Below are 69921 nucleotides of genomic sequence, written 5' to 3' on the forward strand. Positions count from 1 at the left end.
CTCATCCGATGCTGTTCAGCTGGGATGAGCGTCTGAGGCTGTGTTGTTACTGCCGAGGTTCAACAGCTCTTCGTCAGATTTGAACATAAACACTGTTCCTTTGAAATGTGCCGAGGATATTTCCCACATGTCTTGGTCTTTGACTTGAGCATACTTGTGCCTTCTGCTGCCAACTATCTTGGCCTGGATTCAAAAAATATTGCTGTACAGTATTTCCCACGATGGCAACGTTCTTGTGTATGACGGACTGGCTCAGGCAGTCACCAAGTCCTGTTCTTGTCAGGAAGATGTAACCGCAGTTCTAATCATCCAGTGCTTGGTGAGAACAGTCCAGGTAGCATCTGACTTGATCACATTTGACTTTGTTCCAACACAGTTTGGTCAGCTGTGAAGATGTGTGTTACATAGGGACAGATGTGTCATTATGGAGCAACACAATTTCTTATGACCAGATGTAGTTTCAAAATTCTTCAGTTTTTTGTAGTTTTTAAAAACAATGTCACAGATCTTCTAAGAGTTACTTCAAACAGAATATATGAGGATATATGAGGCCTAGCGGAGATCAGTGACTGCCATAATGACTTCTAATGAAATATTATGTCAGTAGCAGATAAACACTGAATAATTCAAAATACAAAAGATTCCCAAATATACCAGTGTTCAAATCTAAGGTTTTGGTAAACAAGGACCAACTGACTAATTACATCACCTAAAATCTACACAGTGAATATCCTCTAGTCTAAATGTAATTCCAGTGTTTATACAGGCAATAATACTGTTTTTCTTCTCAATCTATTCGTACCACACTTCATTTCTCTTCGTGTCCCTTAGGAGAAACAGGTGAGATCTCAATGAGTGCTGATTTATTTCTCGAGAGACAAAGAAGACAAGAGCTCTTCCTTTGGGATAATACTCAAAAACATCTAACAACAGGGCACAGGTTGAAAAATGCCAGAATTCTCTTTTTAAAAATTCACCACAGTGTGTGTGTGTGCTTCTCGATATTTTACCAAACAACAATGGGTAATGAGACCTTAATAATGTTTTTTTACATTAATTCTAATCAGACTCCTTAACAAATATTTATATATCTATTTTCTTTGTTTTCTATTTTATCATATAAAAATAATAGGCTACTTAAACACAGACAGGAACAGGGATCTGTGTTTTAGAGTCAGTGATGACCTTGCAGAATGCACTTCATAATGGGATGCTGGCCTGGCGTGTTGGAACACTGGACACAGCACCAGCTCCTCCTTAGACACTCAGCATTTCCTATTGCCTGACAGGCTGCTGTGCAAGACAAACCCTTGTTATATCCTTGTTTATGATTTATTAATATTGGTTGAATCTGACACCCATGTCTAATATTTTACTTATTTTACCTGTATGCCGGTGTATGTCATGTTTCATGTTTGTTTCAGACTTCTGCCAATCAGATGTGTTCCTACTGGTGGGTTTAGAGTGGTGAGTAGGCATGGGGTTGTTTCTGTATGTGGTCTTAGTGATATTTGTACATTGTACATTATCACCAAAAGCATAGACTGAATCTGCAATTTGTAATTTGTCATTTGAAGAATTTAATTATAGGCTTATGACATTGTTCAGAGATAATCTGACGTGTCTGACTGATTTTCTATATTCTTAGGAAGGCCAATACGGTTGATGTTCAAAAGGAATACCACAAATCCTGTGTGCCACTGCCACCCCACATCCCCATCTCCAAAAGAAAAACAAAAAAAAACAAAGAGGTCACTCCTACTCTAAAATCAGTGAAGAGACTATGAATATCCAACCCGTCCTACTGTGGTCAGAGAAGAAAACATGAAGGCAGAAAAAATAGTCCCCTTTTGATGATTCTCAGAAGTAAATAAACACTGTGTTTGTCTTACAGCCATTTGATGTGTGTGATATCATAGCAGTAGTGCTGTGGACCCACAAGAGGCCTTTGTAGCCTTCAGCCATCCGGCTCCACGCTTGTGATCCTGTGGAAAGAGCAAAAAGACCAACAAGAACAAGAGCATCCCCCACCAACACTTCATTTTGTGACTAGGTCAGGACACACCCGGGCCAAGCATCCAGGGCCATAAATATAAAGTCTCAAGAAAATGATTCAGTGGATACAGGACCTGGAAAAGATACAGAGAGAGAGAGAGTTCATTTGAAACGCCATCTTCTCTTTTACTCTGAGCTCTGGGGGAAAAATAAATCTATTTTATAAAGATTAAGCTCCCAGAGGCTGCAGATGGCTCTCACCGGGTTACATGCTTTTGATAATTGCTGCAACGGAGAAGCCCCCGGTTATGGTAGACAAGCTGAGCATTTGGAATCAAAGGCATTGGAGTGTACTTCATTAGCTTCCTCTAGGTGTTCTTCTCAAATCAAACATTTAAAAATCACACCATCAAAAGTTCTATGCATGCTTGTGCAATTGGGAGATGTGCAAAACTGGTGCTATTATGCGGTAACCTTATCAAATCCACCACAAAGACACCTTGGTTTTTATTAACAATTACCTCTGCGAATGGGCTGAGGGAATAGTCAACTCTGTGTTCTGCTGTAGCCTATCATTTCTTAATTGCTATAATTAGACTTTATTAGATATGCAGAGGTGTCGGACCAACTTTTACAGAGGAATAATACAGCAGGGAGGAGTAGAGAATGACAATGAAATTGCAATTACCGATTTGCCATTTCCCCCCAGATCCTGCGCTATTGTTTTAAAAGGTGGCTGAGGGATGATTGATGTATATGTTTTGCATCCCTGCAGAAGCCATGCCAGGGAAATCACAGGCGCGAATGGCGCATTGTCTCACTTAGGACTCCATCTATCATGTTGTCATACCGGTGGCATGTTAGTTGGAGATAAGCTAATTGTCTTTCATCAAATGAGAGGAGGGAAAATGTTTGATTGTTGGGAGACAACTCATAATTTTCACACAAAAAAATTCAAAAGGACGCATGAATATACATGGGTGACAGCTATTAGACACCCTTTGTGAGATTATGTCAGCACTGTAATTTGATGCCTATCCTTATTTTCTGCCAAAGACCACCAAGATAAAATGAAATAATATCAGGCATAATTGGTGTAGTGGTTTACTCTTTATTTAAGATGATTGCTGGCAACTGTGGATTTAAATGATTGATAGTTGCTATGCTTCAGATGAAATATCTCAATGCAAAGGGCCAAGCACTGTCCCCATGATTTCATCAGGATAAAGAGGATTAAAGTGACATAATTATGCCCTCATAGCCGTGGTCTCGCAGTTTAAGTTTTAAGCAGATGCTGAGATGGGCTAATTTGCGGGCATTCTCAGGGAGTTAGAGGATGTGATTAGACAGTGAACTAGTCCAAAATCTCATGGCTGCTTCTATCCTCCTGCAATAATGCAAAGAGAACTCCCCAACTACAGGGAAAACGGAGGAGGAGCCAGCACTGTTGTACAAGTAAGACACCTGGAACAGGTGGGATTTTGAAGAGTTGCTCATAGTCAAGAAAAATGATTTCATAGATAGGCAAGAAAAGTATGTGACCTGTATGTTGGTAAGTATGTTACCTGATGTTCTGCATGAACTGGTCAGATAGTGTGATCTGATTGTCCATGCGGAATGGATTAGCTGATCCTCACAGGTTGGAAACTGCCAGATCATGGGAACATCCACAAATCCATAGAACATAGGCAATATATTTGTGTGGCAATGGGGCACCAGATTGGCTTGTCAGTGAAAATGTGGCTTGATTGGAAATGACTGTCACCATTTTTAAAGATGGTGGCAGCTACTTAGATGCTATTGGCTAAAGCTAACCCACCAATTTGTATTGTATTGTCTTATTATAGAATATAAGTTAGTTAGATAACCTCAACCTAATTGAGTATCCTTTTCACTTACTGAACACAAAACTTAAGGCTGAAAGACCCACAAACAAGCAGCAATCCCCCATACCATTACACGTCCAACAACAGCCTGAACCATTGATACAAAGCAGATTTGTTTGCGCAAAATTTTGACCCTACCATCCAAATGTTGGAGTAGATATCAAGAGTCATCAGACTAGCCAAAATTTTTCCAATCTTCTTTTGTCCGATTTTGGAGAGCCCAATGCGAATTGTAGCCTCAGTTTTCTTTAGCCTCACTCACTCACTTACAGCACCTGAGATCAATTAAGTCTGTGAGTCTTTAGTCCTTAGTCCTTAGGGCTCACTTTGGGATTGGCCCCATGTCTTCAGTAAATGCCTACATGAATCAAGTTGCTGCCATTGGCAGTTCTGTCACGTCATGTATTTCACTGTGTTCTGTCTAACTACAACCAGGACTTGGTCTCTGTGGCCTCCAAGATGCCAATGTGAGGGATAATTCCACACCATCATCTATTATTTGGGAGAATATTGTACCAAGTGGCTTGTACTTCAAGTGTGAGTAAAGTCATGTGGTGACGTCACATGTGACACCTTTTAGTCACTCATTTATTTCATACACTTTACCTTTTCTTCATTTATTATGTTTCCACTGTTGCATCTGTTAATTTGTGAATCACTTTAAATTGATAATGTGTATGAATTGTGCCTTTGTCTTGCCTTGCCTTTAAGAAGGCCTGCACCTCTAGATGTAGTATATTTTCTGAGAGAGCTGCATGTCATGGCACAAACACATGATGAATCTGATCTTTGTGTAAACATTTACTGCTCTGGTATGACAGAGCTGCACTAATTAATCGACTGTTTCCACAGATGACACCCCAGCGCCCCAGTGGGAGCACTCTGTGAGACGCCATGTGGGGCTTTAATCTTCGGACTGCAGAGGGATATATAAAGCCTGTTCCTGGCCAGCATGAGTGGCAGAAATTAGGCAAATTCAATCACTCTTCCTGTCTAGTCTTTCCTGTTAGCCACAGACTTGGAAACCCAAAGGTGTTGTGGGACAACAGTGGATACGTGCCGCCATCAGCACTCTGGGACAAGGGATCTCACTTTCTGCCGCCTCTGGGAGTTTTGAAAGCGGCGGAACACATTGGCACCACATTGTTGTCGGAGCAGCGCTGAATGAGGTTTCTGGGTCTTGCTATTTAGTTGCACCGTAATTAGATTTAGAGGACAACAAAGTGTTTGGGCTAAATAACTGTGCAGATAAAAGCAGAGGGTTGATGGGAGAAAGGAAGCCTGTTTAACTTGACACCTTGGGAATGACAATAGGGAGGCCCGAGACTTAGAGACGTGGAGGCTGATTTTGCTCAGGAGAGCTTACAATTATGTTCACATTGTTACCTGGGCCACTCTCGCCTCTCGTCACACAATGAGAGAGCAGGGCTTGAGGGATTGTGCGGGGGAGAGGGCTGGTGTGGAAGGTACCGCAGGGTTTTATGAGCTCCTATATTTATTTGCAATTTCGTCTTCATCCCATCATTATTGAGAGACCTAACAGGAGGGAGGAGAGAAGATGGGGAAAAAAGCTAATAAAACCCTGACTGCCTACGGCGAGCCTGCAAAGCAACCTAGCTGCAGAAAAGCATATGGACGGAACTAAGGGAAACAGGAAAAAAAGAATGTGTCTGCTTAGTGCAACCTGCTGAGAGATGGATTAGCCACTGCACATTCACCCAGTCAATCAAGACAAAAACACAAACTGACAGATAAAAAAAGACTGAAGACCTCCAATAACAAGAAACAACCAATCATACTATAGGCTATACACAGAAGCTGGGCGAGCTGCTCTCTCTCTCTCTCTCTCTCTCTCTCTCTTTCTCTCTCTCTCTCTACATATCACATGTGAATATAATTCATCACTGAATGCTGAGGCACGCTCATTTTTCTTCCAGCTCATACTGGGGGCTTATGGGTAGGCTGGAACCACAGGTTGTCAGTGGAAGCTAAGCTGGTATGATTGCAATGACTAATTAAAACGTGATTAAAAAAAAAGCTCCTTCTGTGAACTGTTCTAGGGAGTATCCATCAAGTCAATTTGCAGCAGCATTTCATAAGTGTCAGAGCTCTAAATCAGAGCATCGCCTGGATGGAGAGCATTTGCTGGCACATTTGTAATTAAGTCCAGCAGAATGAATTGTAAGGACATCAATTATAAATTGCTCAAAGGCACATGCTGTGCATAAATGGACTGAGATGGGGTTAAAATAAGTAAGTAGTGGACAAAAACAATGGGGTGCACATCACCCTCATCATCATCCACTGGCAGAGTTGTGGACTGCGAAAGCATACTATTGGTGTGCAGGGAGTTGGAATGCACTTTACCATGGGGACCTAATTTAGCTAGAGTGAAGGTACTCCACAGTACTACAGAGCTTCCACCCCGACCACAAAACTGCTTACTAATTCATTTATTCCTGCTCTCATGCACTGGAGAGACAAACAACACTCACTCTTTACCTTGTGGTTGTTCAGGAGCGGAGCTGCTGCAGTACTTTTATCTGCAAATTGGGCAGGGATACAGTAAACTCAGAATGCAAATAGATGTGCTTGTTTAGAGAGAGAGAGAGAGAGAGAGAGAGAGAGAGAAAGCAAGAATGACATAGACCAAAAAAACATTCAAAAGCAAAGGTGTGGGCCAAAAAATCAGTACATTTGTTAATATTAATTCTTGAAAACATTTGTATTGGCTCCATCATCTGTGCAAGGAGATGATGAAAAGTGACAGTTCTCTCTTAATGACCTTGATGTGTTTGTATTGAGTGGGAGGTAAGATGTCCTCATAAATATTTCTGCAGTGACATCTAAATAAAGGTTTAGATGAACTTGTGGATTCCTTCCAGCTGTGTATTGCTGTAATCCTTGCACTGTTGCAGCATCTTATCAGTAACAAATTAAAGTGCTTGATCCTTCTGCTTGATGAAAATGAACAGAGACAGGTCGAGCATCCACACAGACAGGCCCATAAAATAACTACCATTAAAGCCAATTTGAAATTGACAAAAAAAGGAACAAATGTTACATATTGCCCAACAATACATTTTAGAGCCTGGCATTCTCCAAGAGCTAATCGAGGGGGCAAATTTAGAAAGCATTATTATTATTCAATTTCATGGCTCATCATAACAGGATTTTTATTTCCCTCAGAAATGCGAGACTGCTGAGACTCTAGCTCTCACTTTCACACAATAAACAATAGTCACCAGGAAGAAGCATCTTTCAGTATTGGTTGGGGGGGGGGGGGGGGGCAATTTCACATTTCACCAATGTTCCTCTATTATCCAACCCCAGCCTGGACAACCAAGGATCTGAAATGGGCAGAGAATTCCACAGAGAAGGGAGCAGGGAGCAACACTTAAAAAACACATTTCAGCTCGGAAAAACTGGTGAAGGCAGAGTGCACTTTTCAGCCTGTGACTCCAGTGCACAACCTGATGCAATTAAAAATGCACCCGACCCACAGTGCAATGGCTGGGCAGGGCAGGGCTGGGCTGAGCTAGGCTGTCTGGTTTGGGATGGGGAGCCTAGAGCTCAGAGATCGTATTCCTGCTGCAAGACTGGGCATGCACATATCCTCAGCAGACCATGCAAAATGGAGGCACTTCACTAATTTAAGCTCAAAGTGGCTCGTCCTAATTGAATACCAATTAAACAGTCATGGCACAAGCTGCTTTGCATCTTCGCTATGCACTGTGCATAATGCAAGAAACATTTTAGGCACTCACTCCTGGGCAGTGTGGAAAACATCTTGCTTGCAGTAAAATGTTTCAGCAGAGAGACTCAGAGATTTCTCAAGCCATGCCTTTAAAAATGAACCACAGCCAAATGTCTGCTGCTAAAACCTGAACAAAAGATGTTGTGTTAGCCATACATGCCTAGAGACTAGGGGATGGGAAGCACAGATGATATTGATATTGTCACAATACTTTGGCCACGATAACGATAATATCACAATACAGCGATTCTGCAATATTGCAAAATTTGGTGATACATCATGATATGTAAATTGTATATCTTGTGCATTTCACAACTGAATTGAGACAGTGTACAAAGTGTTTTAGCCATCAGCAGAAGAAGATTGCCCTTATTCATTTTAAAATAATTGCCACCACAAGGATGCATGAAGTAGGCTAGTGACTCTGGTAATTGATGGATGCATGCGATTGGAAATTAACTATAGGGATATTGATATTTGACAACAGTGTAAATATAAGTATCTCAAAAAGAATTTATAGATATATTGCCATATCAATATGTTGTCAACACTTAATAGAGACTGCGTAAATAAGCAACAGGTCTAAGCTAAACATGACAAACATGTCAAGTCTGACAAGACTTAATTTAATTCAGTCATACTGCAACACTAATTGAATGACTACACCAGACATAGGACATTGCATGAACATTAATATTCCGATATTGACCTGATTAAGACAATATTCCAAATAAGATGCATTTTCTGATTGCCTGCTAGTAATAATCGGATTATGCTGTGTTACATGTAAAATGGGAATATGAATAGAATTTTCTATCAACCAACTCATGTAAATCCTATAATCACAATATTGTCATATTCTGAATGAGGCCAACAGTCAGACTAGTGTCCATCCATGTAAACGTAACCATAGAGAAAGCCGGACAGTAGGGAATGGGTTTGAAATAGGAATGCGCCCAAATCCGAATAGGCCTACATTATTTGGAAATAAATGGATAAACAGATATCAAATATACCCGAATACACGTGCAGTTATTCAGGAAAAATTCAACCCAATAACTGACTATGTGTCCTCAAATCAATTCATGGATGATATTAAGACAAAATGCCATTTGCAGCGTCGGACTTTGATTTTCCAAATCAGATTAGCCTATACTTCAACTAATTGAAGAGATCGAATATTGAAGTCGCCCCAAGGGCCATTCCGACCAGGCCGTCAACTCAAAGAAAGGAGGAAAACCTTTTCCTTGTGCAGATATCATTCATTCAACCCCATACCACTGTGCCTGCCTGGACATCATCTGTCATTTTAGTCCAAATATAATATAATATAAATCAGTGCATCATGTTTGCATTCCGGTCAATATTCATCTGATAACATGCCGGCAGTATAGGCCTATCTGATGGTAAGCAGGCAACAGGGACTTCAAGTGACAGCCACAGTTAATCAGTTATATTTTAAAGCTGTCAGTGTTGACTGTGACTTGTGAGGGAGGGCATGAGTGCAGCCAATTTAGCCGATCATTTAACGCACCTTGGTAGCTGCTTTTTCTGGCATGCCAGCATAGCCTTCATGTCGGTAAGACAATGGTCATTATGCCATTCTGAATGGTCATTATGCCATTCTAAAAAACGGTCAAATCAGTAACCTACTGACTCCAGAGTAGTTGTCAGTTGTATAATAATTACATTTGGGGAAGCTTGTGAAATTGCACCAGTCTCGTTGCTCCCAGGCACTGTGCTTGGGGCGGCACAATGTTCCCAATGATTAAGAGTAACCCTAGTTTTGTTGCAGACTGCTTTTCACTCTTACCCGAAAACATGTAAAATCGACTTACACCATGATATATTAGGCTGCATACATATACTTTTATAAGCCCCAAATTATTTTTTATTCTCAAGTGGAAGTCGCAAGGTGCATAGTGCTTTGGCTACATCTCAGCTGATCTGTCATTCCTCAAAGTATAGCATGCATTACTACTCCCAAACTCTAGTCTAAACAGTTCCATGAGGTTTATTGCAATATTCAATGCCTGGCAGATTGTCATCACTTCCACTGTGTTCCCACAGCCAAATGTATCATCTTGGTCAGATATCTTGCAGTGACAGTACACCATTAACTGTTGACCATTGTTTACAGATTGAATAGACACATCAAGATCACTCAGTAACAGTCAGCACAAGGATCCTCAAACTTTTCAGCGACACTGCTGACAGGTGGATTTATCCTCAACTACCTCTGATGAAGTGATAGACTCAGCAGCAGCCGCCGTGATTGGATATTTTCACAACTGTGTCCTGACCAGTGAAGAAAATAAGGCTGACCTATTGAAATATCAGTGAAATGACAGACGGATGCATACCCCCCCCCCCCCCCCAAAAAAAAGGCACGTCTTTGATGTGTTGGACATCAGGGGGCTTGAAAATGCACTTAGCAAATGTACTCACTGAGCTTGATGAGCTGTTTTGCTATGCTGTGCCTGAAGCTCAGTCAAGGGTTGACCAAGGCTCATGCCATTTCCCTTTCTTCTCCACTCTGCTGCTTTCATCCCCTGTACCCTAAAAGAAACTCAGATTGAACATATAGAACAAGGAAGAATATATTTCTGACTTGCAATGGGTTTCCCACAATGACTATAAAAAGCAGTGGTTTCTTAATGCCATTTTGGAAGACCATCGGAATAAGCTTTATCAATGCGCCATGGGAAAACAAGAGGTAAAATTGGTGATTTGATAAATTTATTCTACACTATCATTACTGAACTACACTATCACAATAGCAGTATTTTACATATCAAGCAGGGTATCTTGCATTCCCAACACACATTCACAAACACACAGAAGGTACCTTAAACCCAAACACTGATGAACACACAGAAAGGACCTTAAACCCAAATACTGATGTGCAGCTCAATCTTCCCATATGCATCTCAATAGTTTTAGTTCATGCATGGGAACTTGATGACAGACTTTTCACTTTGCCCAGCTTTTAAATGAGGGCTCAATGAAGGAATTCACATTTTTGTAAATTTTCATTGGATTGGGCACCCATGGGAGGCCGGGAGGGTGTCATTGCAAAATATTTCTGTATATCGAGAAATTGTTTGCGCATTTTTTCTAAATTGTGTGCGCAATTGTGTGCTCATTTTACTATGCACTCGTTTTACTAAACTGTGGTCTCATTTTACAAAAATGAAAATGAGGGCACAACTTAGTAAAATGAGCGCACAATTTAGTAAAACGTACGCCCAAATTAGTGAACTGTATGCATTAAAATTAACAATCTAGTCAATTGAGAGCACAATCTAGTAAAATGAGAGTATGATTTAGTAAAATGAGCACACCATTTAGTAAAATGAGTGCACATTTTCTGGATGTACAGAAAAAAATATCTTGCAATGACACCTCCAGGGTTCTGTAACATTGTGTTGCTTTATTGAGAAAAATAAAATGAATATATAACAAAAATTTGTGTTCTGAACTAACACTGAGCATTGCCCTAGTATAAAACATTCTGGTGCGAGAAGGGACTCTGGCACAATTGTTCATGTGTGTCTGTCTTTGGCAACACTAGCACCAGGTTGCGCCATCATTAAAAGGACAGATTGTGTTGGAAGGATCCTATGACACCTTAGCACTCTGCTGGCAGGTTGTGGCTGCTATGGGGACAAATGCTACTCAAGAACTATACTGGCATCCAGTGGCAGCTTAGGGGAGCTGATAGTAGTGTGGGAAGCAAATTCACTGAACACACAAACACACACACACACACACACTGGACATTCATGTAGAGGGGCAACTTCATATGTCATGAATTATTCAAGATCTTTGTCAGCATTCACCATATTAAAATACATATGAGTCCTTGCCTGTCCTAGACAGCACATATCCAATTACTAAAGTGAAGATTAATGAGCCACATTCAAAAGCACACATTATTCATCTGAAGAGGCAATAAACAATATGATTAGATGAGGACAATAAAAAAACAAATATATAAGACTAAGCAGAATTACACATGCAAAGAGTACAAAAAAATGACCACATAAGTGTCAGAGCGCCCATAATTTTATATTCAATTATCTTGCCCCAAGTTAATCCATGGTTCAACAACAATTTTAATTTCATGGAAGAGCACACAAATACCTGGGGATTTCTGGCAGATTTCTGCATTTTAATGGCCTGGGTTATAGCAGTGCTGCCCCTCATATCATTTGTGGAGTTTTCATCCTATTTTCCCTCTTGGTAGCTCCGGAAAATAAACACCCTACTCTACACAGATAACCCCCCCAACACACACACAAATCGCTAATCTATCAAGTCATCAAGTGTGTTGCTATGGCAACAGCCCATCTAGAGCTGTGCTATCGTAAAACTCCCCTCTCTCCAACTCCAAGAGACAAGAGAGTAGCACAAGTCTTGGACATGGAGTGGGAGGCTTGAGGTGATTCCCCGTCACAATTAAAATGAAATCATGACTGATCAATATGAATACACTGAGATTAACCCTAAAACTGTCTTATGGAACATATTAACCTAAGATTCATTGAGCATCTAATACTTTTACTAATCTAATACTGAGTTTATGATCTTTCCAAAACAGTATGCCAGTGTGTGATTTATAAAAAACATCCTTTCTGCTGTAAAAACAAAACAAAACACAAAAACCACAAAAACAGAAACACATTTGCTAACAGACTCTTGACTGACACAAGAAGACTGTGCTGTAAATGCAAAATAGAAAAAACATCTGCCCAACATCTAGTTCCTAAATCATTTTATTTAACAATATGACTTTTGTGTGGATTGCCCAATTATCTTGGAACTATTGTAATTGACTCATTCCAAACTCATTAAAGACAAAGCTCTTCAAGCTGAGACTGAACTGTCTGCATAATGTTGGAGGATGGAACATAACGCTACAGCTGATCTCTAACCCACACCGGAACTGCCTCTGGCAGACACTTCCATTCCACTGCATCCTTTCTTCTTCACAGTCACATACACATGCAAATAAAACTTGCCTTTGACTGCTGTGAGGCTCGCATGCAAGCCGTGATTCTTGTTCAGTGTGATTCATTTTGCATGGGTGTTTGATCTCTAAGTGGCCATAAATGAACCAATCACAACTGAACAGAGAAACAGCACTTTTTAAATTACTCCTTTTATGCTCTTCTTTCTTCTAATTAATCTCAAATGTATTTACAAGGTGACTATTGTTTTCAAGGATGAGTCATTCTTTCAACACTTTTATTTAAGGCAAATCATTTTATTTTTGCTGAACAATGCTCAATTTGTGGAATACCCATACATGAAAAACAAATCTCCTACTAGCAGTGGCTCATTACATCGAGGTTTTTCCATTTTAAATGCTAATTCTCTGCTGGCTCATGGCTATTTTCCACTAATGCCTGCGCTTTCTCATATTTTGAAGACAGCAAAGAATAACATGAATACCAAGCACTGTGTATAAATTAAATTGGAAATTTTTTGACTGGAATGACTTTGGGCATCTCATTTGAATTTAAAATCTGCCAAACGCAAGGGCCTCTGTGGGAAATGAGGCAGAATTTGTAGTTTGCAGCCATCTCCTCCAAAAGGGGCCACTTTATTAAATGCCATAACAGCCACTTATTGTGATGAGGATGGCTCTGACAGACATGTTGAAGATAGTGTGTCAGTTGTGATCCTGCCTTACAAAAGGCCACCGCAGGCACCAGCACTCACACGCCACATGTCCCCTCTCCTGCAGGCTCACCGATGGTGGCTACTGCCTGTCGAAGAGCGCGTGGCAGCCTTTTAAGGATGGCTATCAGACGATCCGACGTCTCGGCCCTGCAGCGGCTGAGCCAGCGCCAGCACCCATCAGACCAGGAGGAGCGCGTAATGAGCAGAGAAGGTGCCGTGACCATGAGAACACCGCCTCACGGCACTCTCATGGAGAAGAGGGCAACGGCATTCCATCAGCGCGACCATCTGCGGCTGATAAAACGTCTCGCTGAGAACCGTTTCAAAAGAAGAAAAAAGACACCTAACTAATAGCACTGGGCTAAATGGTTTTCAGATGACAAATACAGGAGCCTAAAAAGGCATCATGAGTTATTAGAGCGGCAGCAGCAACCTGTCTCTTCAAGCCAATGGGGGCTCCATTTAGAGAATTTAATAAATGCTTTCGCTCACTGGCCTCATCTGGTGGGGTGCTCAAGCTGTCAGTTGCGGTTTCCCCTAAAGGATTTAGGTGCACATAAAAAACAGGCGCGGGTGACAGGCGGGGATGTGCCTTAGATGAGAGGACAATTTACCGGCTTTTGTTTTGGCGTTCGCTAGAGCAATTGCAATGGTTAAAATTGGGTCTCATGGCTAAAACAGCACAACACATACAAATCAGGCACTGCATTTCTCTGCCTCCTGTTTTCTGCATGCCAACCATATGCATGTGTACCCAGCATCTATAGAACATATACATCATAAGAATCACATCATTTCCTCAGTGGGAACGCAAGGGCTGCCTCCCCATTGGGGGGGGGGGGGGTGTTAGGACCGAGCCCTCTGGGGTAGTTGCAGGTATTAGCATTGACAAAGAGTTTCCATCTGTCTGCCTCTGCCCCTGCTACGCTCCACGATGCACCATGAGGGATTGCATTTAGCTGTTTCTGCCCAGGGCCCTAAGGGGCAAACAGCACATCCCTCCTCACCCGATCAACTTTCCATTTCCATGCCATAATAGCCATATAGTCCGCAGTTGTGCTGAGTCACAGAGGGTTCTTATCCCAGGGCCAAAAGGACATGGTAAAGAAGAACGGCATTTCACAGGAAATCTAAGTGGCACTAATGTGCAAGAGGCGCAGGGCGCGCATCAGTGGCCAGCACCTGCAGAGATTCACTGCTTTGCAGACTAGGGATGAAAACACACTGTCAGAATAAATAACAATAAAACACACCACACTAGATGGACAAGGTTAAAAATGTCAACATTTGGAAACTATTTATTGAACATTTGCAACCAAGCTTATGTTAAATACATTACTCCTACCTCTTACTCTTCCTCAAGTCAGAACTTTAGACAGAATACCAATATTTACACTTTGTATAAGGAATGTTGCATGACACATTTAAGGCGCAAAGTCTTTTGGCTTTCATTTGATTGGAATGATATTAAAAGGTAGTGAAGCTGTCTCAGTGGTGAACTTATGATTAGGAAGCTAAAAGTAAATTCATATATATTTTAAATTGTCTTTAATGCCTCACCTCAAATCTTTCTTTTGAGGCTAGGTTTATAAATTATACTTTGAAACAAAAACAAACAAAACAAAGAAAAAAAGAAAAAAATGTATTTTACATATAGGTGCCCATATCCCACATAAATGTCACACCTCTAGGCTCTGGCCACCTAGGAAACAGTTTTGAAGGTCTGAAGTATCAAGTTAGTTTGATGGATGAGCCTGTTGGCACTGATAAAGACGTTTATTGCCCTGCAAAGAGAAGGAAAAGGACAAGAAAATAGACATGTTCACTTGCTACTTCAGTGCATGGGAGAACTAGTGAATTACAACAATTTTAACAGTGACATGCAGTGACAAAAAACCAAAACAAAAAAACACTCACTTTCCATCTTTGAAGTATGTTTTCAGGGTGTCACTGAAGCTTTTGGAGTACTTCACAAACTCCTTCTTTTGGTGTTCAAGTGCCTGTAGAAGCAAAGCAAAACAAAGCAAACCATAGGTAGAGGTTTAAAGTGAACACACTTGTTACTATACCACAGCTTTTATCAGTGTAGACCAGAGCAACGCTTTGTTGCACTACAACAGTGGTTCTCAACCTTTTTTCAGTGATGTAGCGCACAATAATTACCGCTACGCTTCAATGATTGACAGGTGATGCGGGTGGCATGTGACAGGTTGGGTCGAACCATCCTGTTATGGGGGGGACTCTGGGTTTTTAGGATAATGAAATTGAATAGCCTACTGAAATATAAAATTCATTTTATAAACTTATATTTTCCTGAAATATTTATTAAATAATTGTTTTTAAAGTATTTTTGCCATGGATTCTGCTTTTTAAATATATGTATATTTTATTTTTTTCATGTATTAGTACTAGCATTGATTTTATTTGGATTTTTAAAGAATTCAAATATAAAAAGTGTATTATAAAAATTATTATATTTTGACATGTATCTTATCACAGCAAGCTCATAGCTCTACAAGCATTTCATGTAGGACAGATTGTCCTGAATCTGGCAATATTATTGCCATGGTGGAGGGATTCTCTGAGGCTGAGCAATTTACAGACATATGTGGTGTGCGCCTAAATGCCATTTTTTTATTTAGTGATTAAAAATGACCTTTCTGCGCTCCATATCTGTGACAGAACTGATCTGACCTGACTTGACCCGAGTTTACGTGTTAGCCTGTGTGTGCCTATGGTGTCTGCACCTATGATTACAACTTTTTACTGCATTGCCATGAGCAAAGTAAAGGCAAAAAAGGTGTTTCTTTGTCAAACAAATTGGATGCAATGTGAGCCTTCAATTTGATGCCATGCTGGAATTTGCTAGGATCTCAAAACCGGATTATGAACATTCTTTGCCATAGAGAAACACACAATAGCGTTGGATTATAAACATGCTTTGCCACAAAAACAGACAAAAATGTGAGGTAAGTCGAGCTATATGAAGTTATTATTTTGCTGTCACTTCGTCTGTTTTATAACCCAGAAGGATGTACTTGGTATCAAATGATAGCTCTGTGTCTCCTCTTTCATCTGACATGCGTGGCATATCTATGCGATCACAGGTCCGCGAGTAATTCAAACGAGAGTAATGGGTGTGCAGCGTTGGTTTTTGTACATGACATTATTTTGCAGTCACTTGGTCTGTTTTCATAAGCCAGAAGGATCGCCATACTTGGTAGCAATGGATAGCCCTGTGTCTTTCATCTGATATGTTTGCCATATCTATGCGTCCACGGGTTCGCGAGTAATTCAAACGAGAGTAATGGGTGCGCTGTAAATATGATGCAATTTGATGATTTTTTTTTATTTACATACTTTAACGTACAGACAAGTGTTGTCTCGTTGGAAAGCCCCACTTCTGCTCTGTCACGCAATAACGGTTTCATCTCGCTGCGATGTACAGTTGCGGATCAATGTAACAGAGAAGAAAGGGTGTATTTTTTGACGCACTTTGCGTCAATCGGGTTCTAAGGGTTAAAATCTCACGTACCCCCTGGAGTGCCTTCACGTACCCCCAATGTGTTGCAAGGCATAAAATGTCCTCACTTTAGATGAGCTCACAAAATATCATTAACTAACCACTTGTAACTCCTGAGTTAATTATTAATTATAGTATTAGGAAGTGGTTTATAAAATATGTATCCTCACCCTAACTAATCATTAGTGCATGTGTATGTAACAACTGTTAAATAATGGAAATATTACTTAATCAAAAACATATTATTGCATTATTTATTAAGTATTAACAATAATGTATAAGATATATTAGATATAGGCTTATTTACTATGAACAAACTATTTATAACTGTCTGAACAAATGCTTTACTGATGATAAATTATGTATGAACAAGAAATTACTAATGATGAACAAACCATTAACTAATAAGTAACAAAGGCTTAATAAATTATGAATTGTGTGTAGTTATTATAAAGTGTTACCAAATATTTCAGCTCACTTGTGGTTTGCAGACTGGTAATAGACAAAACTCTTTCGACTAAAACAACTTTAATGAAAACCTGAATTTTCCAGAGATTTACTGAGGACTAATAGCCTGGCGGGCCATCCTATATCATTGAAATGTATAGTCTGGAATCGAATCATTCACCTGCTTAATCCAAGGGGCGGGCAGAGAATTGTCTTTCAAACTGCCTAGGCATGCAATAGGCCAGCGCTACGACCATATCCGTATCCGGTCGGCAAAACGGCAAATACATCCTTCTTCGAAAGGAATGACTTAAGTGCATTGTGTTGCTCTACTTTCAAAGAAAAGCACAAGTCCAACTCCTCCAAAGTTGACGCCAACGCCGATTCAAACAACCGCTCTTCGTTCGCCATAGCCACCTTCCTTGTTGTTCACTGTTGCAGGATGTCGTTATCCTGTTAAGCCCGCCTTAAGACTCTCTAACGAAATAGAGCGCTGTGATTGGAGAACATCCACGGTGTTAAGCCAATAGAAATTCCTATGGTTCGATACTAGACGTACAGGCTGAGCAAATTAATTTGCCGCCGCTAGGGTGCGTCTAGATTTCTAGGCTAGAGGACTAACGTTATGCCACTCTTTTTGGATGCTCAGAATGTTCTATTCCTCTTTCTCCCTGACATCTCTGGTGGTTGTTTGCACATACGGATTACTGATTATAATGCCGAAAAACTAGGCAGCCACCCCATTTTTTAAGACCATACTTTCAAATCATAGCATCTCCATATGATACATTAAACTGTCTTGTGCCAAAAACAGCTAGGAAAAACAGTTTTTTCCATGGCAACACCTATAAAGGAACATCACTCTTCCATTCAGCTGTATTTGATACAGTGCCTCCTGAGGTAAAACATGTCGAGGCTAGCTAATATCTGACCAACACAGGAGGATAGGCGTTTTTGACATTATACCCAAACAGTTATTTCTTCACATTCTGTTGGTATTTATAGGTAATTCTAGAATTTAAACTAAAAATCTCTCACACACATCATTTAAATAACAGACTTATCTCCCAGGTGGTTATAGTCGTCTTAGCACAACAAATATTTTGGGAAATGCTTTCTAGGATTCAAATCTGACAAACCAAGAAGATGCTATGGGAGATTGTGAGTGTGAGTGTGAGTGTGTGTGTGTGTGAGTGTGTGTGTGTGTGTTACTAAACCTACCCGACGGTTCTGATACTGATATTTCTTAAACACGTTATTCACTGTATCCAGCAGCTCCTTTATAGCACTTGCTATATCTCTGTGGAAGTGTGGAGAGAAGGATAGCAAGTCAGTTCAGGAGTAGTAAATAGATTTTTTTATAGACAATGAACATTAAAAGTAGCCTAGCCTAACATGTTGTAAGGTAGGAACAGTTCATGGCAAATACAAATGTCTACACATGTCTAATAACAGCTCCAGTGAAGGTCTATTTGAGTCATATTTTTCCATTATCATTGGGGTGCAATGAGTGGGCAATGGCACACAAAGGCAGCAGATGTACAGATGTTTAACAACAGCCCTGGAGAGGACAGTTTCATAATACTATGAGATTAGGGAGAGAAAAATCTGATGAAGCAGAACATAAATCTGAACTCACTTTATGGTCTGCAGGAAACGCACTCGATCGTTGATCTCGTCTGGGATCTTGCTAAGGATCTGTTTCAGCGCCCTTGCCTTCTCGTTCAGGTCCTTGAACTCCTGCTCCTGCCTTTCAATCATATATTCTGTAATAAAGTCCAGAATTAAAAAGGTCATCATAGTTAATGTTGTGATCTGAACAATATACAGTACACACACAGAGTCCAGAGACCAGATGGAAATGTTCATTGGGGAGATGGGGAATAGTACATTTTCTGCCATCACTCTGAAATTTGTAGGCTAAAAAGAGAAGCATGGCTCATATCATCATGGCATGTCTGAAAGCCAAGATTTTACAACTGAAAACGGTGACTGTGCCCGTTTTTCATAAATTAACTCCTACACAACACAGTTAATTACAATTTCCTTAGTAATTTAGGGGCAAACTTTTCTATAATTAAAAAAAGTCTAGCATTAGCAGGATGTGTGATGTATTTTTACCATAGCAGACATCCCTGCATTTATTATCTTTACTCTCTAATTAGGCAATCCTCATTTCCAAAAATACACCATACAAGTTAATCTGAACATCATGAATTAATTATACTGGAGCAGAAAATAGAGTTGCTGCCATTTTACACACGTTTACTGAAAATGAGAAAAAAATTAACAGAATAAAAAAAATAATCAAAGCTCAACATTCTTCCCACCTTCCACATCATCTGCAGCCATGCGAAGCAAAGACTCTGTAAAGTTGATCTCCACATTTTTCTTCTCTAAGATCTTCATTATGATGTCCTGAGTGAGTCCTGGGTTCTCTTTTTCTGCCTACACAAGGGGACAGCCATAAACATAACAGACCAAAGACAATACACTGCCCTCCCACTGTTGTTCTTCTAATGGAACTGTGAATTTGAAGTTCAGTCAAAACAAGATATGTTAGGAGAAACACAATCTGTTCATTCATACCTTAATGAATGCTGCCCTCAGTGTCTGTGCTGCTGACAAATTTATCCTCTCCAACTGCACATCAAAAAAGTCCAGAAGAGAGTGTCACAGTGTCAACAGTAAAACATTGGAACAGAATGCCAAATGGTTTCTATACTAAACAGTCACATCAGGAGATTCTTAAATAAGCTATTGCTTTTATCTCACACTCCTTAATGTTACAACAGTATATGTTACAGCTAACAAACTGCTATGCAATCACACATCATTACCTCATTGAAAACTGGGTACATGACTGCATATAATGTCATGGAGACCATTGAGTTCGTCTCAGCTTCATTCTTCATCTCTTCCATTGTCATCCTCAATGGAGGGCCTACTCCTTGTGAAAATGAGCAAGGAAGGTAGGCCACTACTTTCTAACAGCAGCCTTGTCCTAGGGCCGTAGAGCACCCTGTAAACAAGATGTGGGGCATCTGTTATCTCCAACGTCTGACAGTTCAGGCTCGGTACGGCTAATTCATCTTCCTCCCCAGTAAGTACACAGAAACAGCTTTAACTCAAATATCGCCCCTTTAATCACCCTGACTCCATTAATAGGGGCATACTCAGTCTCGCAACTGACCCTAACAGTGGCTTTACTGTTTCAATGCATTCGTGTTACTATTGAGGTAGCTGCTAACACCACTTTCTAACTCAGTGATCGACAGCTGAACCGAACCATAGTCAACTTTGCATACCACAACCCTTTCATCCATTATGAACTTTCCTGTTGAGGACAAGCACGTAACAGTTCTATCATTAGCTTGACTTGAAGCAGTAACACAACACTCCCACATAAGACACATTGTGATAACTAACTGTTTTGCTGGCTAACCGGAGGCAAAGTAAACATGACGTAAATGGATGCACCATTTCCGCAATTAGCTAGCTTTAACGCTTGTTAATCGTGTTGCCAGCATAGTAATACTGTGAATAATAACTGGACAGCCATGACATGACTACATTTAAAACGGCAAATACACACCATATTAACGTTAACATAAGTACACAAAAGGATTCGCCTTCATCGGTTTGTAAAGCAAGTCCGTACGACAGTTAGCCAGCTAGCTAACTGACTCATTAGAGGGCAATAAGCTTGGCTAACTTTAGCGGGTTTGCCATGTGTAAGGTGCATGTTTTGTCGAGATTTTTTAGAAGCAGCACCCAAAAATGTCTTTACCAATACGATGAAAGGTTACCTTTGTCCAGTTCTTTATAATCTATACAACAACGTAAACAATTGAATCGAAATAATGGCTTCCTTTTTGTTGATCAGTGTTTTCTTTTCGAGTTGAAAACGGAAGACGGGTGCCTTCTTCGTGCACATTGATTTTTAAGAATCAATGTTGGAATGTGCACTGCTGCCACCAAGAGGTAGGCTACGGCAGTTCTACCAAATAATTAAAACTATTACTAAGGCTGTTTAGTGTATAATACTTCTACGACGTTCTGTTATACCTCTAACATCCTTTCCCCTGATAGTGACTATGTGTAGTAGGTTACTTCTACAATATGTCCCAAAATATTACAATAATATTTTGTCCCCAAAATGTTATAAGATTCCTATATTTTCTGTAACCCCAACATAACATAATTTAAATACTTCACTGTCTGTGTTAAATTAGATTCCTTTCTTTAGATTTCAAAAGGCAACTTTTAGCCTACCTTTATTATGCAGGTTAGAGTAGCCTAATATTTGCAGCAAGAGTCAACCTATTTCACTCTGATGAAGGTCATTTCTAAAAACATTCTATAGGTTTGTGTGCTCCAGCTCTTCCTTAGGGAATTGGGTCCATTGAGTGCTGCTGATTTGTGTGATTTATTGGCCATTTCCATGGCCATCAACCACAGATGTAAGAGCACTCTGTTCTAAAATCTTCCAACCTCCTATTTCTTTCAAGTTTGTTGTCATAGTAGTGATCCTCCTCTACCCCCTTGGACTTTGGAGACAGCCAACAATACTTTTAGAATGCCACAAACAGAAGAAAAAACAGGCAGCTGAGACCACAAAGACGATGAATACTTTTCTTAAAAATAACTTTATTCATTTTCACATCTCTGCTCTTCTGTTTGTGTGGATTTCCTTGTGGCCTTCATCTTCTTCAACAATTTCCACATCTTCTTTGTATTCTTCTTTATGATCTCTGTCTTGATCTTGGATGTCTTCATTCCATGGCCCCTGAAAAAATTGAGACACTTCTGGTCAAGGATTCACTAAGACAATTATCTGGGTTCAGACAGAGAACATCTTCTATCAAATAAATCAAGTTTCAAATAAACAATCTTAGAGTCAATGAGTTAATCCCTGATATTTAAGTTGTGTTTCTTCTAGAAAAGTAAATGAACAAGACAATGAGATACCAAAAATGTTCTTCAGAGTAACTAACCTGCTCAGCATTCTCCTCACTGTATGGGTCTTCTTCATTTCCCCCTTCCTTCCCTTTCTCCTGGTTATCCTCCACCATATCATCCCCAGCCTGCTGGCAACAAGTGCATGACTGTCATGTGCTCTGCAATCTACTGAAGAGGTGGTTCTAAACACCAAACGTTCAACAAAGACTATCATTTACCTCTTCCTCAGCCTCTTCGTATTGGTCATCCAGATTGTCTTCCTGCTGGTCTGGACTTCCTGCCATCTGCATAAAAACAAAATCAATAAAAATGCAAACACCATCATTGACATTATGCACTGAATATTTGCTCAGCAATATGTGTGCCCTGGTATGTTCTTCTTCATCTCTAACTTTTGATTCAATTAACCTAATAAGGTGGTGCATTGTTATGCTGTTTATTTCAGTCCTTCAAATTATTTCATATAGTAGCTTAAGATATCCTCTCATCTATCGGGGAGCTTTCTGAGGCATTATCCAGTCTGAGGTAGGCTATCTGTCAATCCTCCTTAGTGCTGCCTTGAGGTGCAGCCAAGCACAGTATCACATAATAATCTGCCTGCATTCCGCGGGCTGAGGGGGTCATGCCCTCCACTCTCAGCGGGGCCCCTTCCTGTTCCCTCTCACCACTAGCTGCTCCTCCTGGGCCACGCGCTCCTGGCTGCCGGTTGGTCGGCGGGCTGCAGGCTCTGCCCGGACCAGCTCGTCCTGCTGCTGCTGCTGCACCTCAAACTCATCCTCTCCCTGGTTGTTGGGGTCCTCTGCCGGATTCAGCACATCATCATTCAGGTCCTGTGTTTTTGATCGGGGATACACAGCATACATGTTCAAAGCCATACAACAAAACTTGCCTTTCTGTTACTGTTATTGTCAGTTAAGTGTTTTCATTGCTCAAATTTGTTCATAAATGAAGACATAAAAAATAAAGGGATGGTGAATCACCTTTTTCTGTTTCCTCTACTGTGCAGACAACAGACAACATTATATTGTTTTACAAAGAAACAGACAGTCTCATGAAAGTCTTATAAAACGTCAAATGTCCTCACCTTGGCAGGTATGCGAATGTCCTCAACCTCACCTCTGTCCTTATGACGTGGATGCAAGTCCTCTAAAAATAAATAAATAAAACAGGATTTTTAGACTTGCAGTCCACGTATTCCAACTGAGCAAAAAAAAAAAAATCCTTTCACTTTCTCACAAAAAAAGTCTTCCTCACCAAGGACGATGTCTGGGTTTAAGATCTCTGGCTGCCTCTTCTGTCTGTTTAGCCCATCTTTCCTCTCGTGTTCCTCATGAGAGGACAGAAGCTTCTTGCCAGGATCGCCGTCCAACACACCGTGGTGCTCTAGGCGACTACGCCAGCGCTGAAAGCTTGTCTTCTCTCGGCCCTCTCCCTTCTCATCCTTTGCCTCCTCTTTGACAGAATCCTGTTTCGGCATCACTGTCTGTTTTTTATCGTTCTCAACATCCACCACATCTGGTAATATGTGATGAGAGATTTCAGGCTCCACCTTTTCCTTGTTACTGGCCACCTGACAATGAGAAATAAATTCACATCTTGCTATTTAGTGTAGCTATACACTATACTAAGAACACGTACGGCAGCTTAGAGATATTACAGAATTTTACCAGAATTATCATGGATTTTTTTAATTCTTGTTTAATGGCTTGTTTAATGTATTTAACCACAAATTCCTAAAGCCAGCACAGATCCTATAAAACATTTTAATAATAAAGATTCAAACTGAGACCCCACTGAATTTGAGCATTATTTTAACAATGGTGGGTCATATAGGAGAGGTGAGGTCAGGGATGGTATTTATGATACATTTATTATTTCAAATACAACATTTTATAACATTTTATTTGTATTTTGTAATTTGCATTTTATTGGATTGAAGACAATGGCTTTGTATTATATATCAACATACTTTATAGGTGTGTATTTCTGTAGTTTAAAAATATTGCCAAATATTTTTGGTAAAACTTTCGGTGATGTGATATTTTTGGAAAAGTGCAAAACAATGAATGTAGCCTCTGACAGGTGCTGACTTAATAATAGTAATTTGCCCACACTTCTGATAAGAATATTGAGATTCAGGAAGATGACCCAGTGCAAGATAAGTAATGTGTAGGTTGCTCACACACAATACACCCCCTCTCTCACATCAACCTTAAATTTCTAATTGAAAATTTGAAGCGTCAGAAAACTTGAAGCATCATTTTCTTGACAACTTTAACCATCAGTTTCTTGAGAACTTCAAGCATCTGTTTCTTGAGAACTTTAACCATGTTTCTTGAATCAGCGGAATACATGGAATCCATTATGTGGTTCCCCTGCAACATTGCTCAAAAAGTTGCCTCATGTATCATGCATTGACAATGTCAGACTTCATTCTCTGTATTATATGTCTATGTGAGTGAGTTTGAAGGCATTATTTTAAGGTAATAGAACTGCATCTGGGTTGCTTTAAGCCCACATTCTGTGGCTCTCATAGGTTCGGTGGTTAGTTTATAGCACTTGACAAGTTCAGTTATAACTTGAGTCTTGACTCTTTACATCTCTGATACAGTAGGCTATGAGTAACAGGCAGGTCAGCATCTGATAGCAGATTTATGGCATGTCTCGTACTGTAGGCAGAGAAAGCTGTTGCTCTTAAACACTCCCCACTTTATCAACAGTCAGTGTAGTGATGAAGAAATAGATTAAATAGACATATGGAAGGTTTACAAGGTGGCAATGGCTCAGGAGGTAGAGGAGTCGTCCAGCAACTGGAAGGTTGCCGGTTCAAGCCCAGCTCCTGACCCTGTCGAAGTGTCCTTGAGCAAGACACTTAACCCCAAAGCTCCCGATGAGCAGGTGGGTGCCTTGCATGGCAGCCTCTGCCATCTGTGTGTGTGTGTGTGTGAATGGGTGAAAGTGAGGCAGAAGTCGATGAAACTATACAAATGCAGTCCATTTACCAAGGTGATTTCATGTCCCTTTTAAACAGTAACATGTTCCCAGTGCGTTGAGTAAATTTGTCTTGATAAGACTCCTTAAAATAAGTAAAAATCTTCATAGGTCATGAAGGTCTCTTCATACTAAAAACAATACCAAATATCTTTTATATAAGCACAGTCAGCAGTCATAGAAAAAAGGTTTCTATGAATCAAGCTATGAATGATCTATAAAAAAACTCCTTTATAAAAAACAGAATATGAGGGAAAAACCATAGACTGTATAAAATAGACCACAGACCCAAACAGACAGAATATACAGCTAGAGTACCTGGAGTATCAGTGCATCTAGCCTTTTTAGTGATTAACTTTGTAAGGTTTGATTCAGATTCGTCAAGATATTGCACACTGAATTCCATGAGGACCCTATGTGACCTTGACCCTTCACCCACTGACCAAGAGTACCTAGTTAAAAAGTTCTGAATACTGAATGCACAGTAGAGACAAATCATTTTTCAATTTCAATGTGGTATTTGCTAAAAAAGGAGAAGAAATCGTAAATATATGTTAATGTGTATGTGTTAAATAAAACAAATGTAGCCAATAGTCACACTAAAGCATCGTTGAAAAGGCACCTATCCCAATTATGTTTTCCTTAGGTCGCAAGGTAACACGTCAGAAAATGTCATGCTTTAGTCGGCATTTTGTCAAAAAATGCAGTTAAGCTACAAGACTACAAACTGTAGCATCAGAAATAACAGGTCAGGGCTGGTTGGTCAGTTTACGGAGTTGTTGTGTCCATACCGGAGTGAGGGCTTGTGTGGTGGTGTGCCCTGGCTGTGTGTGCGGGCTGGGTTTCATCTCAGGGGCTCCCAGGCCATGGATGTGAGGTGGATCTGCCCTGTAGCTGTGAGGCACAGCTTGGGTAGTGCTGGGAGACTGCCCTTTGAAACGCTGCAGCTCCACCACCTGGAGCTACACAAAAACAAAAAGCTGCATGAATTTGAAACACGTGAGTCACCCAGAAAACAACATGCAAAACCCACCCCCAAGGCAACTGATGAGGCTGACTTGAGATAGTCACACACATACATGCAGATTCATGAAATGTTAAATGATGAATTGCATGACTAATAGGTCATCATAATAATGTCCTGCTTTCTTAGCAATAAGCAGATGTAACGGTTCTCTACCTGCTGCTTTGAAGAATGGGAATATAATTGACATATATTTGATGTCATTTATATTTGTACAAATCATAACCGTACAAATTGATACTGACTTAATATAAAATATTCTATATTTTTGTGGTGGATCAAAGACATGGGAAGTGGAGTGAGCAATATTATTTACTTTAGTTGATTGCACCTTAACTGCACTAATGACACTAATAGCCTAACATTTTGTGTTTAGAAGCTGACCAGATAATGAAATAATGTATGCTGATGGAACATAAGACACAATGAAAAACAAACAAAACAACATCAGAGGCAGCCATAGCTTGTTTGTTGCTGCTGTGGTGAATGCTGTGGGTTTACTCTGTTCTAAACAGCATGCAATCAGCCATTTCACTTCAGTCCATCTGCTGTGTCAATTGTGCCACTGATGGTTAATGATCAGTCATCACATGCACTCTAGCACATTGCAATCTTTAACACAGACAGCAGAACCTCCCTGTCTACAAAAGGAAGGGGGGACCTTTCTATGTACAAGGGTATTGATTGAATGCTATTAGGTGGTCTTGATTTGAAAACCTACCAAGCCATGGGTTTCCTATAGTACCAACTGAGCCCCATCTCAGATCTGTCTCGTCAAAATCTTCGCTTCTAATAAATGACAAAGGAATACAAATACACAAAGCTGCAAAGGAAAAATTAGCAGGCGGTAACCGTGATTGAAGAGGCACTGGTGTATCACATTTCTAGACTTCTAACAGACAAGACTCAGGTTTAGTAAGGAGACAGATTGTAAGATTAGCATTCCTCATTTTAAAGTCTATGCAAAAACAACAGTTCAGCATGGTTGCAGAACTGTATTCAGTGTTATGCTGTTTGAAGAAGACATGCAGTAACAGACAGAATCAATGAAGCACTGCAGCTCTCATTCCTCAATCATACAAACATGCCTCATCAGATCCCATTTCTTTCTAGGGCACCCCATCACCTTTGCAACAGCAAGAGCACTCTTGTGATCCTCTACAGTTAGTTTAAGTTGATCATTTGCCGTCCTTAAGTCCTTGTGCTGCTGCTGCAATAAAAAAATAAAAAAACATACACATATTAAAATATTGCACCCTGAATATAGAAATATTCATGAATATATTAAATATGAATGTTTTTTCTCCACTGTTTTTCAGATATTAATAGTTTGACCGGACCTAACTGTTGTATTAATTTGTTCATACAGTGATTTGTCCCGGCATCATTTTGTGTAAGCAATAAACACCTTGTGAGGGTAACTGCTGCAACACTACAATTTCCCTTGAGGAATGAATGATTGAAAGCTGTCTATTTGTCTGTCTACAATAGGATACAAATTCAAGATGCCATTTATAATTCAGAGGGTCACTGCAGTCAACAACACTTTCATCAAGTCCTATTCCACATGCTTTAAAAATACATTTGACTAGTTATGAAGTTATAAGTTATAAGTTATGAAGATGGCAGTTAGATTTCAAATGAAAATATGATTGAACATTCTCAGTCAGGGCTGTCATATGTGTCTGACCCGCACATCCAACAGCTGAGTGCGAATGTCTTGATGCGCTTTCCTCAGCTGACGGTTCTCCTCCTTTAGGTTATATACATTCTCTGAAATTAATGAAACAAGACACACAACACATCGGATTGAGTGATTATGTTGATATGAATGTTTTGATTCATATCAATTTGATTCAATGATTCATAGTACAATAAGGTGGGAATAACTTCATGGGATGATCCCCTTTGCATTCCGCTTGCTCTTATAGGATTTACCATATACATTTTCCTAAATCCATCCAAAGCCAATATTGACAAAACTATACAAACAGTGTCTCGCCCCTATGTGGATATGACAGTCTGGGAATACAATTCACGGAAATATCCACATAAAATATGAATGCATCTTGGCAAAAACACATAATGCACTCCCTTGTGTATTTGTGTTTCTTTGTATTTGCCACTATAAGCAAACAAGTGTAGTTGGGCAAACAGCAAGGGCAACATAATGTTAGCTCACAATACAAGCAATATGACAGTCCAACCTCCAATGTTCAGGGCATCAACTATAAGCACACATAAAAAGGGCACCACTTGATATAGAAAATTCAGTTAAAAAAACATTACCATATTTATATGACCTGTGTGTAATTTTGTAAGTGTAATTAAATGGTGTCTAATTTAATATTAATACATGCAATAATCATTGTTAGAGGGCTTAACCATTCATATATGGTTATCATAAATCATATACTATCTGATATACTACCGTAATTACAATACTATCGCTGAGAGACATGGCTCAGGGAACACTAGTCACCTTTGAGTCTGGAGATTTCCATCTCTTTGGTCCTTTGGAGATGGTCAATCTGCTCTCTGTGTTCATCCAAGACTCGCTCGTGGTTCTCCCCTTGGTTCTGATGTTGCTCCTGCAGCTCATAGTACTGTTTCTTCAAGTCTTCATGTTGGCTCTAAAGTATATGGGAGATGACTTGGTCAATGTATGGCCAGACTCCGTTTCAGAGTCTTTCATCACAATTGTACATGGAGAGTGGGTGAAATACCTTTAGTATTTGATGCTGGCCCTGTAATGCATTGAAGCGATTGTTTGACTCCTGCTATTTCATTATAAAGAATAGACAAAAACAGCATTAAATTCTTTACAACATACCCTGAATTTATATCATACATTCTTATCCTCACATATCCAACCCACTGAAACATCCGGTAAAAGCCGGAATAAACAAAACATGAAAAACTAAGCCGTTTACAGTATATCAGGTACACATATTTTACAAGAGAAAAGATATCCGCACACTGTCGTACATGCTCCCAGTGCAGTTTAATCGGTACAATGTTTCGACCGCCCAGGTCTTCATCAGGTACACATATTTTACAAACCTTTTCTTTGGTCAGTAACTGTTCCGACTCAAGTTTATATGCAAGGTGATCTGTGATTGTTGAAAATAAGAACAAAGGATTGTTAGGGAATAACCAAACAACAATCCATGTGCATGTAATCTGATCAGACATTTAAAAACAAATACAGTATATGGCTTGGTCACGAAATTTGCAAATACAACCATAACCATTACATAACCTTAACCATAACTATAACCACATAAATGGCCACAATGAGAACTCCAGAATAACATTGGAGAGTCGATGTTGTGATCTGGTTTGGCTTGTACCATCTTTGGCCTTCTTGTGTTCCATTCTCTCCTTCTGTAATGATTTCTCCAGCCTGGACCTATGCTCATAGACCACTGACAGAAAGGAGGATCAGAGATGCTCAGAATAAGAGACAGAACAGATGAAATTCAAAATGTACTGCAGTTCAATTAGTGCAACTACAATCCATTGCACTGAACAACAAATGGCAATACACCATGTGCAAGTGGACTAGATGCTTATGTTATTTCTTTTAAAGTGTGAGGGCATTTTTCTCACCATGCAAAATATAGGCCCTACTTGCTAAATAATAAATGCATTTTTGCCTTAGGAGTAATAGAAAATATCATCCAAGATGTAACAGGCCTACTGCCAAACAGAGCTAATCTTCACTCTATCAATCTGAACATCATGATAAAAAAAAAATCTTAACCCATGGGAGAAGAGAATGAGATGAGTGTTGAGTTTGAGAGATAGAGAGAGAGAGAGAGAGAGAGAGAGAGAGAGAGAGAGAGAGACCATGTGTGTCAATATGTACACCGCACAAACAGCAGAAATACCACAATATGGTGATATCTCCTGTGCCTTTGTAGCTGCTAGTCTGGAAAACATATAGGCCCAACTTTTTCATCCATGTGCCAAAAACACATGGATGAAACCTACGCTATGAATTATGTAAAAAAAAACCCTCTGAACTATGAAAAACAACATAACACCTAATTCTGTTGTTTTCGCCAGTCTTTGTGTTTCCTAAATCCAATATCATGCAATGATTCCACACATCCTTTGAGTCTACAACAGGTAGGCCTATGCAATGCAACTTCCACCATACATGACACGAACAACTTGTCAGTTCCATCCAGGTGTGACGTAATGCCTTCTGTACGATACAGGCTATTGTTTAGTTTTACCTTGAAGTTGGGCCGACAGTGAATCCTGGTGTTGCTGATACTTCAGGGCCATCGCCTCCGTCTTTTTTAACTGCTTGTGCATCTCGTAAGATATCATGAATGCATACATACTTCCACAGATGACAGTAATAAGTAAAAAAGATTGAAATATTTTCCTCTGTCTCCTGGAACATACTCCTTTCCCCATTCTCACTTGAGTGTCTTCTGTCTCGCTTGGGTCGTCGAAGTCAGACACGATAGAGAGTGCGTCTTATTGTTCATCTGTTTTCTTTTTTTTACTATAGTAAATGCATAGTTTTCGCAAGTTTGTGTAAAATTGCTCAAGTCTACTACTGTTTTGCGTCGACTTTGTCTAAGGCTCTAGGCTACTCATTTTTCAGAATAGTTGTCGACTGTAAAAACAAAGCCCATCCCTCCGTAATCTCTTGGTAGTTTGGAGCCAAGGAAAAGAGGCACACAAATTCCACTGTTCACAATTTCTAATAGGCTACGTGTCACAGGACTGTGAAGAAGTTTTGAGTGGAAAGGTTCCTCTTCAGGAAGTCCCTCCTTCCGTATAGCTTAGCCGTACAGTTCTATTGAGGCATCTAAATCGTGTTTGATTTAATTGCATGACTTAGGCCTATCTTTAAGACAAACACAAACGTTGTGAATATAGCGCATCACATTGCATATGCAGCATCCAATAATGGAATAGCCTACTGTTATGTCAGTGCATGCATTTGTACAATGTATACAAATGCATGCACTCATTCGATTTTTCCCTAGTTCATTTTAATTATGTTTTCCTTTCACGTCTCTTTAGCATTATACACAATAATACATTAGGCTCAAGATGATGAGTTTTTTGACTTTTTGACTTTAATAGCCTACCCAACATCACATCACAGAGACCATGGCCTTGCAGTCATATGAATGAGTTCCTCTAAGGGGCACCAAAACCATTCAAATGTGAGTTCCAGTAGAGCTAAGAAGTGACTGCAACCTCTGTCTTACCTAAATGTTTGTCAAGTAATCATACTCTATGCAACCATTGTTTCAAAACACATTATCATGTTCAATAGACGTCCAACAGACTGATGATTATTCATAACTGGGCACTGTGTTTGTGTGTGACATTTTTAAAGGCAGCGGATCATTGGCAAACCCCGTCTCCACCTTGAACACAACTGGAAAACTCTCTTCATTGCAATAAACATTTCATGATACACATGTGGGCGTAATTTCAAGAGTGCCGTCAATATGGGCTGGGCATATGACTGGCAACGGCTTTCTTTTCACTGGCCTTGTGGTCAGACTGACAACATAATTCCCAGTATAGCAAACAGTTCTATAATGGGCCAGCCAACTATAAATGGCACATTAACAACAGAGAAAGAAAAAAAGTATCTGTTTTTGATTAGCACTGAACAATGTAAACAGTGTTAATTGTGAGGTATGTCTCCGAGACTAGACCGACTCCACCTTGTATCATTAAAATGTAGGCAAAGATGGAAAAATACACATATCATTGGTTTATTTGAAAAAACATTTCAGAGCCATGCTATGTTTCACTGGCCTTTATTTTAAAATACAATTATTTACAGGTACATTGATTTTCTTTTTCGTTCATTTTCGTAGTACACTAAAACTAACATCAAGGAAGTCTTTCTGTTTGCTCATTAGGCTATATGCTCCTTTGCATTTTCAAATTTAGGACCCTTTTAAGGACCACAGAATTGAATCGCATTCCATTTTGTATAATGCACATCAGCATCATAGAGTTGAGGGGAATCCAAATCTTGTGGAGACTGAAATAATGGTCTAAATCATAAGCATACATTTTGAGTTACTTTGAAAGGCTGATGAAAATATGTTGGTGAATTTATCTAGTAAATAATACATTGGCAAGTCCACCGTTACCCAGGTTATAACTAAAGGTCTTGTGAGGACCATTATCTGGGTTATAAAGGGATTTTAAATGAGTAATTCTTAATTTCATTTTCTATTGCAATAAATATGAACCCTCAAAGGAGATCTCCTCCAAAGTCCTCTTCCCCGGATATGTCCATGGAAAGACAGTCAGTTGATGTATTGAACATTGCCATGCAGTGTCATCTCCGAGACGCCCCAGCCAATCACATTTCCACGGCCATCACATGAGCCATCTGGTCTTGCCCCCTGTGAGATTCTCTCTGCAGGTAGGACACGGTCCCAAGCATTCACCGCCGTCATCTTGCCTGTGAAGGCCAGCATCGGGTCAATCTCTCTCTCCAGCCCGGGACCTCCCCGCTCCTGCCCCAGCACCACTGTGCCATCCCTAGGCAAGACATGCTCCTCTGCCACCCCAGAGGAGCGGGCAACCTGCTGCCCGTTGACCCACAGGGAAGCCAGGCCCTGGCTGGAACTCCACGCGCCACAGCAGTGCCACCACTGACCTGAGTCTGCCTCGCTCTGGGCCCCCACCAGCCGAGACTCCCCGCCGACAGTGAAGTGCACCGATCGGCCCGATAGGAAAAGCTGGAGCTCCTGAGGGTTCTGTCTGGTGCCGTAGGAGAAGAGCACAGTCTTGTTGAGGGACTCTGTCACTTTGGCCCAGAGACAGACTGTGAAGGAGCGCAAGGACATCGGTGTGTTGGGCCTCACTGTGGCAAAGGCCTGTTGAGAGCGCATGGGGAAAAACATGGCCATCTCACAGCCTGAGAAGCCCAAGAGAAACCCAGACAAAACAAAAGACGATAAATAAACAAATAAAAATATCAGCAACCATAATAATGAAAGCAATTATGTATCTTCATAGTACTACTATTGTGATAGTATAATATTGTAAATTAACTCTATTAGAAACATAATTTCGCACTAACCTGAGGGTATGTAATGAGAGGCAAATGACCTTTGGAAGACTACTAACTGTGCCTGCACTCTCTGTAGGTCTGAGGCTATGGCCAGGAGAGTCCTCTCCATCTTGGTTCCATCAGCAGATGTCGCATCCTGCTCCTTGGGATGTGTTGGCAGAGTCTTCATGGGCACCTGTCCCAGAGTCCCCCTGTGCCCATGCCTGCTCTCCAGCTTCGCCAGGCAGGTAGCCTGAGCCCTCTGCACATCTTGCAGCAGGTGGCGCGTGGCGTTGTGCTGCGTCTGGCACTTCTCCTCCGCCTCCCGGAGCTGCCGCTGGCTGCGCACGAAGCCTCGGCTCACCTGCTCGCCTAGCCCCGCGCAGGTGCCCTCCAGGGCGTTGGCACAGGCCCCGCTGTTGTCCGCTGACAGGCGCCTCATCTCGCCCCTCAGGGACTGGAGCTTTACTCGGACCATGTCGTCCACGTGCTGCAGGAGCATGTTTTGTCGCATGTGAGAGTCCTCCAGCATGATGAAGAGCTTATCCCACCTGCTCAGGTCCCGGGTAGCACAGGGTGCTGCCGTGGGGGTCACCGCTGAAGGAGTAAGGGACAGAGGGGAATCTTTCGGCTAAATAGTAGAGGCTTGGCTATAACTTTGTAGAGTGGGATTTTTATACACAAAATAACACAAGACGCACACATGGAGTTTATGTTTAGCTCTGGTTTAATCACAAAACATAAATGCTGTTGCAAATAATGGACTATAGAATATTGTCAGAACTGATCATAAAACGTTTGAGCTTCTATGGTTTGTACCATATGTCCAACATTATTCAAAATGAACACAGACAACCCGTACCCATTATTAACAAATTTAAACAATACTTAAAGCTCATGATCATAATTCCATTTATTTTATTTAGACAAAGCTTACTGTAGAATTGCTTATAATGGTGAAGCCATAATGAGCTGTCAAGTTGTTTCATGGACTCATAAAAAAGCCAGTTTTTCGCATTCAAATTTAGGTCTTCTTTTAAAGTACACCGTCTACTATTTTAGACTTCCACATTCACAGAACAATGTTTACATGTTCATTCTCAAAACAGAATAATAAATGTCTAGCCTTACCTTCTGAGGGGTCATCTTCTGAAATGTCATTGTAGTAGGAGTCTGCATAACTCACATCAATGTCCTCTCCATTCCCAAGCTCTACGCCACACAGCATGCAAGAGATGCAAACGGCCACTAATCCCCATGACAGACGCATGCTTGTTATTCTGTCAGACCAGCCTGAGGTGTGCAAGAGGAGTCAGTGCAGCAGCAGACTCTACTGCCCTCTCCCCCCCCACCTCGCCTTGGATTCCAAAAATCCTCCTTTGTTATCACTGGGCAGCCAGCTAGTCAGAGTCCCCTGATGTGAAGTATGCACTGGCCAGAGAGCTGACTGAGCTAACACGAGGCTGGCACTCTCTTTTAAGGCTGGCTCACGCGGGGCCCACGGATGTGAAATATACGGGGCAGTCCGTGGGAGATGCTCAAATATCACACAGCCTCTCCTGGTGGTTGGGCAAGACATGTTCGAGGGGTGTGTGAAGGCAGACAGAGCATGCAAGGAGGCAGGGAGGGTTTCATTTGCTATGGGAAGTCTGGCAGAAGTTATCCCAAAGGATTAAGGTTTGACTGAGAACAGAAGCTTTGCACATGCGCCTTTAATGAAAAATGTTTTGAGGAATTCTGACACTCAGATAAACTAAGAGGTTGTTTGAGCTTGTCAGATTATGTGGACAGGTTTCCATCATGCCAAATTAGACCCTCAATGAAAATATATACAACAGTCTAGCATCGCTCATAAGAAGAATGAAGCACTTGCATGTCATTTGTTTTTATTAAAAAATGAATTGGTAAATCATGTTAATCCCTGAGTGAATATACACCCCAAAAATGATGGATTTTTTTAAATCATTCCCAGCCTCAACACCTGGAAGTCATAATGTGGTATACTGAAAAATGCCCTCTCCTGCCCTTGCAGAGAAGACCTTTCCCCTTCACTTTTTAAATCAGATTCCAGTTGTCAGCACCATAATAGACTGTGTTCTGTCCACCCACCGCCAATGAGGAACACAACTGAAAAACAACAACCAGAAGTAATTTATAGCTGAGATGACATCCGCTTGTTAAGTCCTCCCACGGTAACCTGGGGCACATGGCCCTGTCTAGGGTGGGTCACGCCTGCTTCAGAGAGGATATGTCACAGGAAGGTTACAAACACCCATTAAAGCAGAAGGAGCAGGTGATTGAAGTTCCCAGGATCATGTATTGGACACATGGACAAATGGACACAACTAATCCATCCATTTTCTCTGCAGTCGCTGTTCTCTCTGTGTCTTAATCATTTGTCCATTGTCTCTTTATTCTTAGAATGAACAACACCAATAATGCATGCATGCTGCATTTCACTACAATAATGCACACTTTGCAAATAAAATAAGGCACATTGTGTACCCTTGATGTAATTACAGGGAACATGTACATGATGTTTGAGAAATGCAAGTCATGCAAATACAGCTAAAAATATTCAACATCCTAATGGGATCATATGCTCCAGTTCAAGGGGATGTATCAGGTCAATCACCAAGCACAGAGAAGCCAAGAAAATGGCAACGATCATCAATCAGTGTTTGTTTGTTTATATTTCTATATTGATAAATATTTAACTGCTAATTTCCTTATGACATCTGTGTCAAAGCAGTTATGAATAATCTAAAGACCTGCATATGTATTGAGGACTGTCAAAACAAAACCTTTATCCTCCAACTTTATCTTTTGGATCCAAAATGCATGAATTCCTGAATGCATGCTTGTTTTAATAATTCAAAATGTTTCACTCCGTTATGCATTCATAGATGCGGCTCCAAGACTCATCCATGTAGATGTCGCTCATGAGTTCCGTTGTACCATTTCTCCTTTCATCTCACGTCCTCATCGCACCCAGTGACTGGCAGATTTTCTAATGTTGACACTGCAGCCGGAACCTCCAGTGCCAGCTTTATTTAACTAACTCATCCATGATATTATAATCCCAATTTGGAACCCCATGAGTTACAAGCCGCCATAATCAGAGGACAGACAAAGTTATGCTTAATCCGGGTATTTTCTTCTTGGCCAAACAATATGACGCCACATGAACTCTGCTGTATGGTTTGGACATCTAAGCATTATTTTTTTTAAAGAAAAAAAAAAGGTTAATCCCAACATTTCATTTTTCAATATTTCATTTACATTTGCATCTACAGTGTAGAAGCAAATGTAAATGAAATATTATAATGATATAGGCCTAGGACAAACAATAATGTATTGGGGTCAACAGCTTTCAGTAAGTCATGCAATTGTCAGTTCAAAGAGAGTTGAATGTTTCAGCACGGTCACAGTTTTAAATTAAATCAGATGCTAAAGGAAATGTTTTACTTGGCATTCATTCAAAAATTGCTTGTGGTGTAACAAATAAGAGATATGCTTAGATATTAACCTAAAATAGATAATTTTACCCAATACCAAGGTAAATAGAAAACAATTGAACTTGGATGGATAAGTGGGAAGTCTTTACAAGTCAATGAGGTCAAGGAAGTCAATTTACAAATGAAAAATTACACAGATAATTCACTATTGTAAGTCTTAGTGAAGTCTTAGTCATTGTTGTAATCTAAGGGTATACAAACACTTAACCTAATTAATTTGTCAGACCTGTTAATCTATCTCTAATAGTCAGGAGCAGGTAAACACTCACATTTGTTTTATTATAGCACCAATAGCAAACTTGTTACAACAGATGTAATCTAAATGCTGTCTCTTAAATTCAACACCTCCTTATGCTGCCTGCCTTTTAGAAGTCAAACAACCACTATCATTCTATCAAATTGGAATAATGGACAATTGGAAATAACATTATTCCACCAACATAATGAAATTAAATATCATTGAAAATACGTAAAACTCCAAATAATAGCCTGGGCTTTTATTTTCCCAAATCGCCAAACTGCACCGGCTAGTATTAGAGACAGGCGTCTATATGAGACAGGCCTTTAATTCCCTTTACACAAAACTTTTCCTCTGCAAAGATGGAAAATATTATCGAATTAATTATTTCAAACACACTGAATGTCTACCTACATGACTAGGCTATCTGATGACAATTACGGATCATCATTCATTTAGTGTTGAGATGTTGTTCCTTGAGTGAGATACAGTAAGATCCAAATAGCGGGATAGCCAGAACAGATGAAACACGTTTTAATTAAACGTAATCTACAAATCACACTGAGAGCTCATATTTTGTCACTAGCAAATAGCCTATATCGGTCCTTTGTCAAATACAGTTGCATTATCAGCCCTGACCAAAACTGTTCAGGAATTATTTATGCAAAAGTGGAACGTGCTTAATGTTTCATTCTCCCTCCTTTTTGGCACGAATGAAACAGCATGAGAGAGCATGAACCATATTGTTTCTCCAGTTTTGTATTTGCCAAATTTGACAACAGTCTCTCAAATCAGGCTCGCGGGAACATATTTTTGACCAGGGGTGCTGAATAACAAAATAATCATGGATGTCCGACGATTTCTCCCCCAGCATATGATTCGAATTTAGACAGCTAAAATATGCCATTTCACCGCCGTGTATGAGTAGGTCTAAGAGTGAGAAGTTTTATAATGCCCAGCCACATTCCACTGCAACTATGCGCAGCACTTGCCACTCCGACTAATCAATGAAAACTGTGCGCGCACACACAGCAGTCCCATAGAAGCGCACTTGACTTTACATCATTAACCTATTTCAGTAGGTTATATAGCCAGAGAATGTCCGTAGACGGGCTCTGATAGCCTAGTCTAAGGTAAATTCCTTTTCTGACTTCTTTCTCGCCATGGCATTTAGAATAAAGAATAACGTTCGCGAACCGTTCTGGTTTTGTTGCCAGCATAAAAACAAGCTTACCATCGGCCTATCCGCAAATTTTAAACACAAGGGATGAATTGAACGATGACGAAGTCGGACATATAGGCATAGTTCATATTGGAAAATGTGGAACTCTAGCTTTTCCCCACCGCAGTCTTTTAATGCCATCTAATCATAACGTGCGCAGTCTGCGCCATACTTTAGCCCAAATCACACCCAAGATTCGCAACGAGATGAGCAGCAACTTCATGCAACATTCTAAAACCTTGCAACCTACAACCCGAAACTAAAAAACAGACCAGGCCTCTACTGGAGACCGGCCTTTAACCCAAACCTGTAGCTACGCCAGGCGTTTAAAAGAGACAGGCGTCTCTTAGGGACTCGGCGATTATTTGAAGTTTTACGGTATAAGGTTGCTATTCACAGCATTAAAACTGATACCCAGCGTACGGCTACAGTTCTTCTGTGCTGATCAGTGCCTTTCAGTTTATTCAGAACAGAGCTCCTCTCAGTCAGGGGAAAATTGAAAACATCTGGAGATGGAAAAATTTAGACTTTTTAGCCTTGAGGGGGCTGACAGGGGGATTACTCACAGAAAAAATGGGGCAACTCAGAGTTTGTGTGTTCTACAAATGTGTTCAGGACCATGAACAACTTGCTGCGGATGTGATTACTTTAAAACAGTGTACAGTAATATGTTTTGGAAATACTCACAGGTTCCCAATGAGGTGTTTCATTGCCCCTTTATTGGGAACACCACAACAGAGGCAGACGTGCATGACTGAAAGTTCAAATGACTCTGGGAGGTGCAGAGGTGACGAGTTTGTCTTGAACTATTAATACCTGCTGAGAAGTAATGAGGCTGGGTGTAGCTGAAGCTTAATGCTTCACAAATCATCTGTGCAGAGCGCTGGGCAGTCACTCCATACCTTCTGCCCTAGGTCACTCCATGAGACTGTGTGCATTTACGTAGCATTTGTTTTAAGAGTGTGGCTGCGTGTGGCTCTCAGTGTGTAGGCTGGGTGTTTGAGTGGGGGCACTGTGGCATGATTTTTTCTATTAACACTCCACTCCTTTCCCCACCCTTGTAATAGTCCCAGTGCACACCCTGGCATCCTTCCACTGACGCCACATTGCAAAATGGGAAAAATTACCTCAGGCCTTACACGTTGAGATGCAAAGGACTGAAGTGAGGGGTGAGAGGGTCAGGGAGAACCAAAACAGGAGCCCTGTGTCTACTATCCGCTGGCTTCAGCCTCCGCAGTGCTGTTGGCCTGTCACTTGCTGCTGAGCCTCTTTGCCACAGGGCCCCAAGAAAACATTACAGTGTGAGGGGAAAATACAGCTGCTCTCTTTTTTTTGTAAAAGGTGTACAAAAGTAGAGTAACAGGGAAATGTATCCTGACCACAGCAGACACACTTGTAAACATTTCTTAGAGGTGGAGATTGTGTCCATTGTTGTGTCAGACATGGACCATTAGCTGATACATGTCTGTTGTTTATCTGTGGAAGGCCACATGCGTGATTGTTTCAGAGGCCTCATCTGTACAAAGTCTCTGGGTGATAGCTGTTCTAGCCCACCAGCCCCCGGTCCATGGAACAGATGACTCATAATACATATGACATTTTAATTACATGGTTTACCAGGTGCTGAAAAGCAATTCAGAGTCCCAAATTACTTCTTTGACAGATGCTACTTTGTGTATTTAATTTGTATATTGGGCTTTGTGCTTGTGGAACTTGTAGATTTCCATGTTATCTTTTTGCCAGTAAGGCCAAAAATATCTTTCCCAACAACATTGTAATAATCATCTATACGTCTTAGAACAAATTTTACTTTTACACTCCACAACCACATGTGCATCTCTACACAAAAGTGCTCACAATGTCTAACCCCCAAAGGAGGTAGTATAAGAGCATTTTTTTCATGTAAGGGAAAGTCTGGATTACATGAGGAAATCTCTTAATACCTGCCAGTAGTAACAGTGATTGGTTTGATTAAAGTGTCCAAGATTATGATGTATTTGAGTGTAAGGTGGTTGCCCTCAGGCTTATACTGCATCAATAGCACACAATTGCAGGCCAAAGTGGATGAATTAGCAAAGCTCATCAGAGGACGATTAATTCTTGGAAATTAAAGTGAAAATTGGACATCAGTGTGATACTCTCATAACACTGAAATTTCAGATGTTTAGTGGATAAATAAAAAGCTTCTCATTTCCCTCCTTGCTATAGGCCTATGGCATATATAAACGTGCACTGGTGAAACATCTCTCAATCACAAAAGATAATACTTTTTTAATACCCTGATCCCTCATGTTTTAATAGCCAACTGTAATTGGCCAAGGGCAAGGATAAATTGGCCATTCACCCTGTTAATGGGAAGTGTTAAGCTGTTAAAATGAAAAGAATGAAACAAATCTTCAGAGTGAGTAGCTCAGTATCAATTCAATGATTGATGATTTTTTTTTAATCAGTAACCTAAAAAAAGTTAATAAGTAAATAAAGAAGCAAAAGTCATCTTTGCAATTATCCAAGCCTACTGCTGTGCATATTTAAATCAGCTGTTATTTGTATGTCGCTTTGGACAAAAGCGTCTGCTAATACCATAACCACCCATAACATTTATGAGTGAAGTCTTCTCTCTGCCCTTATTTCTTCAGTAGCCTACTAAACAAACAAACCAATAGGTTATAATAATAGCCTGCTTAATGAGCTTCTTTAAACTCACAGATCTTTTTCTAGAGCTAAAGCTAAACACTCCAAAGACTGATGGTGGTGGACTTTAGGAAGCACCCCACAGTGCTGCCCCCCTCACAATATCCAACAGCCCAGTGTCAAATGTGGACTCATTGAAGTTCCTGGGCTCCATCATTTCCCAGGATCTGAAGTGGGAGTCCAACATCAACGGCATCCTTAAAAAGGCTCTGCAGAGGATGTACTTCCTACGGCAGCTGCAGAAGCATGGCCTACCAAGAGCTGATGGCCATCTTCTACAATGCTGTCATTGAATCCATCCCTAGCTGCACATCCATCACCGCTTGATTTGGGGCTGCCACAAAACAGGACGAACGCAGATTACAACACATAATTAGGACAGCTGAAAAAATTATTGGTGCACCCCTGCCCTCCCTCCAGGACTTGTACACTGGCAGGACCAGGAAGCGGGCAGAGCACATCAAAGACCCCACACACCCTGCATACACTATCTTTAACCTCCTTCCCTCTGGCAGGCCCTACAGATCCCTGCGCACAAAAACAACCAGACAGAAGAACAGCTTATTTCCCTCTGCCATCACTGTACTGAACTGCAGATAAGTGGCGTCATCCCCTCTTTGGCCATTCACCCACTTATCATCCCAATATGCATCTTGCACACATTACATACATACATTTCCACTATTACGCTATTACTTCTGCACTTTATATCCACTCCACTCCATGTGTACTTGTCTTGATACTAGGCCTATGTCTTACTTGTATATTGTAGCCTATTTTGTATTATGTTAATACTATGTGTTTGTTGTCTATATTGTACAGTATGTGTCTTTATTAGCCTACTTATTGTATATTGAATGTTTTACTACATGTCTATTTGTAGCCTACTACTACAGAGAGTTTAGCACCTACCGAAGTCAAATTCATTTTGTAAGTATAGCCTACTTGTCCAATAAAAAAACTGATTCTGATTCTTTCATAGACAGTGGATTCTTTGGCTTTGGCTTCTTCTCACCCCTGATCTCGCGTTAACATTTTACCGGATATGATGATGAAGTCATTTCCGCTTATGACGCTCGTTAGACGTTGCGAAGTTTATTTCCGCTGTTCATTTTGCCACTGTAACATTCTGTACCGAAGCGAGTGTGAAGATGTCTTTGGGTAACATTATAGCATCGCCACATTTGAACACCCCTGCCCTCAATGAGGGTATTTTAATTGGAGATAAACATTACTCCGAGGTATATCTTGCGATTGATAGTTCAATAATACCCGAGGAAAGGCTTTCTCCGACACCCTCCATGCTCGATGGCCTCGACCTCGAGACAGAGACGGACCTTCGGATCTTGGGTTGCGAGTTGATTCAATCTGCTGGGATTCTTTTGCGGTTACCACAGGTTTGATATACACTCAGTAATACATACACTTGTTATATCTGTGGTAATGTAAGCGTTACGAAATGTTAATCAGATTTGTTTTGTGCCAATTCAATGATCTGGACAGCTATTTTTAGCTGGGTAATCAGCTAGCGAGCGTTAGCTAATGCTAGGTTTGGTTGAGAGAGCGGTCTTTGTCTACCGACTAGCTTCTAAGCAGGCAAGGCAAGTCAACGTAGGCATGACGCACTATGAGTCATTGGCTTAGCAAACAACTGCTGCTGCATTTGAGTTTTTTTTCATGTGTTACAGGTGGCTATGGCTACCGGACAAGTCCTTTTCCAACGCTTCTTTTACTCGAAATCGTTCATCAAGCATAGTTTCGAGGTAAGTTGGGGTATTTAAACGGAATATTCCGATAGAGGTTTGGGTCGCAGAATCCAAATCTCTAACGTTATACGGCTCTGGGAGAATCACTAAAGTTGATTTAGCTAAACTGGATGCCTATTTAACCTAATGACGACTTGTTGATTTTGTTGTTCTTGCGTTTGGGAGGACTTGAATTAACAGGCAAGGTTTCAAAGGCAGGTGGTTGTTCTAACACCTTTTTTATCAACGTGATTTCCAGATTGTCGCCATGTCCTGTATAAATTTGGCTTCGAAAATTGAAGAGTCTCCTAGACGAGTGAGAGATGTGATCAATGTGTTCCATCATTTGAAACAAAACAGGGATAGAAAACGGTGAGTCAGTCACTTGTAATGGTACTGAATGTAACATACATTGAATTCATTTCATTATGATAGTCATTGAATCATGTAATTTTATTTTTCATATCAGGTCATACGCACCCTTGGTTCTTGACCAGAACTACATCAACACCAAAAACCAAGTCATCAAAGCAGAGCGCCGCATTCTCAAGGAACTGGGATTCTGTGTTCACGTCAAACATCCACACAAGGTGAGTTTAACCTGCACTTCTCTGTGCATTCTTACACCCCAAGTTTTATCGCCACCCAAATCACCAAATTCTCGTTGGTCTTAGATCATCGTCATGTATCTACAAGTCCTTGAATGTGAGAAGAACCAGATGCTGGTCCAGACTGCATGGTAAGGACATTGTTCTTTGTAATCATGTGCCGTTACATTTGTTGACCTATTTACTCTGGACATGGTGTGGAATTTTTCTCTGACACACAGTTTGACAGGGGAAGATCTATATCCATTTGCTGTGTTTCCACTAGTCTGTTCTGTGTCTATCCACTTGACCAAACTGTTTGGCAGTGGATATGACTGGTTGACTTGTGTGAATGCAGTCGATGCCCAACTGTCAGGCAAAATATAATAACTCCTGAGCCAACCAAACTACGTATTTATTATTTTGGGAGGGCTTCCAGACCTCTATTTGACTCTGGAAGTCCAAACCTGGAAGGAAACAGGTTTTGTAAACCGTCATGACACCCCGAGATTGAACTTCTACAGCATACTCTCCAACTTAGAATGGGTCAACAACCCAAATAAGTGATGGGTGGGTAGGTGATCAAGCCGGAAGAGTGATTGAACAGCACTGCTGTGATCTAGTGGCAACACTACACTGTAAAGCATGTGTTACATGTTGGTTGGTTGGTTGGTTGGCACAGACCATACTTGGAATTACTTACTTAATCAGGTAAGCCAGGGTTTTGCGTTCTGGCCACACCCTCTCTCTCATATTGATTTTCAAATGAGTCTGCTGAACTGTCTTCAGAAAGCTTTGACACCTGTGTTCCTTGGTTACATGAGTTTGCATATTACTCTATACAAATTAGATCACTGCAAATGGAGAGCTCTCTTTAACTTTGTCCTTTTTCTACTCTTTGATTAAAGGGTAGCCCATGGTGGTAAGTGTCAGAGAAACTTCAGAACTCCTCCTGCAGCACGACCTCAGGAATTCCCCCCTCCATAATGGCTGGCCTTTTCGAGACGGCCAATCCAGTGAGAGCTCTCAGCGGAGATTCTCTGAATGGGGGGGCCTTTGCTACCAGGCAACATCAGCCTGTGTGCCTGGGGTGTCAAGGATTTTCTTTTTTTTTTTTGCGGGTGCCATTGATAGCCACTTTTGTTCATTGCCCAAATATTAGGCTTTTCACGGTACGTCATTTATCCATGGTGTACATATTGTCTGAGTGAAATTCTTGTAATTATAACTGGCAAAAGACTATGAGTGTGTGTTCATTATGGAAGTAAAGAACACTCACTCACAGATTTTAGTTTATGAGCTGATTTTGTGCTCAGTTAATTTTCATCACTTGGCCCCTTTTCAATATACTGAATTTGTTCCTCCAGGTAAGAACAGTGCAAAATTTGTCACAATGCCAATGTAGTTCCCTGTTTAAACCCATGAGCATGTCAGTAATGTTTTTTAGGAATACTGTGGGTTATGGACAGCTCCCTTGAACTTCACCATCCTGGCTACATCTTTATTGAGAGAGAAAGGACAAAGTTTGAGACTCCAAAATTAAGTGTCTAAAGTGTCTTCAGGTCAGTGCGTCAGGTGTTGCATAGTAGGTGTGTATTTGTGTCTCTTTACCCTCAGGAACTACATGAATGACGCTCTTCGCACGAACGTGTTTGTGAGATTTGAAGCGGAGACCATTGCCTGTGCCTGTATCTACCTCGCAGCCCGAGCTCTACAGGTTTGTTCATACATGTATGGCATAAATACTATTTGTATCTTGGGGCTTTTTGATGTCTGAAAGCTGAAAAAAAGCACTTCCAGTGTAGTGATTATGACAAAATGCCCATGTGTGTGCTTTTCCGCTTTAGACTTAATCACTTCCTGTCAATGTGTGTGTTGCTTTACAGATCCCTCTGCCTGCTAAACCACACTGGTTTCTTCTGTTTGGTGGTACTGAGGAGGACCTCAAAGAGATCTGCATCAGCACTTTGAAGGTTTATTCCAGGAAGAAGGTAATATACAGTGGAATTCCATACACATTTCAAAGAAAACACCCCACTGACATCATTTGGTTATTTTTAGGCAAAGAGTGGAGATAGATTGTGACGCATATTTAAACTATTTAATCGTGGTCCTCAGAAAGGGGCACTGAAGGGTCTTTTCCAAATTTCACAGCCAAACTACGAGCAGTTGGAGAGGGAGGTGGAGAAGAAGAAGCTTCTCCTGGACGAAGCCAAGCTCAAGGCCAAGGGGCTGAATCCCAATAGCACCCCTGCCTTCACTGGCGCCGAGGGTTTCTCCCCTGCATCCAAACCATGTGAGTGTCCTAACTTTTGTGTTTTTGTTCTCTTGTGCAGATTAATTAATTAGTCTGGTATAACCAGATCCAAATTAACGTTGTTAATTTTGAATCCAAAGAAATGTATTTGTCCAGTCCTCCTTTGCCACAACATTGCAAGCTGACATAATTAGCCTGTTCCCAAAACTAATCAGGAAACAATGTCTTTGCCCGCTTTACCCTAAATTTGCACATTCTTGCCCTGGCTTCAATTCTTGAACTGACCATCAGACCTACCCGTCACTGTTACACCAACATTTCAAACAAATGCTTAATTACCCAGTGATCGCTGATAGGTGCACCCTTTAGAATGGTTTATCAGTTCATATTAAATACAAACATCAGTTCCAGATTATAACAGTAAGACTGCAAAACCTGAGCTGGGAGCTATAGCGGGGCGAAGCTAAGCTACGTGTTCATCAAAGCTTTGTACATAATTGACGTAAATATGTTTTTTGCAGGTTCACCAAGGGAAGTGAAACTAGAAGAGAAGTCACCAGTCAGCAAACCACCAAAGGAATCGGAAGAGAGGCAGCCAATCTCCAAAATACCCCCAAATGGGTAATACGCCTGTACCATTTACATTACAAGGCTGCTCAGGGACACATGACTATGTGAAGAGTTTTTTGAGAATCTGAATTTTTTGTCACAGTCATGACTCAGACTATTGTCTTCTTTACTTTTCAGTCTCAACAAGGATGCCAAGGAAACCTTTCAAAATGGTCAAAACCACAGCCGGTCACGGTCACATTCCCGATCCCCTCACAGGCAGTAAGTGCTACCATTCACATCAAATTACAGTGATTATGTTAGCCATAGTATTCCTTATCTCAGCATGGTCTACATTAGGCGATGCTAACAGTTTTAAAGACTTTCATGATGGAAAGTAATAATTGTTTGGCTTGAATCTGCTATTTAATTTTTGTTTTTTGTTCCAATAGAATCACAAGCAGACGCAGTCGTTCTGGAACTTACAGCTCTCACAGCAGCCACAGCCCGTCGCCACGGCAACACAAGAGCCACCGGTCGCCGCTCCTACCCCACCTCAAAGGCGAGCACCGGAGCAGCGAGGGTAGCCGCCACAGCATCAAACGCCGGCGTTCCCGGAGCCGCTCGCCCTCCACCTCGCGGGACCGCGGCCGCGATCGTGATCGGGACTACCTGAAACGGAAGCACGAGCACAGCAGCAGCAGCCGGAGCCACCACCGGGACCGCCGGGAACGCTCGCGCTCCAGGGAGCACGGCCAGCGGAGCAAGCATCAGAGCAGGTCACACTCCAGCCACGGCCACAGCCGGCACCGGCGCTGAGCGGTCACCTCGGCTGGGCTGTCCGAAGAGGCTGCAGAGGAACAGGCCACGCCATTACACAACTGAGGGATCGAACATTTACAGTCCGTCTCAGCTCTAGGCATAAACTGGGGGAATAACAACTGAATTGTTGAACCTACGATCAGGGATGGAACGCATAGAGCATATTGTTGCTTGCGTTTATTGATTAGATTTACGAATGTTTGTGTATATGTAGTATATTTTTATGAAGTCAAACAGAAAGAGTTCTTTGTACATAATGTCTTTTCATAAAATAAAAAATAAAAGAAATGCTGATTTTTAACACCCTTGTTCTTTGTAATGAAATGGACTGTATAAGAATAAGTAGTAGAATAGTAGAATAGTAATACAGAACAAAATTAAACAATCAGTGGTTATATAGTCTATTACTGTAAGGCATTAAGGGGTATTATTACAATGTAACAATGAAAAAATATGGTAATGCATGGGGTTAATGTTACATAAAAGCAAGACATGATGTACATAGTATAGACATGTTCAAGGGGAAGTACCTGTACACAGTAACTTCCCAGTGCTTGAACAAAAGTTATAGGCAGATTATCAAGTTCTTTTTCATGTTGTGATGCCCAGTGCACAAGTCGTGGTCACGTGGGGGTTGCAATCCTCCGTATGTGAGTGTAGGACTTCCTCAGGGTCACGCTGCCATGGTGAGAGACTCCACGGGGCAGCACGCACTCCTCGGTCAGCCGCTGAGCCTGAGGGTCCCAGCACAGGACCGTGGCGATGACCTCGTTCTTGTCGTCTCGGCCTCCGGTAATGAAGAGTTTGTTGTTACAGGCTGCAATTCCACAACTGGCTCTCTCGCAGGTCAGTGTGGTCATCAGGCTCCATGCATCCTCCTTTGGGCTGTAAGCATACAGTGCCTTCATCGCGCCACCTTTAAAAGGAGAGCAGAAACTCATTCGTTTTTGTAATCAATGAGATGTAGGTTATGTCCCTGGCCTATAGTTAGTCTGATACATACCAACAACATAGATGGAGTCTTTGAAGGTGACAGCGTTTGTGCACTTGGCCTCAACAGGCATTGGGTTCTTGAGAGTCCATTCATTTGTCTTTGAGTTGAAGCACTGCATGCTGTCTGTGGCCAGTTTGCCATTGGGACCTCCTCCAATTACGTATATGCATTTTTCATAACTGGCTGCAGAGAATGAACTGACACAGAGGGAGAGTGGGGCAGCCTGAAAGAAATAAATGAAGAGATCAAGCGGTTGAAAGAAAAATGATCACAATTTGTCATCAGAGCAGCTGTATTCCATAATTCCTTAATCCCATTACACAACCTACCTCAGACCAGCTGTTGTGGAAAGGGTCGTATGCTTCCACACTTTTCAGTCTTTGGATTCCATCAAAACCTCCCAAGACGTAAACCTTTCCACCCACAACTGCCATCTTGTGTCTCCAGCGACCGTGGCTCATGTATTCAATCTGTATCCATTTGTTGAGGGAGGCGTTGTACTTCCATGCCTCATGCTGAGTTTCCTTCCCACCTGTGGAAACCAACCCCAACCCATTTACCAGGCCTCTTTGAGATCAAATCCAAATATATCGGCCCAAATGATGATGCCAGTTATGGGCATGACAGTACATAGAAGCAGACAAGGATTTGGTACATCTAATACCAAAATAATGAACAACACATTGATCTGATCCTGAGACATTAATTAAATAGCCTGTATATCCTAATGTAATCAGTTTCAGAACAAAGGAATGCAATACTAAAACCACAATACCCAAACCACAGAATAAACATACATGACTTATTTGAGCTGTAAATAATTTAAAATGTAGAAATTCTCTGCTGAATTGAATTTCATGTTTAGAAAATGATGTGAAGGAATGTAGAAATGGAGCATAACGTTCAGGCAGGCCATGGAGTCACGCCCAGCAACTTGACTAACTGCTCAGCTGGTGAAGATTGTGAGAAGCTTGTGAAATAAGAAATAACTGCCACATCCTCTTCAAATATAATCTAGCACTGCTCTAACACTAGCAGTATTATCTAGCACAATCGATGATGAAATGACGTATAAAAGTCTCACATTAGCCTACAAGTCTCACATTAGCCTACTCTTTATGGCCAACTATTTTTGAGAGAAAACTGAAATACCGGTAATCACTCACCAGTTAAATAGACTTCATTCCTGAATGTTATACAAGCAAATTCCACCCATTTCTTATTGTCAGTCTCTGTCTCCATCTCGGTCATGGGTAGTTTGGCCACCTCCAGACGACTCCGGCGCAGTGGATCCAGACATGTCACCTCAGACACAAACTTCTCGTCCTTGGTGCAGCCTCCGATGATCATGAACACCTCCGACTGGAACTCCTGCATTCTTGGTTTGGTGCGCTCTGAAATTACCTGGGAATGTGGGAAAACATTGAGACAAGACCAGCGCTGTAACCAGTTTTCAATGGCATGTACGGAACATGAATACACTGCATTGACCAGTAAATGGACAATTCTGATACAAAAATACTAAAGTTTGCCAGCTTTTGTTTACTGTTATCGAGTTCACCAATGATGAGTCTGTTCTTGAATAAAATCATTTTTGTCATGAATTAGACAATAAGCTGACCTCACTCCCACACAGGTGATAGGCCCTTGCCTCCTGCAGCAGTGAGAACAGCCCCTCACACTTGCGGACCAGTGGATCTCCCTCCACCATATCCACAAAGTAGCAGGGGTCCAGCAGGGGCAGCCGTACGTGCCTGAGCACCCGTGGCAGGGCGGCGGCCCTCTCGGCCTCACGGGCCCTGACCCAGCGCATGGTCACCTCGAAGACGTGCTCCTCCTGGGACACGGCCAGGTCGTCGCGCTGCAGCAGGCCCACCAGCTGGTCCTCGGGCAGCTCCAGGAACTCCTCATGGGCCACCACCAGTGTGAACCTCTGCAGGATGTAGGACTGGACGCGGGCCTTCAGGCTGGTCAGAGAATGCGTGTCGGCCAAGTGCAGGATCCCCACGCAGTTGTCTGGGTGGAGGGCCTCTGCCAGGAAGCTGGCACAGGCTTCTACTATGCGAGTGAACTAGAGAGAGACAATTATTTATTTTTTTTATTGAGTTTTCCCTCAAAGATTATTATAGTATAATACTATTACACATCATCCAAAGAATCAGATCAGTGTCCACATTTATCAAAATATATATAATATTGATCAAACAAATAGAAATGATCATTTGTTTTAATATCTAAAACACTAGCCTTACACAAATACAAATCTGTCTAATGTTTTTGTCACTCTAATGCTTCAGTGATGTTTAGACCCAGCCTATGGAACCAGACATTTATTGTGTGCTATAAACATGTGGAGCCACCCAGCAGACGCCCATCAGACCAGACCAGATGGAAAAATGTGTACAAGTAAACAAGGGTCAATTTCACTTCCCTGTCTAAGTGCCTTGAGACCACTACTGCATCCTGTTTTTTGACTCATAGAGGCATAGAGAATGAAGAAAAGAAAGAAAAAGTGTTCCCCGTCTGTCTGCAACAAGTACATTATTACAGTTTGTTATGAATGTCAGGCAAGCAGCTTGGAATAATGATTAGAAGCATTCAGGAGACAAAAAAGCATGATTGAAAAAAACAACAAAAACAAAGGCAAGTCAAAGCATGTATGATAATGTCACCTGAAATAGGCTGGCTGCCTCCAGTATTTTCTGCACATTGTGTTGAGTAATGAGTGCCTTGCTTGTGTAGGTGTAATTTAGGAGGATTTCCATGGTCTCTGCATCGAGCCCTTTAATACTGATCTTGTCTTCATGTTTTTCTCGCAGGTCACTACAGAACATGGCTCTGAAGGTAAACACCCAAACAGAAGACAGTTTTCAGAGGGGCATTGTTTTCAAACCTTGTTTACAGAACTCAATCTTTCAGTGTGACATTTTAACAAAATTCACACACTCTCTCCCTGTTTGTGAGATGTGGAGGTTTGGACTCACTTGAAGTACTGGCTGGCGGCGGCCAGCACAACCCGATGACAGGCGAAATCCACCCCTTGGACTCGGAGCGTCACATCTGTCAGAGAGCTCTCAGATCGCAGTGTTTCCAAGCCGCTCTGAAGCTGCACGGGGAGTCCGGCATCGTCGAATGAGAGACTCCCATTGTTCTGATCCTCCTGCGTGGAGTTCTCTAACATGCCCACTCCCAATCCTTCTCCTGGCCCACTGGCCCCCTCATCTTGGAGGGGGGTGCCGGCTGGGCTCTTCTCCCCCATCACCAGAGCTGGTCACCCTACAAAGGTGGTTGATGCTTCAGGTTCCACTAGAAGCATCAACAAAGGAAAATACCAACACTTCTATAGAGGCAACCCCGCATGAAGCGTCAAGAGACAATGTCAACCTTGCTCAACAGGCCTCAATGTTAACGGCCTCTGTGCAGACTTCCTCTTCATGTCACAGTCTTAACTGTGAGGGCAGGTGCAAAAACAGGAAGCGAAGCAGTTGCTCAAATCTACTTCCTTGTAAGCTAAAGTCCTGTGCAACAAGGCCTTTTATATGTCATTTTCTGGCTGGCTCCTGATGAGGGTACTAGAGGATGTCTATTTAAACACACAGATATATTAAATGCAGCACAATGCATAACATTTAGGAATAACATTAATTCCCTTGTTTGAGTTTGTTTTTTAAATGTATGAAGGTGCCGATTGCAATTTCATGGGAATCACAAATTGTTTCCACAATTGGGAAGCACAAATGTTTTTGGGGAAGGAAAAAAGGGAACTATCTTCACAAATGTGCAGGCTATCTGCACATCTTTCAGCAAATATGCATGATGCAAGTTGAAGATCCTTCCCTACATTTCTGCTAGAAGAGTGGTATTAAAATGCATCAATCACAAAAAGGGATACAATTCTTTCAACATACTGAACGGGACACAGTATAAAGGCTTTTTGGTCTATCCCCAGGACTTCACGTGTACATTTGCTACTCATATGTTCTCTAGGAGAGTGGTTCTCAAAGAGGGATCGGCGACCCATAGCCAAAGGGTTTGCAAAATAATTTGCTTTAAATTACAAAGTTGAGGCTTATCATTTAAAAAAAAAATCTACAGATGAAAACCCTTTTCATCAATCAAACTGTGTCTATTTGCTCCCAGCCACATTAACATTGAACTTGAGAAAATGTTTGAGTCAATCCACATTGTCAAGTGATGAAAAATCCAAAGTTGGCAAAAGACCAAGTTACACACCTGCCAGAAAACATACGATTATGAACTTGGCCACAATGTCAGAGAATACAAATGGCATATACTTATTTGTTATGATTATGAGGGGGTCCTCTGAAAATGTTCTCCCACAAGGGATCCATGAAACCAAAAATGCTGAGAACCTCTGCTCTAGAAGGCAATGCGGTTGTCATCCAAATACCATGAAAAGGACCATAGATATACTGGCTCATAACCAAAGAAATGCACTTGACACCTGAGTAAATTGCTATTTTTGTTCACTGATTGCAGCCTTGTGTTCCATAACCATAGCATGTCAAGCAATGTAAATAAAAGCTGGAACTGAGAAGCATTTCAAATCACCACTGAGGACAAAACTGTCATGTTGATTTGATTTATGGTCAAACTTTACTCATAAATTATGGACTCAATTTTGTTTCACCACTTTATAACTTTGGGCATTTTTACAAGTTTGTGTAACTGGAATGTCTTGTTGAACACATTTCCACTGATATGTATAGATTTTTTACTTAAGAAACAAATCAGGCTTCACATACATAGACATACAGTAAATCATTGGCTGAGACTGTTGAAATAAATCAAATTGGGGTATTCTGTCAGGTTGTTAGTTAAAAATATAAAACACAGTATACATACACATAAATATCAAATAGCTAGTCAAAAATGTCCTGATGTCTTGTGTTGCTTTTGCTTTTATATTTGCTATTCAAAGTACATAATATACAAAAGGATTTAATACAATTAAAACAAAACTTTGAAAGTTATTTTTCACTTCTCCAACTCTGTTAATGACACATTTCATTCAATACAGCAATTTTCCACTTTGTTAAAAATATTTTAAGACAAGAAAAGGCAAATAGGTAGTCAGCACAGGGTGAGAGATTCATTGGGACAGGACTATCAGATTTCAAGTATCATGTATACCTGGGATAGGAAGAAAGAAACTGAGAGAGAGAGAGCATGAGAGAAAGAGAGAGAGAGAGAGAGAGAAAGACAGAGAGAGAATTATGGCTTAGTGAAGCCAGGCAACAATGATATCGCCAACAAAACACAAACATTGTTACATCACATTACATTGTTCCATTCCCATGAATGGTCAAAAATACTCATCAGATCAACAATGAAGACTGTGAGATGGCCCTTTCCCTGTACAGCTAACCATGGTGCGCTGTGACCAGACAGTTTGGCAAAGATAACAAGTTATGTGCGAGTTCATTGGGCTAAGAGGGGAAAACAGTCCGATGTTCTCTTAATGTAGTAGACAAGGTCACTTGAGTACTGGCATCGGCGTAAGGCTAGCGATTGCTCTTCATGGCCTCCTTGGCGGCGAGAATGAGCGGAGTGAGGCTGGACAGAGGCTTGGCCAGCTTCAGGAAGGGATGCTGGGAGGAAATTGACAAGCATTCATGTTAGGCAGGACTCTTGTTAGGCCTCTTGAGGAAAATACTTCTAATTTCTTGTCATGACTGAACCTCCAAGGGCCAATTTAAAACTTACGTAACATTCAGTTACTTGAAGAAACAAAGACAATGATTATATCAAAGACACTTAAACATACCAAACATCTGTGTGAGGTTACAGTATGTGAGCAATATGTATCTCTGAGTATGTGGGGCACTGGGCACTTCAGGTCATAAATGGTTGCCATCTCAGCTACATAATGGAATGGAAGGGACCAAAGTCTTTTTCATAGTTGTTTAGATGGCAATCGTCATTTCCATAAGAAAATGTTGGAGTTCTTTTGTTATTTTGGGAGCTGTAGGCTAGTTGGTTCCAACCACCTCAATGAGCTATGCTAAGCTAGGCTAACAGTGGGTGCGTCAGTTACTGCACAGTGATGCGAAGGGTATGTATCATTTTATCTAACTCTGGGGGAGAAAGTCAATAAGCTAATTTCCCAAAATGTTGGCTTAGGTTCCTTTAAGGGCACCATAGCTGTAATTAATTCATAACAACACTACCCTATCAAAATGTGCACACTACAAGTACTTAGTGTATACTGACTACAGGACGTCAGACTTTATTATGGCAACACGGCGTATCTGCTCCATACACACTAAATAAACAGATCTGAACCTTGCTTATAGTGTGTCTTTCTGCTGCCATTTACCTGCAGAAGCTCTTTGCCTCCTCCTCTCTTCTCCACGTCCATCTCCAGGCAGCGGTTCAGGAAGTCCCGGAAGACGGGAGACAGCTTCTCTGGGTTCTGCAGCTCCGGAGTGCCGTTAGTGGCAATCAGGTACAGCGCCTGAGGTTAATCACAGAGCACAGGGGTGAGAGGGTTATTCACCTGTTAACAGCCATTACTATATAGATGTATGGAAAGATGGGTCAAGTGCCTGTTAAGAGGCAAAACAAAACACAAGAAAAACATCTTCAACTACAGTAATATGTCCATCAGGCTGTTCAGGCTCATCAAGACGTCTAGCATTGTATAAATACTGCTTTTTACTTCTTATTGTGTGTGGGGGGTTGGGTGGGGTCTTTTTCTCTGAATATGTGGCTTACTCTGAGCGGGTTTTCATTGAGGTATGGAGGCTCGCCCTCCACCATCTCAATGGCCATGATGCCCAGGGACCAGATGTCCACCTTGGGCCCGTAGGCCTTCCGGGTCACCACTTCGGGAGCCATCCAGTACGGCGTGCCCACCATGGTGCTGCGCTTACTCTGCTCTGGCGTGATCTGGGCGCAGAAGCCAAAATCAGCTGCAAGGAGAGGGAAAGAGAGACAGAGACAGAGATGGAGAGATGGAGAGAGAGAGGGAGAGAGAGAGAGAGACGAAGAGGAGATGTCAAAGAAAACAGGACACACATTCTCCCACAATGTCTGGTATTCTAGTCGGACATGCTCGAGAGCCTCAGAAAGGGCCACCCACTCAATTTGACGGATCCATCCATTCCCAGCAGCACATTGTCACTCTTGATGTCTCGATGGATGACCTGGTTGGCATGCAGGAACTCCAGTGCTTGTAAACACTGTGGATATGAGAGAACAAAAGAGTATGAGGAGCAGACACATGGAGATATGAGGGCTCTCCTTCTCCTCCTCCTCCTCCCCCTGCACCTCCTCCTCCTCCCCCTGCACCTCCTCCTCCCTCCACTGTGTCTCACCTCTCTGCAGACCGCAGCGATCTGAGCCTCGTCCATGCAGGTCTCCGTCACCACATCCGTCAGCGAGCCGCCGGCGAGATATTCCATCACCACAAAGAGCTCCTCACCCACCAGAAAACTGAGCAGAAACCAAAACACTGAAGGCTCAAACAGCAAAACATATTTCTCCGACTACAATATAACTACAACACCATGCATGTTATATACTCCTGCACCAACTATACAATTCTACAATGATATCCTGATTATAGCATCACCTAAGCAACATGCTGGTAAAACAAGTTGTATCACATGATGTCTCTGCAGGCCTTTACCTGTCCACGAAGTTGACAATGTTGGGGTTCTTGAGTTCCTTCATCACCATAATCTCATTGATAATGAGCTCTTTCTTGGGCTGCTTCTGAAGGTTGATCTGTTTGATGGCCACCTGAGTGTGGTTGGACAACAGTGAGATCTCACTTGTGTTGGCTTTTGAGATTTATGGTGTTAAAAGGGTACTGCACTCTTAAAGATGTAAACTAATATTACTGTAATGTACCAAATGCTACAAATGCTAATGTTAAGATTAAGGAATGTATGGGTTGAAACTGGCTCAATACGCCATCTACTGTTTGAAATCATCCAAAGCCAATGTTGGATGGTTGATACAAACATTTCCTCTTCCTGATAGCCATACACTAAACTGCCAGTCCCTAACCCACCCTAACTCTTGGCCCCTTGCCCACTTTTCTTCATTTTTCAAAATGACGCAGTCGGTGGATTTAGGCTAGAGCTAGGGCTGAAATCATGTGATAAATGCAACTTTGCACTGTTCCGCCAAACATTTAAGGGACCAATGATTCAGCAAGCTCATACAGTGTGTGTACACACACACAAACAAATGTGGACAAGTTTCATTCTATTAGTGTCATTACAAACATATTGTTGATCTCTGAAATGTTTCACATAAGCTATCATAACTGTCATTGTAGGCACTCTATGCTGAGGAAGATCAAATAAATATTGCTTCCAATAAAACTTAACCGAATCAGCCTAACTACATATATATTGAGGTCCCAATCTACTCCACAAATTGTGTCTTTGCTATATCACTACAGGAGTGGTCATTGTTCCACTGTTTGTACTTCCTTCCACTCCCACTCTTAGCTGTTTGCCTGGGAAGCCTGTGGTAACCACTCCTAACAAACAGGGCTTGGTGGTCCTGAGTCAGAGAAAGAGAGAGAGAGAGAGAGAGAGAGAGAGAGAGAGAGAGAGAGAGAGAGAGCTGGCACACCATGTCTGGATATTAGACATGGCATTGGCATAGCTTCAACATTCTTTCTTCTAGGGGTTTTGTGCTTTTATACACTGTGCACCAATACAATGTGCATGTGGAGTCCCATTCAGGCCATGCCAAAGGCATTCTTAATGGTCTCTAAACATGCGAGTTCAGCAATTTTTCATGAAGAAGCTACTAGTCTGGGACAAGTAGCTCAGTCTTTCCTCTTTCCGTCTGATGTCAAATGGATCAAGAGAATCCAAATTCAGATCCTCTTCCTGAGCGTTTCCATGCGTTTGCATTACAAACCATGTGTTAGAGAGAATGTGTGTTCACTTTCACATTTTCATGTCAGTTGATGTGAGGACTGCTTACCTCCTGACCCGTGGCAACATCAATGGCTGTGTACACAGTGCCAGATGCTCTGCAAAGGGAGAGGAGAAAGACAGAGAGATAGAGAGGTAGACAGATAGACAGAGAGAGAGAGAGAGAGAGAGAGACAGAGAGAGAGACAGAGACAGAGACAGACACAGACATTCAGCCACTCCAGTTAACACATTAGGTAGAAAAAGGTGTGGTGTGGCATACATGTTATGTAATACTTAAGAACATAACATATTCAATGTCAACTGCATTAAGAGTATGCAATCATTTCAACACACACACAATTCATTTAAATGTCAATGAGCTTACCCTTGTCCAATTTTCTCAAATCTTGTGTATTTTTTCTTGGGATCACCAATACTGACAATGGTCCCTGTATACAATGTGAAAAATCAGCATGTTAAGCCAAAAGCATTTCACATCTGCAGACAGACATCAGCTTAATCAATTACAATTGCAGTTAGGCAATGGTTATATAGTAGAGGCCTAAACAAGGAGAGAATCAATATCCATTTAATTACAGCATAATACATATCCATAAGCAAGATATCCACCTCAGTTCCTAAGCATAATTCATGGTCATGACCTCCTACCCTAACACTACTAATCTTGTTGTCTAATGAGCTAATTTTTACCTCAGCCAATGTTACCTTATAAGTAGAAGACTTGGAACAAAGAGTAGGGTGTTTGATTAAATAAATAAGATGCTGAATTGCAAAAACTTCCCATGCTACATTAATTGCTCAATTATAGTTCTAATCAAACCGTCTCACCATGTTGACAAATATAAGCTCAACTTCTCATCCCCATAAACTGAATGCTCATAAAAAGCCTACTTCTCTCAAAATCTGTGCACAACTTCCTATGAGTAGCCTGTAGTCATGTGAAATCCACAATTCAATACCTAAAAAAATGGACTGAAGTCTTAACATGAACTGTGAATTTTTGTCAAATCTGCACTGGACCATGGTGCGTTGTGCGTATAGCATTATTTTCATATGGACAGAGAGAGAGGGAAGAAAGAGAGAGTATCATACTCAGTTTCTCCATAATCTCCTCGTCGGTCATCTTGCCCTTGTTCTTGCCCTTCTGCCTGTCGGCCCCTCTGGAGGCTTCATCTGAGCTGGCGGCCGGCGCTGGGATAGGGTCTATGACGGAGCGTGTGTATACCTGGAGAGCAACAAGAAAGGTCATACTGACATATCCTCACACACATGCTGCTGGGATACAGCAAGTCATTATTGTATGGACATAATACAATTCCAAGGCCACCAGGCATTTGTGTAGAGGCGTTATGTATAGTACATCACATTAGCATGATGCACTGTATTACCCAGAGTCTCTTTATGGATTCCATGGGCAGAATATCGGCAATTAATTACTAAATTTCAGTTTAACACAGAGTAAAAGAAAAAATCACAAATATACCTAACTACATCAGGGTCAGTAAGAGGGCTATTATAAACGCTTACTGATCTGGTGTGCTCAGGACGTGGTGCTACAATCGGAGGCGGCGCTTCATCATCGTCATCATCATCATCGTCTTTGTTAGACGGCGAAGGCTCTGTGCCCTTCTTTGCCTGTGCATCTTTGTCTGCAACAAACAGCCAGGAGAGGAGGCTTCAGAGTTTGACGACAGAATACCAAAAGCACAGAAACCGGGGCCACGAGAGAGAGAGAGAGAGAGGGGGGGGGGGGGTAGAGGGGACACAGGGAAGGCGGGAGAGTGAACTGAGTCGAACAGTCTGAGGTAGCTAGCGTAGGAGATTGGACGCACTCACCCGAGGAAGAGAAACTGAGGTATTTTTGCCTGCCATTGCCTCCAGCGGAGTCATAGAACTTGAGAACGTCCAGCACAGCCTGTGGGTTCTTCTTCTGCTCGGACTTGGTGATATTGGAGGTCTGCAGCAGTCGAGCCCACTGCTCTGGCATGCCCTACAGGGAGATACACAGCCACCTTAAAATGGAGCTCCACTGGGAAAGGTGCAATCAGTAGGTACCTGTGTATTAACTTGTTTAGGTGCTATAAGTTCATAGTTTGAAGGTTCTGTCTATTTCAAATACAATTTTCATTCTTTCAGCAAACACAGTACCTATCGTCCAGCACAACATCCCCAAAGGATTGCTTCCTTTAATTATGATGTACAAAGAGGTACTTACTGTAAATTCGCCGGTGACCGCATCGAAGCCGACATGAATAGTGTGTTCAAAATCTGAAGGAGGTGAAATCTCTGGACGCTCCTTATCTTTGTCTTTCTTCCGTCCACCTGCCATGGCATGACAACGTTGAAACAAAATGTTACTTTACCGCTTAATGTCACTCATCACCACAGTCAAACCAACACTGATGTCAACTCTACCTGACATCCTGGTTTTCATGGTATTAGGCGTGCCCATCCAAACCACCACTAGTACGTTTTGACAAAGTGCTTACTTTCACTTAGCTAAAGCAGAACTAGCATTGTCAGCCAATCATCAATGACAATGTTACAGCCTATAAAACGAAACTGAGCTCACCTTTTTCCGAGAATATGGAGATGATCTTGTTGCGGGACTTCCTCTCCTCCGGCACAGAGGGCAGAGGCTTGGAGCTGTGATTGGCCGACTGGTTGTCCTTGAAGATAGTGCTGCTCATTCTGACAGGGGGGGCGGGGGGTTTGTCCTCCAGCTCACCGTTATCAGACATGACAAGTAGGCGCAGTCAGGTGAACACAGGGCTTCAGAGACTAACCTGCAGGGCACGGGAACATCGGGTTAATACACGACTCTCTACCCTCCCATTCAAAATGGTGAGGCGGTCAATAGGGAAGTTCTCACTAATTCTATTCATAGGAGAGGGTACTGCATTTCTCCATAACTTAGAACACAAGAACATCACCGGCTTGAAGTTACTATACCTCAGCAGGCTTGCACATGTACAGCGGCCATTAAAACTGGTCTACAATCACCTGTAGGCATGTAGGCAATTCTGCAAAGCATGCTAGGCAAACAGGCCCACCATTTTGTGAAAAGAGACTTGTGTTAGTGAGGCTACTGTTGTTCACAGGGAAGTTCGCCCTCCCTCTATCCTCTCACTTATGGGCTACTATCCTCACAGCTGGCCTTTGTGTGGATGAGAAGGCAACCAAGGCTTAATTTACTGCCGACCAGGAAGCACCGTCTATAAGAGGCCTGAGCAGCGCAACCAATGGCTGCTCTCCCTGACAGCAGTCCGCAGTGATAGATAGATAGATAGATAGATCAAAATAGTCAAAATAATTGAGGTCATTCAGTGTGTCTGTTTAAAGAGTCTCTCTTTCTCTTTGTGTGTGTGTGTGTGTGTGTGTGTGTGTGTGTGTGTGTGTGTGTGTGTGTGTGTGTGTGTGTGTGTGTGTGTGTGTGTGTGTGTGTGTGTGTGTGTGTGTGTGTGTGTGTGTGTGTGTGTGCTTGTAGGCCGAACCAACAGACGTGCTTGGTCTTGCCTACCTGTTCACTTTCGCTCACTGCTACAGGGTTTGGTTTTAAAATCAGTGCCATGTGGCTGCCTCGCAGTTCTGCAAGCATATCATTTTAACATGCCCTAATAAGGTTAAAGAGCGCTTCTTCCGCCTCAATGACAGTGAATTTACCAATCTCAAGTAAGTGCGCAGACCTCAACCTGACCACAGTCGCTTCCTTTTTGACAACACAACATTCATGCAACTCCTCCAATTCAGTCAAGCAGACTCCAAGGTTCCTTCCACTAATCCATCTCCAGTTAACTGATGTCTGTGAAATTTCAGCTCTACAACACTATCAATTTTTCCACTTTATGAGGATCATTTAAATGGCTAGACCCGTATCAAATGGCTAGACTCCTCATTGGCTAAGTGAGCAATTACAGTATTTGAGGAACGTCCACATAACTGACGCATCAACTGTGACTGTATTTAACTTGGTGTACTAAATTGAATGAAGCCATCACAAAAGCACATGAAAGCTAAAAGCTGAACTCAGCTCTGCTAGCATTGGTGTAAAACATTCTGTAGCCTATGTGTTCCAACATGGTGCGAGACAATTTGCAAAGTTGAGAAACGACAAACAAAAAGTTGCCTGTTGCAAAACTGCAGTGCAGTGCAGAGCTAGTTCCTGTTTTCTTCATAAAAATAAAGTAGCAACAGTAGCGCTCTGTCTGGTTACCATGAGTGATGATCAACCATATGGGAACTTTCAAACACTGGATTACTTGGAAAAGTCATTGAAATAAAGCAGAATGTTATGAGATAGAACTCTCTCATGAGTGAGGAGCTGAACATGTCACTTAGAATGAAAAAAATATCCTAATCTCTTTAACACTGAGTTTACAGATAAGTATAGATCAATACCATAAACTCTCAGGACTGGTTTTTAAATTGAGCTTCTGCAGCATTTCTCAGCACTAAGGAGCCAAAATCTAGGCCTACATCTATTGTTCCAGGTCCATGCTTTTGAACTTCTATACAATTCAATACACAGCATTTAACATTCTCTAGGTACTTATACAACAGGTTATTAGAGCACATTATAACACGAGGTTTGGGTGATAAGCAAAAAGGACATATTTTCTGACATCAGATCACAATCTCACAGCCACTGCCCTCGTGCTATTAGGAAACCAGAAAAAGGAAGCTAGAACAGCCGCGCGTCGACAACATACCATGGCCCCTCACAAAAAAACCCAACAACATTTCCGCACACTGACATACCCACAAAGGATTAAAACACAGAAAAAAACAACGTTTTCAAGTTCCACAGCCATCTCACCCTGAAATGCCCCGCGAGGAGAGATCCAGTTGGCCTCTCCCAGTAATCTCCCCACTCACTCGTGTGCGCCAAACAACCGACCACAACACTGACCGACCGAACGAACAACCACCAAGCCAGGCAGGCACACAAGTGAGGGTGTGTGTGTGTGTTGGAGGTGGGAGATGGAGGGGGGGGGGTCTCGCTACTCTTGCTACGTGTCCAAAGTGTCCGTCGTCGCTCCCTCTCCTTCCCACGTCAGGAGATGAGCGAGGGGCAAGCCCGAGCAGGCGGGCTTCATTCCATAGCTCCTCCACGCGCTGCAAGTGCAGTCTTGTTCGGCGGCAGACCAGTGTTCACTCTGCTTCGGCAGAGAGGAGGAGGCACCGCCCCCTCTCCCCTCTGGCTGTGACATGAGAAGGCCATCCTCCACCCTAGTGACAGGAACTGCCACCGCTTATCTACGGCCAGAAAAGTACCCAGTCACATGTGAAACAGGCACTTCACAGGGTTGACATCTGTGTGAACTGTGGGGAGAGGCTGACAGACACAAACCTGTGGCTTTGCATTCACCCGACACGAAACATCCTCTAGTGGACCCGGCCTGTGCTGTAGCCATTGCAAAAAGGAGAGAGAGAGCTCATCCAACAGGAAGGCCCTGGGCAGAATCTGGATTATTACTGTTTATATGTAAGGGTGCTTCTATTTGCAGCACAGACGAGGACAGTGCTGAGAAAAGTAACAGGACTGAATGTCAGATGGAAAAAGTCAGCGGCAGAGTACTTGGGTGGATTCTGTGAGGGATTCACTTGTTCCGCTAAGACAAGTATCCTCGCAGCCTACAGGTGGCCAAGACTAAACTTGCTTTCCTACACAGCCATTACGCCAAAGCAGGGTGTGCTCTTCTGGCAGTCAATACCTCCAAGGCACACAAACCTAAGCAGAATGCACTCCAGTGACCTTCGCCGGCTCTCTGTGTTTGTGTTCATGGTTGGGAGAGCAAGATTCCTTGATAACACTGTGAAAGAAAACACTCAGGGCTGGACTTTTTTGTATCACCTGAGGGCATATCTTTCACAACACCTTTGCTAAATATCGACTTTAAAGCTTCAGCCTTCAGGCCATTAAATTACAGTCTTGCATGTATGTGAATAAGTAACCAGTTACTTGAGGTGGTACTGAACAATCCTTAAACAGCTTAAGGTGTTTTACTGTCTACAAAAAAAAAAAAAAAAAAAAAATATTTCACCATTGCTAGTAGATGTTCATTTTCTGACATTTCAACCACCTTCGTGGCTGTCAGTGGTGGACCTCCAAGTGTACTAGCGCTCGTGCTTTCTCAACTCTCTGGAATGCTGTTGGAAGTGAAAACACTACTCCAGAGAAACTCCTTTAAGAGGAAGCGTGCGGACATTCCCCTCAGCTCCCCTGAGTCACTACAATTCCTCTTGAGCCCCTGTCATGAGCTCATGTTTGTTTTTCACAGTTGGGCTCTGCCAGACATCACATAAGGCTCAGGCTGAAGTGCCCTGTAACAGTAGCAGCAAAAGCACCTGAGCCTTTGCCACAGCAAAGCCAACAGCTAAATAGCCCATAGCGCAAACCATACAAACAAGCAAAAACAAACTAACTAACAATGCTAACAAATAACTCTGCAATTTCAGATCTGACTGAGTTCCACATAGGCTACCTTTCCAATCAAATCCAGTTATGTCTCTCATAAAACATGTGCTCTCTTCTCATAAAAGTCTATAGCCTACTCTTCATCGTTCACTGACAGGCTCAATACCATACTTGTTTTTAATGAATGAGAACTGTGCAGAGTCAACATTTCCCCATGAATGAATGAAAGATACTTCCTTAGCAGGAGTGGAGAGAGAGAGAGAGAGAGAGAGAGAGAGATGGAGAGCCCCTTTTATCTCATGGGTCTCTTGGCCACAGAGGGTCACACACTCCCTACAACCTATCCGATTCGGAGTTAGAAAACAAAGGTTGTGACGCCTGGTCTCCCGTACCCCAGATGTGTGGCTATGGGCAGGAATTGTTTACAGGAAGAGCGTCCAGGAGCCTTTTGTGTTTTGCAGCTTCTATAAAAGGAAATTCTGAGCAGGGCTTCCTGGACGTACACAAAACCTGCCCTCCCCCTCAGCTGCCACAAGCGAGAGCGGGCCTGCTGACACCGCTACCGATAGTCAGAGGGCAGAGCAGCTCCACTTCATTTGCCACCATCTAGTTAAATCACAGCTGGCAGCAGACAGAGAAATCACAAGTTCACTTAAACCAGAGTCAAGACAACCACCTCCAGGGTCATGCTATGAAAGTATATCTAAATCGGTCCTCAGTGATGTCAGTTTTGATAGAAACATGTTTATTAAAAAAACAAATGCAATTCAATAAAAGGGCAAATCTAGGGCAAGCCATCCATGAAGGGGTCCCCTTGAAGGCCAACAGCAACTTTGGAAATCACCCTAAAATGTCTGCTAATTAACAGACATCTCTGCCTCTGGCTTTATCAGAAAGAACAAATGAAAATCTGCTAATTAACAGACATCTCTGCCTCTGGCTTTATCAGAAAGAACAAATGAAAATATCAAACCTTTTCAGGCTACACTCCCACTGCCAATCTGCAAATGTCCTGATTGTCTAGCCTAATGTTATTAAAAGTGCAGAGCAACTACACATTTATTGTCGTGTATTCTATGTCCACACTGATAGATATAGCACTCAAAACACCGTCTAATGCAATTTGCTGAAATAAGTAGCTAGGCTACGATTTCCTCATTGGATTCCAGCCTTATGACACCCAACTTAATCAACATAACACCACATTGTCAACTAGGCTTTTGTAAAATCGTTCAAGAAAACAAAACTTATACAAATTATGTAGGCTTTGAGCAGAATATTTCGACACAACATCATACTTTTTTGGATGAATCGTGAGGATTACAGTGAACTCTGCCCAATGCAGTAGCCATATCCTTCCAATGTAAACTTGGTGTTAGTGTCAAGCGAATCTCATGCAGCACATTGCGTATAAGGCTACTCTATAGCTCTATGCTGTTGTGAAATGGCTTGCCTAAAATATTTTTCACCTGGTCACCACTTTATTAAGTACTTGGATGGATATAATGCAATGTGTAGACTAACTTAGAAATTAACTCACCAACAAAACTACGGCGTAAGTCCCACAAACTCTTGAAAGATAACCCCGCCTGTTGTGTTCACCAGTCATAAGAAACTGTGTTTTGCCAGTCTCTCGAGTTTCTGTATGCAAAGCAATCTCAAGCACGAGGATCTCTTTTTATTCTTTTATCTTCTTGTTGGACCCGGGATAGACCCGCTATGGCGGAGGGGAAGCGGAACTACCGACCCAGCCCAGTCTGGAACATTAGAAGTGATTTAACAGTAAAAGCTGATAATGTAATTTGTTTTTACATGGTCTTCTAAAGAGCCATTGCATATCACTGTGCTGATGAGGTAATTCCCTTCAGATATTCTTAGGTAGTATCAACAGTTTTCGGTTACATCAGAATGATGGGTAGCGCAGTACAGATTTTGTAAAAGTGAACAGCTGACATTCAGTACTACGTTTCCCGTCATCGTCCAGCATCCGGCACGACGTCATAAAAATGAGCCGGAGATGTGCTACAATGTAGCCTACAGCGCTTTTTGGTTGCACCCTTTTTTTACTGTCTATGGTTGCACCAGTTAATGTCTACTGAGAAGTAGGCATAAGGTTAAGGCTATACTATGCATGAAGTTTGAAATAGGCACAGATTACACTGGGTTTAAACTTTTACACCACGATGCACTTTACAAGGAACACTTTTAAAAGGAATTTATGGATTCAAACGTTTCTGATTAGTGTCTCATAATAAAATTATTAAAAGTCATTATTAAAATTTGAAACAGGCCGAATCTGTATAAAATACAAAAAATAAACTGAACAAATACAAACAAAAAACTATTTTTTAACTCAAAGTTCAATTAAAAACCATGTTCCCATCATCAAGCACAGAAGAGATCTTAAAAACAAGTCAAATGTCTTGGTAATAATTTACAGATAATGATTCACTTAGACTGATAGACTTGGGTTGTGCCGCTTAAACTTTATTTGCAAAAATAATGTAGGATTTCACATGTTAATGCAAATGCATAGTTTTACATTCAACTGTTTAGTGGCATTTTGAATGACAATACTGTTAAAACATTCTCAACATCTTTGGGAAGAAGCAGTAAATCCTATCATTTTTCATTTATTTTGTAAGTTGTGAGTTAGAGCAGCCAATAAGACTGCATTTGGCTGCTTTGGGTAGTTTTCCTGTACAGGCAACCCTGACGTTAATTTTCATACTTGCCTGCCTACAGTAAAAAAAAAAAAAGCAATTCATAATACATGAAAAAAGAGCAGCAAATGTGCAGAAATGCTCAAATATAAAATATGCAACACCAGTCCAGGAAACCTGGGTTTGCTTTACTCCTCGTTAGCCCTTTAAGACTAACCTGCATTTCTATTTCTTTTTCCTGATAGTGCTGCTCTGTTATCACAGTGGATGAGTGCAAATCATTTACATCGATCAAGGCCTACTATGGCACTTTGGGGATAGAAGATGGACATATACTAGCTTTCATTCATTATAAACTGAAAGGAAAGGTTAATTAGAGCACTGGTTTGGTAAAGCTGTTAATTAATTACAGAATTGTGTGTGTGTTATGAACACATTCATTGCATATTCAAAAATTCCAGCAACTTATTTTTTTCTCATCTCCTTGATGCAGCATGGACAATACCTGCAATGCCAGAGATAAAAGTTAGTTAGATTGAGTCATACTAGTAATACAATAAGAGAATAGCATTTACCATATTAAACCATATTCAATCCCTTCAGTACAATCATCAACGCCCTCTTCCTAACACTTTGACATCCAAAGGCACCTAACTTGCCATTTGTCTAACTTACCTTATAACCTCCTTCAACTACACTTTGACATCCAAAGGCACCTAACTTGCCATTTGTCTAACTTACCTCATAACCTCCTTCAACCACCATCTCCTTCAACTACACTTTGACCAGTACTTAAACTAGGGATGCATTGTTTGTGACATTCTGGGCCTATATTGATATGGTTTATTTACTTAGTTTTTGTTGTTACAGTTTTTCTCGATTGCTTTGACCTGCTTAAGAAACTGTGATCCACTTTGTCTTTATGAACACTTTCTTTGCACAGCAGAAGTCATCTCTTGCGAATGTGTTGCGAATGTGAATGTGTATTGGTTTTCCCGTGCTAAACAAAAGGAAAACCATCTTTTCACAGGTGGTATAGATTCCTTGCATAAGTCTGAATCTCTGATACACCTGTGTGAAACTCCTTTGCACAATTCTTTAATCAGCAATCATTCATTGTCCATAAGAGATGCCATGTCTGTTCTGTGTTGCTATTTGCAAGTATGGATCTAATGCACATTTAGACAAAGTACTGTATTGCCTATTTGGTTGAGAAAACAGTACAAAAGGTGTTTACTGTTAAAGGTAAACTATGCAGTATTGGCAATTTCCTTACTGTTTTCTCGGTTTTTGCTTCTTTTTTGCTGGCTTTGTCATGACGAATGTCTGAGAAACTCAATTGCTACCTTTTTCTAGCCGGTGCCTGGCGTGTATGTGTATTTGAATGCAGTAAAGCAATTCATTACACTCGTTATATTTCCTGACACTGAGGCCGTCGGCCCGCCGGCCGACAGTTGCAAGGGTGGTTTTTCCGCTCACAGGCGCTAGGGGGAAGCGAGACAGCCACCATTCAACCCGAAAAAAGTCATATAACCATTCCAATGACTCTGAAGCTGTTAAATGAAGGTAAATTAAGAGAAAAAACTTGCATATTAAGCTAAAAAACCTGCATAGTGTGCCTTTAATCTATTTTGATGAAAAATGACAAGTTTTAGTTCAATTTCCCTGCCGCAATTGCATGTCCTGTACCTCGATCACCAAGACCAGCAAATTCACTAGCTACTCCACTGGTATAGTAAGTATAAGTATATATACTCTTTTGATCCCGTGAGGGAAATGTGGTCTCTGCATTTATCCCAATCCGTGAATTAGTGAAACACACTCAGCACAGTAAACACACAGTGAGGTGAAGCACACACTAATCCCGGTGCAGTGAGCTGCCTGCAACAACAGCAGCGCTCGGGGAGCAGTGAGGGGTTAGGTGCCTTGCTCATGCCTACTGGTCAGGGTTCGAACCGGCAACCCTCCGGTAACAAGTCCAAAGCGCTAACCAGTAGGTCACGGCTGCCCCTGGTAAACAACATTAGAAAATTCATTACATGCAATTCCACTAATGTCAGTTATATTGCCCTTGTGGTTTGGAGTACACAGGCTGCACCTGTAGACAGTTAAGGGTCCGCCTCAATGAACACTGCAGTGCCATCAATAGGCAGGACCCGAAATCACCAGTTGCGCGGCATTTTGCAGAAGCCAACCACTCCGTCTCAGAGCTTTATTTTTTAGGAATAGATATAGTCTCTTCTACCCGCAGGAGGAGCTGTACAGGACGGACGCTCCTTCAGTGGGAAGCGTGCTGGATTTATTATCTTAAAACATTACATCCACATGGGTTAAATCAGAGGTCTCAAACTCCGGCCCGCGCCCGGCCCAATTCCGGCCCGCGACCTAATGTCAAAATAATGTGTAATTCGGCCTTTGAGGGTATTTTTAATTGCAACAAACAACAACACTGGTTAAAATAGATGATAGATCCAACACGGTGACAAATCCCATGTGTAGGCTACTCTCCTAGTTGCTAGACATCCAGAGCTTCGATTCAAGCCCAAATTCACTGCACAAAGTTTTCAGGAAATGTTGTAGCCTATTACACGCGAGAAACACAAAGACGTGCATTTGTTTGTAATGACGCGGAAGGGATGCAGGCCATAATTTTGCACAAAATTGAAGCGGAAATAGGCCGATACCAAATGTTGAAAAAACTTTCACGTGTGATGAAGTCTTGGGTAGGCTATGTTATTCACCTATTCTGATTCTGAAGAGAATATCTGCCTTTTGGAGATTATGATTGACTATTGACAGTGATAGTTACGGTTCTGTGAATGGAGGTGCGTCTTTGCGTGTATACGACGGTGTCCACTAAGCATACCATGCTTATTTCGACCCTCTGCCCAACATAGCTGGAGGTGGCAGTGGTAATCGTGATGATAGTGTCCGTAATGGACGTGGTACAGACAGCAGGGGTAGTAAAAATAGGGCTCTGAAGAACTACAAAGTCACCCACGATAGGAACTGATTTGACCAGGCTACATTATTTTAGGCCTATAATAACGGTTTGTGGTTATAGGCTAGTAATAGTTTACTATTGTTGGTTTACATCTTAGGTCTACTGTTTTCCTGTTAATTTGTTATATGGGTAATATGACAAAAAAGAAAGTAAACCTGCTCAAATATGTTCAACATCCAGTATTTACTGAAGGGTGCATAATTTGAGGTGCTTGCTATCCAGTGGCAAATTAGATGGGTAAATTTACCCCCTTCATAAACTTGTGTTTATATTCAAAGATTTTCATATTTACAGTAGGACTTTATCTCTGACCACTTTCAAACCTTTTGAAATTTTGATGTCAAAATCCAATGGTGTTGTTTTCTTAACCCTGGCGCCTAAAGTTTGCCATGCAGGTTTAAATAAGTTATGAGAGGAAAATATTTTTATTTGGTGTGAAACACACACATACCTGTTTTTATGCTTTTTGTTTGTTTTTATAATTTATATTAATATTTATTTTATCATTATTTTATTTATAAGCTAAGGTTGCTAGCACAGATGTCTAAAAAGAGATAAAAACACTCGCACTTTCTGTTTGCAGTTTTGTGTGGTATTTGAAAAAAAAAAAAAAAATGCATTTTCAGAAATAGCCGGCCCTCCAATCAGATGATGTTGGCAGAAGTGGCCCCCAGCTCATTTGAGTTTGAGACCCCTGGGTTAAATGATGACTGACTTGACTTGCTTCCTTTGAACTGGTTGTATCTGAGAATGTTCAACCTGCTGATTATATATCCAAATATCCATCTATTTTTTAATATTCACTTGATTATTGTTAATCTTTTTTTCCTTATGTTTTTCCTGTGATTTTTTATTTTTATTCATTAGCTTGGGTCAGGCTGTCTACTGTACTATTGAGCCTGAGGGCCATCTTAAATCACGATTCTTTGAGTCTACACTTCAACCTACCTAACTAG

General features: G+C 41.4%; 7 protein-coding genes across 12 annotated transcripts in view; 1 reads left to right on the plus strand and 6 right to left on the minus strand.

The window, feature by feature from the left end:
• Positions 1-14590: 14590 nt before the first annotated feature.
• On the minus strand, positions 14591-21220 carry pdcd10b (programmed cell death 10b). Of its 2 annotated transcripts, none has more exons than XM_076295184.1 (8): positions 21087-21220; positions 20137-20318; positions 19886-19939; positions 19627-19744; positions 18936-19062; positions 18518-18596; positions 15244-15326; positions 14591-15110 (listed from the first exon to the last, which is right to left on the minus strand). In XM_076295184.1, the coding sequence occupies exons 2-8, from the start codon at positions 20224-20226 to the stop codon at positions 15029-15031; spliced, it is 633 nt and encodes a 210-aa protein (XP_076151299.1). In that variant the 5' UTR covers positions 20227-20318; positions 21087-21220; the 3' UTR covers positions 14591-15028. The 2 variants fall into 2 exon arrangements, with proteins under 2 accessions (XP_076151299.1, XP_076151298.1); XM_076295183.1 differs by having other exon boundaries at positions 21106-21215.
• A 617-nt stretch (positions 21221-21837) lies between these two features.
• Positions 21838-31039, minus strand: golim4b (golgi integral membrane protein 4b). 4 transcript variants are annotated; one of them, XM_076295186.1, is made up of 14 exons: positions 30518-31039; positions 29627-29701; positions 29337-29386; positions 29000-29050; positions 28756-28906; positions 27964-28046; positions 27400-27483; positions 26041-26211; positions 23513-23828; positions 23343-23404; positions 22924-23088; positions 22477-22542; positions 22294-22386; positions 21838-22085 (listed from the first exon to the last, which is right to left on the minus strand). In XM_076295186.1, exons 1-14 carry the CDS (start codon positions 30702-30704, stop codon positions 21957-21959), a joined length of 1683 nt encoding a protein of 560 aa, XP_076151301.1. In that variant the 5' UTR covers positions 30705-31039; the 3' UTR covers positions 21838-21956. The 4 variants fall into 4 exon arrangements, with proteins under 4 accessions (XP_076151301.1, XP_076151303.1, XP_076151302.1 ...); XM_076295188.1 differs by having other exon boundaries at positions 27970-28046; positions 29000-29053; XM_076295187.1 differs by having other exon boundaries at positions 22294-22383; positions 29000-29053.
• A 1539-nt stretch (positions 31040-32578) lies between these two features.
• ptx3b (pentraxin 3, long b) lies at positions 32579-34909 on the minus strand. The gene is made up of 4 exons (XM_076293293.1): positions 34822-34909; positions 34462-34542; positions 33361-33927; positions 32579-33195 (listed from the first exon to the last, which is right to left on the minus strand). Exons 1-4 carry the CDS (start codon positions 34907-34909, stop codon positions 32579-32581), a joined length of 1353 nt encoding a protein of 450 aa, XP_076149408.1.
• Positions 34910-42082: 7173 nt separating this feature from the next.
• Positions 42083-47260, plus strand: ccnl1b (cyclin L1b). The gene is made up of 11 exons (XM_076295193.1): positions 42083-42396; positions 42688-42762; positions 43004-43116; positions 43214-43334; positions 43419-43483; positions 44949-45048; positions 45218-45322; positions 45486-45627; positions 46110-46209; positions 46336-46419; positions 46590-47260. Exons 1-11 carry the CDS (start codon positions 42151-42153, stop codon positions 46954-46956), a joined length of 1518 nt encoding a protein of 505 aa, XP_076151308.1. The 5' UTR covers positions 42083-42150; the 3' UTR covers positions 46957-47260.
• Positions 47122-51437, minus strand: klhl6 (kelch-like family member 6). Its single transcript, XM_076295189.1, has 7 exons — positions 50938-51437; positions 50626-50791; positions 49575-50024; positions 49120-49357; positions 48283-48485; positions 47963-48176; positions 47122-47875 (listed from the first exon to the last, which is right to left on the minus strand). Exons 1-7 carry the CDS (start codon positions 51210-51212, stop codon positions 47583-47585), a joined length of 1839 nt encoding a protein of 612 aa, XP_076151304.1. The 5' UTR covers positions 51213-51437; the 3' UTR covers positions 47122-47582.
• Positions 51438-52542: 1105 nt separating this feature from the next.
• Positions 52543-65148, minus strand: pak2a (p21 protein (Cdc42/Rac)-activated kinase 2a). Of its 2 annotated transcripts, none has more exons than XM_076295191.1 (14): positions 64839-65148; positions 59453-59666; positions 59096-59202; positions 58717-58870; positions 58408-58529; positions 57973-58105; positions 57245-57308; positions 56927-56975; positions 55608-55720; positions 55294-55411; positions 55059-55158; positions 54692-54888; positions 54294-54431; positions 52543-53565 (listed from the first exon to the last, which is right to left on the minus strand). In XM_076295191.1, exons 2-14 carry the CDS (start codon positions 59619-59621, stop codon positions 53479-53481), a joined length of 1551 nt encoding a protein of 516 aa, XP_076151306.1. In that variant the 5' UTR covers positions 59622-59666; positions 64839-65148; the 3' UTR covers positions 52543-53478. The 2 variants fall into 2 exon arrangements, with proteins under 2 accessions (XP_076151306.1, XP_076151305.1); XM_076295190.1 differs by lacking the exon at positions 64839-65148 and adding an exon at positions 61697-62031.
• A 616-nt stretch (positions 65149-65764) lies between these two features.
• ing5b (inhibitor of growth family, member 5b) overlaps positions 65765-69921 on the minus strand; it is a 7721-nt gene continuing 3564 nt past the window's right edge. Inside the window, exon 8 of the mRNA XM_076295194.1 lies at positions 65765-66466. Within this exon, the coding sequence (XP_076151309.1) occupies positions 66427-66466 (40 nt within the window). The 3' untranslated portion in view covers positions 65765-66426. The remainder of the gene's footprint in view (positions 66467-69921) is intronic.

Source organism: Alosa pseudoharengus, unplaced genomic scaffold, assembly GCF_046254945.1.
Source record: "Alosa pseudoharengus isolate Yale_2024_CS ecotype anadromous, Long Island Sound unplaced genomic scaffold, YU_APseudo_1.1 YU_APseudo_1.1_scf_2, whole genome shotgun sequence".
Lineage (NCBI taxonomy): Eukaryota > Metazoa > Chordata > Actinopteri > Clupeiformes > Clupeidae > Alosa > Alosa pseudoharengus.

Bases quoted from the DNA above. Each gene is read 5' to 3' on its own strand.
- pdcd10b (XM_076295184.1), bottom strand. From the start codon at position 20,226: ATGACAATGGAAGAGATGAAGAATGAAGCTGAGACGAACTCAATGGTC. The intron at 19,940-20,136 runs GTAATGATGTGT...TTTGATGTGCAG, and splicing joins TGTACCCAGTTTTCAATGAG to TTGGAGAGGATAAATTTGTC. The intron at 15,111-15,243 runs GTGAGTGTTTTT...TTCTCTTTGCAG, and splicing joins ACATACTTCAAAGATGGAAA to GGCAATAAACGTCTTTATCA.
- golim4b (XM_076295185.1), bottom strand. From the start codon at position 30,704: ATGGGGAAAGGAGTATGTTCCAGGAGACAGAGGAAAATATTTCAATCT. The intron at 28,047-28,755 runs GTGACTAGTGTT...CATTAATTTCAG, and splicing joins GGAAATCTCCAGACTCAAAG to AGAATGTATATAACCTAAAG. The intron at 22,387-22,476 runs GTAAATGATAGT...ACTTGTTGCCAG, and splicing joins ACGAAGAGGCTGAGGAAGAG to CAGGCTGGGGATGATATGGT.
- ptx3b (XM_076293293.1), bottom strand. From the start codon at position 34,909: ATGTCTTGCCCAACCACCAGGAGAGGCTGTGTGATATTTGAGCATCTC. The intron at 34,543-34,821 runs GTGAGCCAGCCT...TGTGTGGCGTAG, and splicing joins TTCACATCCGTGGGCCCCGC to AGCTTGGGAATGGAGAGGAC. The intron at 33,928-34,461 runs GTAAGGCTAGAC...TTACTCCTTCAG, and splicing joins AGAAGATGACCCCTCAGAAG to CGGTGACCCCCACGGCAGCA.
- ccnl1b (XM_076295193.1), top strand. From the start codon at position 42,151: ATGTCTTTGGGTAACATTATAGCATCGCCACATTTGAACACCCCTGCC. The intron at 42,397-42,687 runs GTTTGATATACA...CATGTGTTACAG, and splicing joins TTCTTTTGCGGTTACCACAG to GTGGCTATGGCTACCGGACA. The intron at 43,484-44,948 runs GTAAGGACATTG...CTTTACCCTCAG, and splicing joins ATGCTGGTCCAGACTGCATG to GAACTACATGAATGACGCTC.
- klhl6 (XM_076295189.1), bottom strand. From the start codon at position 51,212: ATGGGGGAGAAGAGCCCAGCCGGCACCCCCCTCCAAGATGAGGGGGCC. The intron at 50,025-50,625 runs GTGACATTATCA...GTCTCTCTCTAG, and splicing joins AGGCAGCCAGCCTATTTCAG to TTCACTCGCATAGTAGAAGC. The intron at 49,358-49,574 runs GTCAGCTTATTG...CCACATTCCCAG, and splicing joins ATCACCTGTGTGGGAGTGAG to GTAATTTCAGAGCGCACCAA.
- pak2a (XM_076295191.1), bottom strand. From the start codon at position 59,621: ATGTCTGATAACGGTGAGCTGGAGGACAAACCCCCCGCCCCCCCTGTC. The intron at 58,106-58,407 runs GTAAGCGTTTAT...GTTGCTCTCCAG, and splicing joins GTCCTGAGCACACCAGATCA to GTATACACACGCTCCGTCAT. The intron at 53,566-54,293 runs GTAAATGGCAGC...ATTTCCTCCCAG, and splicing joins GAGGCAAAGAGCTTCTGCAG to CATCCCTTCCTGAAGCTGGC.